The sequence below is a fragment of the Centrocercus urophasianus genome, unplaced genomic scaffold (assembly GCF_019232065.1).
Source record: "Centrocercus urophasianus isolate 14NV4802_14NV808 unplaced genomic scaffold, USGS_Curo_1.0 seq_16, whole genome shotgun sequence".
Classification (NCBI taxonomy): Eukaryota; Metazoa; Chordata; class Aves; order Galliformes; family Phasianidae; genus Centrocercus; species Centrocercus urophasianus.
In genome coordinates this window covers 10,156,350-10,228,438 of record NW_024884711.1, presented here as the reverse complement: position 1 = coordinate 10,228,438, position 72,089 = coordinate 10,156,350, and the positions used below count along the sequence as shown (strand labels likewise).

Below are 72,089 nucleotides of genomic sequence, written 5' to 3'. Positions count from 1 at the left end.
CTTCCTCTGATGTGAAGGGGAAAAAAAGCGCATGCTAGTTCTCCACATTACCAAAGCACACATTAGAAATCTATTGGATTTCTAAAAGGAATTCTTTTTTCACAGGAAAAAAAGGCTAAAACCCAATCCTGTAGCCTCAAGGGCATGAAAAGATTGCACAGTACTGTCTGGACAGGCTGCCCACAAAGTTTGACTTTTCCCAATGCTTACAGTTACTTTTCTTCTAAATGAAGCTGGCTAAGCCATCCATTCCAACTGCTGAGGCTTGAAGAATGAGCATGATGAACACCTGCAGCAAAATCCCTATTGCTTCTATGAAAACCACCCTGTTGAAAACAACAGCCTGCAAGGATACTTTGGCAGATGCTGGGACTCAGATTCAGTCAAATTCATAGCTCACCAACAGATTTTCCTCAGTGATCTGAAGAAGGTGCATTCTGTGCCTCAACTACCAATGTATGACACAGAAATAGTACTCTCTTTCTACCAAAAGCATCCCTTCTGCTATGCAGAGCTAGGCGCACACACAACAGAATTTAGAAGAGCTTCAAAATAACTGTACCAGCTTTGAGATAAACTACTTTAGAGGGTAGAAGATAGCCACATTAACTGTTGTCCTGTGCCAGTGAGGGCTGATGAGAAACAGGATCTAACACACAGGATCCCAGGTGGAGATCATAGAATGGCTTGGGTTGAAAGAAACCTTAAAAACTGTATAGTTTCTGCTTCCCTCCCATAAGGCAGGGTTACCAACTATTAGATCAGGCTGCCCAGGGCCCCACACAACCTGTTTCAGTGCCTCATCACCTTCTGAATAAAGAATTTCTTCCTAACATGTAGACTAAATTTCCCCTCTTTCAGTTCAAAGCTATTTTCCTTGTCCCATAACTACCTGTCTCTGTAAAAGGCCAAGTACAGGGTGCTATGCTTGGGTTGGAACAATCCCAGGTATTTAAATAAACTGAAGAAAGATCACCTTGAGAGCAGCCCTATGGAAAAGGACTTGGGGTGCCTGGTGGATGAGAAGCTGGATATGAGCCAGCTATGTGTGCCTGCAGCCCAGGAAGCCAACTGTGTTCTGGGCTGCATTAAAAAAGGGGTGGCCAGCAGGAAGAGGGAGGTGATTGTCCCCCTCTACTCAGCTCTTGTGAGGCCCCATCTGCAGTACTGCATCCAGGTCTGGCGCCCCCAGCACAAGAAGGACATGGAGCTCTTGGAGTGGGAGAGGTTGTGCAAGTAGCTCAAACTGCAGAAAGAAACATGTCAGATGGGATAAAGAAACAAGGAGAATAGTAACGCAGGAGGAGTACAACATCAAAGGCAAACATACTATCTGTAATAACCTTTAACATAGCACACGTTTAGAACTGAAAAAACACAGCAGCACAGATCTTGAAGCAGGTAGAACCAGGCCATGCAGACCTTCTGAACATCCAGTACATTCAGGCACCCCATTCCCATCAGCTTTAATAGCATTTACACATCTAAGATTTGGTAACTTTCTACCTCTTTGCACAAGCCTCTACTGAGGATCAGATGAGACCATTGGTTGCATAGTTTTTCTGTCCAGAAGAGCACGTGAAGTATTGGGGAAAAAAAAAAGACAGCGTCGCTCTATATGTATGAGATGCTAGCTCCAAAATTATGCTGTCTTAAACATACACTAGCTTCCAAAGATGTTATTTTTCAATCTGCAGGCCCACTCCCTATTGCAAACTATCACCTATTGCATGCTCCAGCCTGCATTCATCACCACCCTGCTTACAATATGTAATTTTACAAGAAATTGAGGTGGTTTCAGCATATTTCAAGGTATTAAAATCAGTTTAGTAAATATCAAACTCTGAAGTAAAGTAGATAATGGGCATTAATCACTCCAGTGAAGCCATTAGTCAGTTGCACAGTGTTCATAGTTGTTCCTGTACTTACAGCATCAGCAAAGCCAGAATGAAGTAAGCATTATCTGACTTGCTATAGCAAATCCAGCTGTTGCTTTGATGGAAACAAAAATTTCACCTTCTGTGATTATCCACTTTACTTTCACTAATCGCATTGGTACAGAGATTTTAAAAACATTTTTATGGAATACTAAAATGGTAATGGTTCATCTGACCTACAGAGGCATAATTACTGCAAGTGTACTTGTAATGCAGATGATTCTGAACAGCAAGTTTCCACAAGCAAAAGGCAAAATGAGCAAATAGGCAGATGACTGTCACTGAATGCCTATCTCCTAAAATAGTGATCCTTCTAGAAAGATCAACACTGTTGCCTAAAAGCCAAAAAACTCGGGCATAGCCTGCTATTTTGTCTTTCCTCACATAATCAGTTGAGATTGTGTACTGTTTCAGAGGCTTTTTCTTTCTTCATTTTTTGTCCTTTATATCAGTTTTACAGTAAGCAAAATGAATTGTATTGACAATCATTAAGTATACTTTGCCTTCCCCTTCAGAAAGTCAGATTCCAGTTTGTTGTTCATCACTATGGAAACAGTTTGCTATTTATTCATACTCAGTGCATAGGTTATCTAATTTGGTAGGAACAAAAAAAAGCTAAACAAATTCAGATGTAATATATATGTACTATATTATTATTGTATGTAACTATGCATCTATAAATGGGATTCCGTAACTATATATAGTTAAGTAATCCCATATATATCTAATGCTACTCATCACTCCAGTCCCATGCCATTACAGACAATCTCCTTAAATATTTTTTCTGACATCTCAGAAAAAGTTTCCATGCCTGGAAAAAAAAATAAAAAATTCAGGTTCTTAAAACTCCCCTTTCAAACCATCCTCATTCTTGAAAGAACAGAAATGAATAAAAAGTTAGGGAAGCAGGGAAGGAGAAAAATACGTTTGTTGTTTTTCCTTTTTAGAGTTCTGAAAATTAAAGAACAGTGAAAGGTGGAAAACATTCTACTTTTAGCAAAGGAAATGTTTTGCAAGTTTCAAGTTCTACTGAAAACTGGATTGAGGGATTGTGAGGAACCCAGAAAAGTATTTCTCTCAAGCCACAGGTAATGACTGTTTTCACTTCTCTTAGTCACAATGTCCAGAAAAATTTTACCTTAAAAAGACTACAGCAACTATCTTAAGAATGAACTGCCTCTGCTACGGAGAGCTGCTGCTCCATTAATGCCCTTGTATCTACACCAGCACATCCCAGTTTGGGAGTGAAATGGAATCATTCCTGATCCAGATGGTCAAAGATAAAAACAGGACAACAGCAACATTTTTTGTCCCTGCCAAGTGGCTACAAGTTGGAGGTGCTTCCCTCCTCCTGTCAGGTGAATTCAGAACTGATGAGACAGAGACTGCCATTGTGCAGGTAGGTGCTGAAAAGACATGCAATCTCTGCATCTTTACAAGGCTGCTGTACTTCACATGGGCTGACTGCTGCAAAGCCCTAAGCAATACACTTCTGCCAGCCACCTACCTTGGGGTCATGGCTTTCTGGACACAGTAGCACAGAAGTTTGGTGCCAGCTGCACAGCAAACCACGCTGGGCCACGCTACACAGCTATTTTCAGTCTCATCGTTTTTCAGACAGACTCATGAGGAGAGACTGGAAACAGGAGCTACTTCAGTTGATCCCACTGACAAAAAAAAAAGTCATTAAAAACAAAATTCTCAAAAACAAGATCTAACATATCTGACTGCCACAGTTCACTCTGTGTTTCACACCCTCTCCTCCAACCACCACTGCTTCCAGAGAACCCATAGTCCTGAGCTTTTCCTTAAGCCATATTTTGAAAACTTTAGTCTCATGCACAGCAATGGTTAAGAAGATCCCACCCTCTTATTGTCTTTCTCAGGCACAAACAGCTGTCCTAGTATAACCACACCAGGCAGATTAGAATTCTCCTCACTGGATGGGGTGACTGATTCACATCTGAAGTACTGTATCTTGCCAGATTATTTTGGTACTTCTATTCCTGTGTCTAACAAGACTCAAAAACTGACAACAGGAATAGACAAGTGGACAAAAATGAAAAAGAAAATGGACAAATAATAAACATGTTTGAAGCCTAAATTGAAAAAAGCTTTATTTCCAGTTCTTAGCCACAGTCCTAGAAGATGTACTTGCCTGAACCAATCTGTCCATTGTCAATGAACAACTGGAGTCAGCAAACACATTAATAGTCTTCTTTTGAGTCATGCTGTACATTCCAGATTTTTTGCAGCCAGCAGTTCAAGTTATTTAGAATGATTTGCTTTTCTCTGTTGTATGAAGAGCACGATGACAAGCAGAGCAAGAAAGCTGTACGATAGTTAATGTTGTGCAAGCACTGGAATGATTAGAAAACTGTTCTGAGTAAACACATCAATTTCTCCAAAATGTATTTATTCAGTTGGTAGACTCTAAACAGCTGTCCAGACTACCAGAACTACAGAACATTAGATCTGCAAAATGTTCATTTAACTCCATTAGAAAGTCAAAAATTAAGCTGAATACCACAGGATCAGATGGGAAGCCTTGTATGAAGAGCAAAATTCCATGGAGATAAACTAGAAGATCTTTGTTATCGCACAAAGAATTATGGAGACAGAACACTGTCTGTTCACAATTAACTCAACAGCAAAACTTAATTGGCATAGGAATCAACACCAAATGAGAGCAGATCTGAAACACATGTCCAGGCCCTAACAAGATACCTTGGTCGAATGACTCATTCATAACCACTTCACTAGCTGCATTTTCCTCATAAAAAATAAAGCCTTTTTTTTTTTTCTTTATAATGTACTTGCAAAGAGAAAAGAAATTAATTTATCTCCTAAGATGTCTCTTTTCTTCTCACCCACACTGAGGAGATATTTTCCTCTTCTTGTCTCTTTCTCAGTTCTAAATCAAATTCCTAGCAGCTTCTTATTCAAGACTTCAATGGTGATTCAAGCAGGCTGAAAGCAGCTTGTTCCTTCCAAAAGATGAAGAAGGATACACTGTGAGAAAGATTTCTTCACTGTTCCCAGTGCAGCGGATGTATAATTCCAAAGGTATCAGTAGTCTTTCTTACTTGCAGTATTGCTCTCTTCTGCTTCATTTAGAGGCTAGCAAGTACCAACAAATCTTTATCACACAGAGGGATCCCCATCACAAGGGGAAAGGATGCAGTTAACAGTTAACATATATGAAAGTTAATTGCACATTTTTCTTTTGCAATAGAGATTACTGATTCCATTTCAATTGTTTAGCAAGATAAAAGAAGGTAAACAATGTAAGATCAAAAAATGAACATCTTCCCTCCCTTCAACATATTGATGTTTCAAATTTGTTTAAAGATAATTCAATTTGCCACTGACTGACAAGTAGATGGTACAGAAATAACCACACACACAGGCTTTGCTCTAAAGCTCAAAGAAGATTCCAGAAGAAACACCCAACTGTAACCTGCCGTAAGTAAACTATACTGTTCTTGAACATCACAGCATATTTAGTATTCATTCACTGTACCAATGGTAATATCAGTGAGTGTTCATAGTGAATCTCTGCCATACAAGACACTGCCTATGCAGAGTTTGGATTCCAGAGATCTGGATGCAGTTTTGATGCACTACTGAGCTTGCTCACACATGCAAACACCCAATAGAACTGCTGACTTTTTGAGATGTTACATATTTATATCATGCATTATTAATACCAGAGACACAATGCAATTTTCAGTTAAGTCAACAAGAACATTCTTGTTGTCCTAGCAAGCCTGCTGTTAGCTAGCTCTTAGAAAAAAAGAAGAAAAAAAAAAAAAGGTTTCCATTCATGCATGCCTAGGAATAAATGTTCCATCAATCCAGATTATTCATCAGTTTTGTAACATCTCTCTGCCTGACATTGGCTGCCATAACAGGCATCTTGCTCCATTTTCTTCTGAGAAGAATGTATCTTGCTTGGTAGCCTATTCATCTACTCTGTCAAACAGAAAAGGAGTAGCCACACTTGTTAAATTCAGGCAAGAAGCATGTTGAGGTAACTAACTCAATACTGCAATCCACACCACCTTAACAGTTACCCTCTTGCTACCCTCCAGACAACAGACAATATTGTGGTCACCAGACAGACAGGTCTCTGACAGCCAAATTTAACCTGATCCACTTTAGGCCAATGCCACAATAAGAAGAGAACAAGCAAGAATTCTTTTAAAATTACATCCCTGAGAAGCTACTTATGATCCAGTTTCTAGCTTCCATCTCCTTTTGGATGAACAAGTATTATTTTATATTAGCCTACATCATCTGAAAACTTGAACTCACGTAAAATATAAAAGCAGAATAAGAATGGATTGAGTGATTGCAAGAAAGACTCTGGTAAGTGTTTGTTCACATTGCAAAACTGCTGATAAAATGTTGACCTTAGCTTTTGATGTGGCCATAACAGAGAATCTACTCTGATGTGAGCTTTAATTACACAGTAATAGAATCCAACAGAGATTCTCTGATGAAGTTAGTCCTTTTCATACCTTGACCCATGTATTTTTTCTTACCCAGCAGGGACATTTAATAGATTAGACTATTAAACATTGCTCTGTCTCATCATAAATCATTGAGACAACACTTGCAATTTAGATAGCCTGAAATGACCTGGTTTTCCATATCCACAATCTAACACACCTGTTTGGTTTGACTTGTTACTGCTGTCAATATTAGGTGGCATATTAGAATCCAAATGGCACGTCAGGACAAATCCTTGAAATATACAGCCTTGCCTCTTTCCCAGACCTCCTGACCTCATTTTCCTAAGGTCCATCCACCAAAGGACCTCTATAGAGTATTAAATTCTTAGTGTTTCCCACATTCCTGTATTAGCAGCATAATACTCTACTGAAAAACCTATCAGGAGAAAACTAAAGGCTGCCATAGATGGAGAGGTAGTGACAAGAACTAGAAATAAGGTCTAGAAAGGAACTGAATTGAATTTGGGGACACATCTCTTTAGAATTCATTTTAAAAGAGGTAAGGTCTCTTTGTACTGTAAAAGGAATATTGATTCCCTCATTCCTCATCCCAACAGAATTTACACTTCAGGTCTCTCCAAAACAAAACAAAACAAACAAAAAAAAACCCCTGCACTTACAGAAACACAGAAGGTCAGCAGATTTCATTTTACTGTCAATCACTCAATAGTAGCACTCCCTACTCCATTACCAGTTTGTTTCAGTGACTTAAACTTAGTAATATCCATGGAGAGCTGGCTGTCCAACAGCTCATATCAGGGTGAATAAATCCATGTCTTCTTCTTCTAAAACTTCTGTTCCTGGATGTTACAAATTGTACATCAGTTTTTTAAGTCCTCCACGCACACCAATATGTTACAATATGGCTTAGACTCAGATTAACTGTACAGCACTGTACAAGGAACCGTTAGCAGTTTTGAAACATGATCTCATTCAGCTTTCTTCTTATTGCTTAATCAGTTCCTCATCTCATGCTTTCTTCTACACTGAATGAAAAAAGCCTCTTGTGAGGGGCTTTGCCACAGGCTTTTTGAAAGATTATGACTAAATAAAACGTTGCGGTAAAGATGCAGACCATGCTAAACTAAACAGAAAAGGGATCAGGAGACCAACTGCCTGTACATGACTCATTTTCTGCCACACATGTAAATGACGCCTTGTGAAAAGCACAAAGGCAGAGATCAAGAAGTCTTTGATAAGATGGGTGCTGCTACTTAATGATTAATAACAAGTGAACACCACCACTCTGAAAAGTCATCGTTCATGCAAATCAGATGCTGGCTCCCAGCAGACCCTCCTGTCTAAGCCATTAAGACTCTCCCTCCTACCACCATTAGTCATGCTGAGTATTAACATTATTCATTATTACTCATAGTTTACTCTCTGAATAACCCATTAATTTCAGTGAGACTTCTGCAGTAGGAGGTAGCAGATAATCTACGTGTTTGTATATGTATACGTATATAATTAAAGGCTATCAAATTAGAAGACTGACTTTCCCTTGCTGACTAAGCTGATCCTTAAAACTCTGGCCCCAGAGCTGAAGGTAATCATGGCTGTAACTGAAGACATGCTAAGTCAAGCTTTCAAAAGTACCCATGGCAGAATCAGTTTTAACATTTTTCACGAGGGTGCTACAAAGTTACACAGCCTTTCACCTCCAGGCTCTACTGTCTGGAATAAATTTTGAAGCCAGTATACTCAGAACTCCCTAACAGCATGCTACTAACAAAGTTAGGAGGTTCTGAAGAAAACACACCAAAACGAAGACAGCATAGTACCTCAGGGGCCATTTCTCCAGATATACTTGCTCTTCTAAGGATCCCACTGACATTCAGAACATTTCTCCTCTGCAGGTCTTCCTTCTTTAGGAGCTGGGAAGAGAAGCAAGCCAGCTAGCCATGCGCTGTGGGATCAGACTGTACTTTACCCCCCTCTATAGGCATCCTGTGATTAGAACCATTCGAGGAAGGGGGGCAAAATCCTAAAGAACAAAAGCACTCATGAAAGCACCTCAATCATCCAGGTCCCAACTAACTTCACTGATGTTTTTATTTTTCAAAAAAGAAAGATAATTCTCTGCGCGATTTTAGTATATTTTCAAACTTCACGTGTTGCAATGCTAATTCCTTAATGACACTTTTAAAGAGGTCAATTCTTGTGATAGTTTTCTGCAGAAATAGATAGGGACAGCAGGCAGTGAGGAAACTGAAAGGGTACTGGCTGTAAACATGACAATGAGTCACAAAAGCATGACTGTTGTCTGCTCCCTGGTCATTTCCTTCACTTATTTAAAGGAATTTCACTGGGGGTGAGAATTACGACTTTTTTTATGCTGTCCTCATACCTTACCCTCACTCCCCTCCCCCAGATGAAGACTGTGAGCACAGCTATAGTCACCCCCCATCCTGTTTTCTCACCACTGCTCCCTGTTTGAGCCAGCTGGAGCAGGCAGTGCCTCTGAGAAGCCAAGCTCATAATCCCATCAGGGGAGGGTGATAGCAATCTGAAAAAAGCAGGCAAGGCGGGACACTTTCTAAATACTACCACCCACAGGAAAAATTGTACTCAGCTGCTTACAGACTGTGCAAGCATGTCTGTGCTCCTGGCTGGGACAAGGAGAAGAAAAACAAATACAGGGTCAGGCTGTGCTGTTTAGCTCTAGCCCTTTTGAGAACTAGAGCATGTCTTTCCTTGAGCTATTGAACTTGCTCAGTCTCATGCACTAGATGCATTGACTCATAGGAGTGGTTCCCAGCTTTTGTTTGTTCACAGATGGGGCTGAACTTCACTTTCAAACAGAGAGCACCAGGCTGACATGACAGCTGAGGATGGCTCAGTGGGTCTCAAAGAGACTGCAGCAATTTTGACATCAGATCCCAACTGCTGAGTTCACTGAAGCTCGACTCCTAGGTGTAGCTGATCTCCATGGGACACTCTCCTACCCACTGCACCAGAAGACTTCTCACACCACAAACCCAGCTGTAGCAGGGGAGTGATTAGGAGGAGGCATGCAGAACGATCCAATTGCTGCCTTCTTCCTCAAATTGTAAACATGAAGCATCCCCTGCAGCAGAAGATAATTTTAGGCACCAGAATCTGTTAAGAAATAACAGCCATGTACTTCCCTGAGAACTGGCATTGAATTTTGTTCTGCTGCAGACAAATACTGAGGCCATGGAAGGAAAAAAAAAAACCATTTATCTCCCACACAGTGACGCCAGAATAGAGGCAAGCACTGTGTAATCCAAAACAATTAATAAAATGATCCTACTATTAACTGAACTTGGAAATACTTCCTTTACTTCAGATAGGCTTCTCTTTAACATAGTAGGAGGGGTGGGGTTCTTCTCAGATTGGTAAATATTGTCAGAGTTACATTACACCTAAGGTGTGTTTCTAGATGGGGGCCAATACCAACATGGATTTCAATTGCATACAAGCCCTCCACCTACCTTTCCAAGAACTCAGTGATAATCTCATGGAGATTGACCAAGGCTGACATAATTTATCTTAAAAAATATCTGCTCGAGGACATTTGCAAATAACTAGCATAAGAGCAGAGTCTGTCAGACAAAGCCAAGAACTGCCACACTTCTGAAGCTCAAATCTTTATTGTTACTACTATCATTAAAAATTCTATAGATTCTGCTGTATCACCCCATCTCAACCAGAAATTTCTGAACTAGTCTATGTCGCTGTTTGAGAAATAGAGGGAACAGTTATTCACCCATCACATAAGAACACAGTGAAGAAATATTAGGTAACATGTCTTCCTTTTTTTTTTTTTTTTTCAGAAAGTCTCATCATACAATCTGTCCTTAGCAAATATAACCACAGCAGCTCTCATGGGCATAATGAGTTGTGTTCTTTTAAAATATGTGTGTCATAGAGGGTCTAATAAACAGGTGCTTTTTCAAAGAGTCAGTCACAGAGCCATAGGATGACATGGGTTGGAAGGGATCTTGAAGATTGAGTTCCAACACCGCTGCCATGGGCAGGGCTGCCACTCACTAGATCAGACTCCCAGGATCCCAGCCAGGGGACACTTCCAGGGATGGGGCACCCACTGTTTCTCTAGGTAACATGTTCCAACACCTCATCACCCTCTGATTAAATAATTTCTTTCTGCATATATGCTCCCTTCAAGTACTGGAAGGCTGAAATGAGGTCTCCCCTGAGATTTCTCTTCTTTAAGCTAAACAAACCCCACTTTCTCACTTGTGATCAATCTTTCTCCATAGCAGAGGATCTCCAGCCCTCTAATCATCTTCTGGTCCCACACCAACAGCTCCACATCTTTCCTGTACTGGAGGTCCCAGGCCTGGAGGCCATACTTCAGATGGGGCCTCATGAGGGCAGAGTAGAAGGAGGCAATCACCTCCCACTCCCTGCTGGCCCAAGATACAGTTGGCCTTTTGGGCTGCAAAGCGCATGCTGCTGGCTCATGCTCAGCCTTTCAGCTATCAGAACTCCAAATCCATCTCCACGGGACTGCTCTCAGGGGTTCTTCTCCCAGTTTATACTCATATTTGGGATTGTCCCAACCCAAGTGCAACACTATGCACTTGACCATGTTATGCCTCATTAGTTTCTAGTGCACCCACTTTTCAAGCCTGTCCAGACCCCTTTACACTGCATCCCTTCCTTCTATTTTGTCAACTGCACCACTCAGTTTGGTGTCACCAGCAAACTTGCTAAGGGTACTTTCAATGCTACTGTCTGTGGTGTTCATAAAGTTGAAGGGCACTGGTCCCAAGACAGACTACTGAGAGACACCACTCATGACTGGCTTCCATATGGATGTAAAACCATTGAAAACTACCCACTTTTTAGTGAAGTAAAAGAAAAAGAATTGTTTAAAATTATATCAGTTTTGATTGTGAGATATGCAGGTCAATCCTTTTCCCGCTTACTGTTAAACAAATGGCAAAGCTTCTATCGACTTCACTGGCTGATCAACAGGCCCCTGAGGCAATATATTTTAAGTTACTGATATTCACAGGAGTTTCCCTGTGAGCACAAATGTCATACAGCAACCACTGGGCAAGAATAAAATTGTGACATTATTACTAGTGCAGAATAATGGTTCATGATCTTTGCACTGTGCCCTATAGTGCAAATGTCACTACATTTATTAAGATATTTCCTTTTCTTTGAGTTTGAGGGTATGGATCACAGCAGGAAATATTTTTATTTTTACAGTGACCTTTGCAAAGCTTGCAAAGCTAGATTATGTTGTGGTAATGGGACAACCCAAAGGTCACGAAACATTATTCTGCCCTAGTAACTATTAGAAATGTGATGGGAGTTAGAAAAGGTATTTGTCCCCAGGGCTGGTTTTTCTAGTCTTCCACCTCTGGAGACCTGGGTTCAATATTGGCCACGCCAGTTATATGCTGGAGGCTATTTATAGTCTTTGTTAACATTTCATCAGCTAACTGGGGGCTATGCTTCCTGACTTGATGAAGTTCGCTCTCTCCTTAGATACTACTGAATCATCCAGACAGTAAACTTCATAATAAGACTGACTTGGAGGGAGTGAGAGCTAATGTCCAAATGCAAAGCCAAGTTCTGTCATTCCCTTAGGAAGAGATGATGTGAAACTACAGAGCCAGTTTGATAACTATCCTATCCGGGATAACGCTGCTAGGTAAAAGCTCCTTACAGAGTGCTGCACGGCTTGTTGGCAGTGGTCTATACTTGTCACATTCCATGTTGCCTGTTCAAATGTCAGATTACACTGATTTAAGCACAGTACTTCTGTGTTAGTCCTTCCTTGTCAAAAATTATGGAAAACTAAAACATGTTGCATAGAAAGCAATGCAAATCTAAACCAGCAAGAGTGCTAGTGTGTGAAGTGTAAAGAACAGTAACGGCAGCCAAGAGGTATAAATGCCTGCAAAAATCTGTATTTTCAGCACTATGTCATTTGAGAGCACCAGATGCAAAATCACAAGTGAAACAAACATAAAATCCAAGGCTGAAAACCACATGTTTGACAAATGCAGAAGAGATGTGATGCAAAAATCAGACACATAAACTACTGCATCCTTTGAGTTTGAAGTGTCCTGTTGATGCATGCATAAGCAACACAACGTGAAATAGTTGCAGCAGAAAGATCATGACTCCTGGGGATGACACATGAGTTAGAAAAGCAATTGCCTTGCTTTGCTTCAGAACGTCCCGTTCTGGTAATGCCACAACATGTCACTTTGAAACCAAAATGGCATTGAGAAGAATTATACAAACATTGGCATGCAGTTAACCCTGCTGGGACTTGTTACCATGATGTAACAACTTGTTTTTTCCCTTAGTGTTTTGCATGCCAGGATTATATGCATATGATTTTTAAAACATCTTTAGCCTAAGGGTCTTTATTATATTTGCTTTTTACTGGTCAAGACTTAATTTAACAGAATATGTAGAATATTAATAGATATATAACAACATTAATAGAACACCACCTTTCAGGTCACAGAAACAGTGAGTGCATTGCTTGGTTGTCTTCACGAGGATCTGATGCTGAAAACATCTTAGATATTTTAATATGATAGAAGCAGGGAAGAGATGCATTAGGATAAACGAATCTGTGATGATTTCACAATTTTAGAAAACAAGAACACATTTTGGAGCTAGATTTTTAGTAAGCTTCGAGGATTACTGCAAGGATTCAAGGATACCTGCAGGATTACATCTGGTTTTTATTATTCTGTACTAATAAGTATATATACGATAAAAATTTCAAGGGGATCAACCACCAGAAGAGACTTTTTTACTATGTTCGTACGTGACAAAATGAACAAAGAGATTTCATAACACAAACCTGCCCTCTGCTGGCAAAACGAGAAAATAGTAAATACAATCAAGAATCCCGTTTTGAAGAAGTTGTCTTTGATATTTTTGCGGCTTTGCTATACACAAGCACTGCTTCTTGACTTCATATGTTCTCTTTCTTTTAATATCAGTGAGCTCCTTTTTTATATTCTGAACAACTCAATGAATGATGCCCAAATATTTACCAAAGGAACATGATTGATCCTGCGTAGACCCAAGCCTGAAATGTAAAAATGCAAATGCTGGTACAGTCGAGAATCTGCAGGAAACACTGGCCTGATAAAACTATCTGTGACTTCCTTTCTCCATGTATGTCACCACTAGCTGTATGCATGTGTCCTGTATCCACATAAACAGACATCAACGTGTATTAACTAAACTCCCTTAAGTCTGCCACAAAACTCTCACTTGTCATGTGTTGCTAAAACACGATCTTCTTCAAATGAAAGTCCAAACAAAAGAGAGTGACCAGTCCTTGCCCTGTGACATTTAGAAATTAAGCAATGTTACAAATGGTGACCATTCTGTATATATACAATTTGCAGATACTGCTTGCTTACTACAAAAAAAAAAAAAAAAACAAACCTTCTTCCAGAAGCCATCTGCCCTCACCTTAGAGCTAACATATAGCACCTACTTAAAATTATTAATGATAGAATAATAAGAAAAATTTATAACTACAGGTAGTGCAACTTGCCCCATGAAAGATTTCAATTTGGGCATGTTGCTAGCAGAAGTTATTAATGGCATGAGCTCAAAAAGACATTTGTGCCAAGAGATGAACTCTAGGCTAACTTCCATTGTGGCTCCTGATCCTTCCGGGACTTTTTGCCAGTAAATAATTGTTTCCAGGTGTTCCTTCAAAGGGTAGAGTTGAAAGAACCTAGCAGCAAAATGTAAGGTTATCACTGTGCATTTCTCAAAATCTGCAAACATGTCTTCAACAACGTATAGAGATATTTTCTTGTAGATTTGTTCCCCCAGCATGGTACTCCTATAGGGTAGGTGGGACTAAGGAGATCAAGCAAGCCTCCGAATTTCACAGAATATTTAGCCTCTGCAAACTCTCTCAGTACAACTAGCTCTCTTCTCCGGGAAGCACTTGCAGCTGTGCCACTATTTAGCCATGCTTTTACACATTCTGGCACCAGCCTTCCTCACAGACAGAGGCTGGCCTCCTCTGGAGATCTACAGGCTGCACAGAGCTGCAAGACAGTTCAGTCCACAGCACCCCTGGCAGCTCAGTAAAGTATAGAGCCATCACCTTTCTGGGAGCAACAGATCTGTATTTTACTCCTTTGTGAGCCAGGGGGCCTTGGATGCTGCTGATGTCCTTCCTGTGCCAACTGAAGCTGATGTCTATCACAAAGAACAAAATGAACAACCTAGCTGATCATTTCGCCTTTGTGAAAATCAAAGCCTTCCAGCTGCTGTGCTCAGCTGTGCTCTGATTTCAATAGCAGCTGAGAATCAATGTTCATGTAAGCACTGATGACCCCAGGATATTGTTAGCCTTCTTTCTTGAAAGGTGTTGCAGTTTGACTCTCGTAACCAGCTGAGCACAATACAGATGCTTGCTAACTCTCCACCAGCAGGGTTAGTGAGAGGACCGGAAGGGCAAAAGTGAGAAAAATGTTGAGATTAAGACAATTTAATACATAAAAGAGGTGGGGAAAGTTAAAACAAAACAAAGAAAAACTAGTGATAAAACAAGCACTTGCTTACCACAAGCAGGCCATGGTCCAGCTAGTCATGAAACAACAGCAGCCTTGGCAAAATTTTACACCCACACTTCCCTTGCTTTTTATATTGTTTATATTGTGAAGTAGGATCTTACTTGGTATGGAATATGCATCTGGTCAGTTTGGGTCAGCTGCTCCTCCAGGCCCTCGTTCATCTTCAGCAAGCCCATCAGCGCTGCAGGTGCCATACTTTTCCTGCTCTTCTGTTTCTTGGCAGGCAGACAGCTCCAACCCATGCTCCTGGCTGTGGGGAGATGCTCTGGGGGGTCCAGGCAGCCACCCCATCCTCTCCACCACAAGAGAGAATGTGGCAGGGCCAGGGCACCCCCACATGGAAACAGAGGACAGAAAGGCCTGAATCATAGAATCACAGAATGTCCTGAGTTAGAAGGGATCTATAAGGATCACTGAGTCCTAGAGTCCTAGAGTCCCTTGGCTCTAAACAGGACCACCCAAAAACCAGACCATACATCTGAGAGTGGTGTCCAAATGCTTCTTGAATTCTGTCAATTTGGGGCCATGGCCACTGCCGTGGGGAGCCTGTTCCATGCCCATCACCTTCTGGTGAAGAACCTTTCCCTAACACCCAGCCTGACTCTCCCCTGTCACAGCTCCCTGCCATTCCCTTGGGCCCTGTTGCTGTCACAGAGAGCAGAGCTCCATGCTGCCCCTCCGCTCCCCTCCTGAAGAGCTGCAGCAGCCATGAGACCTCTCCTCAGCTCCTCTACTCTGAGCTAAACAAACCAAGGGACCTCAGTTGTTTTTCATGTGTCTTTCTCTCTAGAACCTTCCCCATCTTAGTAGCCTTCTCGAAGCTCAGAGGAAAGCAGCTGTGGTGTGTTACAGCTTGGCCATTTGCAACTCATGTCCCTAATTTTATATCCTGCTCCACTTCTGACATCTGGCTGAGCAAGGTGGGGGAAGTCAGTGTGTGTTGGCTTCTGCCTCCCACTAGGCTGCCTTTGCTGGCAGAGCGCTAGCACTAGGAGGGAACCAAAGGGGAGGACCACTTCTGCTGGACAGCCTCCATCTCCATCCCAGAAGGCAGAGGCTTTGCCAATATCCTGTGTATATATAATCAGTGTACTTAGGGTGGAAGAAATAGAATCCAGTAAGTGTAACAAATGCATTTTTACATTCTTGTATTCTTCAGCAATGAAACTGACGTTTAGTTAATAGGATCCTCAGATAAAAAAAGTCTAATTTAATAATCTTAAATAACTCAAATTTGCCTTGACTAGGTTAATGCCATGAATTTGAGTCATAAACAAAGCCAAATTGTGTTAAGCCCAAATAAAGCAGGAAGTAAAGGAGTTTTATGGTACACACAGTTCCTTTCAGTTATGGGGCCCTAGCTTATGAACACAATTTGCCTCAGGAAGTTGAGAAGATACCAATCCAGCTGGATCTCAAAATGCCTTCACTTATGGGCTGGTGACGGCTCTTGCAGTTGGAAGCCTTAGGCCATGTAAGGACCAACAAGAAGCAGGAAGAACAGACTGGAGAATGCGTTAGGGCAAGCCAACAGATGTGAAGAATGGGAGCAGGGTGACAGCATAGTGATGATCAAGCTCTACTCCCAGGTACCTTCATGCACATCTTCTGGCATACTGCATCTATTTGCTAATCAGGATACCATTCCCTTCCTCCTTTGCCCTGGTCAGCTCTTCCTTTCTGCACAGCTCAGCCTACTTTGCATTTCAACTTAGCAACTCTTACCTCATCTTTGCATCTCTCTCCCTCCAACCTCCCCTCTGCAGACTGGCAGGCAAGCAGAGTCAGGGAAGAGCAGCACAGTTTATAACATTGGAAGAAAATATTTAGAATATAATGTTTAAAATGAGGCAAAGTAAGCTTCTAAACCTTCATGCTGATTACAGAAAAGCATGGTAGAAAAAAAAACTAAAACAGTTTGCCTTTTCATTGTCTGCAGAGATGCTGAAATTTTTGCCTGAATTTCAATGGAAATTGAAGTACTTAAGGCTAAAAAACCCATGCCAAGTCCTTTGACTGCCACACTTTTTCTTCTCCTAGTCTATTTTGATTTTCTCTTTAGGTTTATACAGTTAAATGGTGTGTATCAAGGAAGAACTAAGTTTGGATTTTTCTTTTTGTTAATGTTATGACATTCTCGCTTTCATACTTGCTTTGGTCATAAAGTAACAGTTTGCTCCCCTGCCACTAATGCTCCCAACAGTTTTGTCATGAATTATATCCACAAAAGGATGGCTATAATTTTAGATAATCAACATTCATTTGATCAAAGGACTGGCACAGATCCCCCCTGAATTTTCTATGTCACAGTTGAACTTATTTGCACAAGCAGGTATTTTTCAGGGCTTATAGCAGTCTGGAAACACTGCAGTCACAGCAGATTTTCGCTTTGCCATTTTCAAATGATAATGTGTCAAAACCCTCCTGGGTCTGTCCTGCTCACTTAGTTCTGATCACTGTGCCCTTTTTTTTTTCCCCTGGAAGTTTTCTTCTTTTTGACCCATCAAGACATATTAATTTAACTAATTTAATTTCAGAGACATATGAAGTGCAGCTGACAAATTGGGGTAGAGGAAGGAAGAAATCTGACTTCTCATTCATGCAAAATATCAACCTGATTTAGCTATTTATTTTTTGCTGCACGATTAAATCTTCACAGCACAGCAAGGGCCATACCTCAGAGGCAGCACTGACCACAGCCGGGAGCACCTGTCCATAGCAGTTCTCATGGGCACCACCACAACAGAAATAGTAAGTGTTCATTTCCCAGCTGATGCCAAAATACTTGCAGAATGCAAAGCGCATCTTAAGCTGTAAAAGCCCGAGGGTTGTCTTTATATCATATCATATCACATCACAGAAACCGAACAAAACAACTCTGCATCCCAACAGATCGGTGACTAAAACACAGCCGCAAACAGCCACGGCAGGAAGGGGATTTTGACTGCAGTTTCCCTCCTTCGTTGGCAGCCAGGTGCGGAGCTTTGGAAGCCTTTCCAATCAGCCTCTGCTCATCAGCGCTCACTCGCACAAGAGGGCACTGCAGCCACACGCATCAGGGAAGCGCCTCCGCGCTGTTCTCCTGCAGAGCCGGGCTTGAGAGTCTTCATCTTCTCATCCAGCGAGCGCAGCAGTCTGTGCTGACGCGCTGTGCTGGTACACCTTGCACAGCTGAATTGCTCCGAGGTAAAATATGCATTGCAGAGTTCGTTCCTGTTAGAAACTTGGATAACATTTGACAGTTGTGGTTTACCTGCGTGCATGCCCAGGGAGCTGAAATCAGGGAGGCTATCACAACTTTTTTAATAAATAAACAAACAGATAAATCCTCTGGAGTTCATGCTGATTAAAGGAAAAAACAAACAAACAAACAAAAAGACAGTCAGTGCTTGTAGGAATAAGAATATTTTGTTTATAGTGGCAAACAAAAACCTCCTGGCTATTCATAAGACTACTGATTTTAATCTGAAGGGCATTCAAACCTTATCTATGTGTCTGTCCACCTGTCAGCCTTCAGGTGCATTTCTGCTTTCCCCATGAATGCCTTGTCTTCAGAATCACAGCATTTGCAATTCCCATTAATTTAGACAGAAGTAGAAATCGTGGATTGTATCCATAGTATAGCCGTATACCACAGGCCATCACTAACACCAGATACCTGCCTGATTTACCTGACTTTAGGCTCCCCACTTAAAATTTTGAATTGTGTTAACAATAATGGATGTAAAATATAAAAATGTGAAATGCTATGTCCTGTCCCAGTGCACCAAAGTACCTGAGGTATGCAGCTCAAGGAACAAAGAGAAGCCTGTTACCTGCAAATGCACTCTGAGATGACTCAAGTACATGGTGCACAGGAAGGCTATTTAGCAAAGAGTATGGAATGTGGAAAAAAGAACCTGCGTATCAAAATCATATTTATCAGTTACATATGAGGCCACTCCTGGTATAAACAAGTGATAAGACAATAAGCAAATCTCTTCTTGCACTTCTCATCTGTCAGCGATTTAATAAAAATGGCTTGAAAACAATAAATCTCAAGAGCACAGTTCCAGCCATCCCTCGTGGGGCATATGCAACCAAACTAGTGCAACAATGTGCTGCAGAACTTAAAGGGGCTCCTATGGGAAATGAGTTTCACTTATGGGATTAAACCACATCAAGGAAGCGTTAAGCACAACAGTTCAGTAACAGCTGGAGAAATCCTAAAGCTGATTGCTGGAAGCTCTCAGGAGAAATATCAATCTATAAACTAGCCTATACTCTGCCATTAGCTGCTTGAGAGATAACGTGCTGGACAAGATGGATTCTTGGCCTAATGCCACATTCCTATGATCTACCTTGACACAACAGAACCCATAACATTACTTATCCTGAGAGATGATGAGACAAACCAAAGCAGCTCTTCAGGCTGCTTCCCTACCAACTGTACCCAAATACTAGCACCATTATAGTACAAAACTTCCTAGTATTTTCCTGCTCTGAACACCTTTCTTTTATTTTCACTTTTTGTTTTTCTACCTACTCTTTCCACTAACTACACCATTAAAAAAATCTGGCTTAAATAATGCTGTTCTATTTAATGCTCCAAGAAGACTCAGATTAAAAAAAAAAAAAGCCAAAAACCTACAACCTAAGCAGCTGACATTGATTGAAGTTTGCCAGATCACAGAACGTCTAATAAATTAATGATTGACTTGCTTTTCTGTAATGGTAAGATTATTAGAAGGCCAACTACTGTAATCACAGGTCTCAGCCTTTCTATTTTCTATTCTTTCTTAATTTGCAGTTATGTTATCCTTCCTGTTGTTCCTGTGAAGCAGAATTGGACTGCAACAGCCACAGGGAGTGTTACAGCATACTGCAGCTAAAATCAGGATGCATGATACCATCATTAGTGCCGTATAAAAAATAATAATTAAAAACTGTCAAAACTAAGGAAAAAATGTTTAGAAATCCATTCTGTAGATAATAAAAAGGAAATATGAGTTATTCCTAAAATTGAAAGTTTTTTGGAGTTCAAATATATGTATCTCCCTCTTCCAAGTGACAATTGGAAGAGTGACAATTATTTGCCATAGTACTTGATAGACCAGTGTTTCTGTTCCTGAAACACCAGATAATGGTTAGTAGCTCGTCACAGTGAGATAGCAATGCCATGGAAGCACCATGAGCTTTCTGAGATGTTTATTCTAACAGAAATAATACATCAGAGACATGAAATCAGATCAGCTGTTTGGTTTTTGTTTTGTTTGTTTGTTTTTCAGATTCACGTAGCTGAAATTTGATCGATCTTCAGACTTCCTACAATTCATCTTCCATATGACCAGATATAGACATCAGTTCCTCCTTCCATAAATTGTCTGTTATGAATGAAAAAGCACATTGGTGAATTCAGTGCTGGCATTAAAGAACAGAAGCCTCTCCTATCCATGAACTGCTGCTGCAACAGTACATGTAAGCTATGAAGAGCTGTTTGAGTCTGGTCTAATATTTGCTATTCATAGATAAAACAACTACAGTAAATTAATTCTACCAAGATTCTTTGCAATAATAACAAGAGCACTACAGGTGCATTTGTAAAGCCAAAGGGCATAACACTAAAATAGAATAATCTCCTGTGACATACAAAAGCAGTGTCTGATTTGCTTCTATCATCCAAAGACATTTGCTTGTAGCCGTGTGCTACCTAAATCCAAGGTGTTAATGTACTAACCTGACTTCAGAAATCTCAAGAGTTGCTCACCCCAGGCAAAAGATATGCATCTTTTTGGGGGGCACTATGTAACATAACACATGAAATCTCTGTCTCTTAAAGGAATAAGGCAGCATCTTAGATAACATCTAAGAGAGGAAAACCTTCTCCTTTTCTAAGCCAATTCTTTTCTCATTAGAACTGAAAGAAAAATAAGTCTTGTTCTTACCCTGACAATTCTTTCTCATGCACCCACACCTGCTGAAACAAAAAGCAAAAAAAAAAACAAACAAACAAACAAACCACCCAACACAAAAATCCCAAGTCTCCTCAAAATAATGAGATCTCAGGACCAGCACTGCACTGGTCTATATGTCTGTGTTTAAATTCATTTTAAAGAGCAACAATTTTATGTGACTAATCCTACGGCCTTATTCAACATATTCTACTATTCTGATTCTACATATTCTGATTAATTTCAATGACTAATTTCAATAGGGATACATGAGTAAATGGCTTTCAGTGAGACTCCTTATAATAGCAAATGCTATTCAGTGTGCAGATGGCAACACCTGGCCCTTTGTGACAGTGTCTATTTTGCCTAGCCAGAAGGCACCCTGGCCTTGGAAAATCTCCAGTTCTAACCAGTATCCTACTTCTACAGGGAAAGTTCCCAACCTGTGTCAGAGGATAGTATTTATATCCTTCTTCTACCAAACCCCCTATTTTTGCCTTTTCCAGATTGGATAGAAAAGACTGTGGGCTGTGTGTTCTTGCTTGCTTAGGAAAGTGCTAGGTGGTCCCTTACCATTACTACACTGATTGAGGTACACCTCAAGCATTACATTTGCAATCAGAAGTGCTGAAATTGCAATATCCCAGGTATTTGTACAAACTGGGAGAAGAATTCCTTGAGAGCAGCCCTGCAGAGAAAGACTTGGGGGTCCTGGTGGATGAGAAGCTGGACATGAGCCAGCAGTGTGCGTTTGCAGCCAGGAAGGCCAACTGTGTTCTGGGCTGCATTAAAAAAGGGATGGCCAGCAGGGAGAGGGAGGTGATTGTCCCCTTCTACTCAGCTCTTGTGAGACCCCATCTGCAGCACTGCATCCAGGTCTGGGGCCCCCAGCACAGGAAGGACATGGAGCTCTTGGAGCGGGTACAGAGGGGAGCCACTAAGATGATCAGAGGGCTGGAACACCTCTCCTGTGAGGAAAGGCTGAGGGCTTGTGTAGCTTGGAGAAGAGAAGGTTCCGGGGAGACTTCATTGTGGCCTTCTGGTATTTGGAGGGAGCATATAAACAGGAGAGGATGCAACTGTTCACAAGGGTGGATAGTGATAGGACATGGGGGAATGGTTTTAAACTGAGCTAGGGGAGGTTTAGGTTAGATATTAGGAGTAAGTTATTCACACAGAGGGTGGTGAGGCACTGGAACAGGTTGCCCAAGGAGGTTGTGGACACCTCATCCTTGGAAGCATTCAAGGCCAGGCTGGATGTGGCTCTGGGCAGCCTGGTCTGGTGGTTGGCGACTCTGAACATAGCAGGGGGGTTGAAATTAAATGATCGTTGTGGTCCTTTTCAGCCCAGGCCACTCTATGATTCTATGATATGATTCTATAGAGAAGCTGGAAACTGAGGCTACCTGCTTATAAAAGACCTGAAACCTTCTACATCAACTAGAATTCTTCATAGGGATGTCCCATGTTGTGACACTGTAGATCTTACCACAAGTTAAAACAAGCGACATGATTTAGAAATCAGCATCAACAGGTTACAGAGCACAATTTTTGATGCAAGCAAGATCATCCTCAGCAGTAAGAAATGCTGTATACAGCTGTAGTGGCTCCTGATGGATCTGGAAGCTCAAGCATTGAAAGAAATGTGTTCAGGACATAGACAAATAGTACTTAACTGGAACCAAGACCCTGCTCTAGCAAAGAGGATCCATATGCAAAGCCTCCATGCTTCCTCCTGATGTAGCTCTATGTTGTACTTCTTCAGAATTGGACCCCTTTTTGTGGAAACAACAAGAGAAAAGCTCTAATTTGGTATTTAAACGCTAGAGCTCAGGGGCCTGTCCTCAGCAAGTGCTGACCACTTGATTTTTGCTGCAGTCAGTTCTTTTTTTCAACACCCTGTACCAAGCACCCTCTGCAGATCAGGCTCTGCCTTAGGGACTGATGTCAAATATTTTTATCAGAAACACAGGCAGAGAAGATACCTGACCTACTCAGAACCACCTCTGAGAAAGTCATAAACAGCTTTCAGAATAGAGCTGTTCAATGAAAAGGCAGGAAAAGGCAGCAGACCTCCAGGATTGTACTAGAAATGAAGATGACATTTCTCATTTGGAATAAAAATGTACAGAAGTGTCTTAATATTACACAGAAAGCATGGTGGAAAGCTGACACAGGAACCAGAGAGTCTGCACCTATTGACCTATTTCAGTGGAACTTTTGACTTAAAGACCCTTCCAATCGCTAGCAAAGAACCCTGGATACTATTTGTCCATGAGCACAACCATACAGCAGGAAGTTAAATATGCTTTTAACATTATAGGCTGGGGTGATAAAATCCAAATCTTAGCCATAAAAAAAAAATAAAATAAAGTTGTACAAAACATTTATTTGGTCTCAGACATTCTTGGTACTTTTGGAAAAAGCACAGGGTGAAGACCTATTGTTTGGGACCCAGCCCATTTAATCCCAACAGCGCAGTCACTCTGCTCAGACATGATATCAGGATGTTTCAGTTCTACAACTCATAATTTTGTAGCAAATCCTACAGGTGGCTACCACATTTCTGTAGGAACTTCAGTGGCCTTTTCATTAAAGATAATATGATAGAGGAAATAAATAAATAAATAAAACCCAATGCTCATTTACCTGACTAGCATCTTTTATTCCAGCTTTAACTTTTTTCCCCACAGAAATGTAAAGTAGTGGCTTGAATAGAGTTTTCTTCGTATTAGCTTCCTACGTAATATAGCCTAATACATGGATTGTGTGAGTACAATGATTTATAAACTTTACAGCATTCCACAAGCTATCTGTGCAGTGGAGAAATATAAATTCAAGGAGTATTTGCGTATTCAAAATAATAATAGCACTCAAAATTCATCATATATCAAACACACATCATGACACTGATAATTCTGAGAATAAGGATTGAGCATGACTTCCTGGCAATTACCAACACCTCTCCTCTAAAATGGAAAGATGGTGCTCATAGCCATAGTTTCATAAAGTGAAAAGCCTGGTTTTATAGAACTGGACGTTGGATTAAAAAAAGATGCTGAAAGCACCTGGCATTAAACATCAAGTTTCCATTAAGTTATTTTGCTTGACCAAATCTCTTCAGTACATGTCATGAAAATTAACATTCCTTCAGCAGGTTTTGTTTGATGGGTGTCATCTTCAAACTGCTCTGCAGCTGACCTTCCTCAGTTGGATTGGTCTACACTCAGAGGGTGGTGACACACTGGAACAGGTTGCCCAATAAGCTTGTGGATGCCCCATCCCTGGAGGCATTCAAGGCCAGGCTGGATTTGGCTCTGGGCAGCCTGGTCTAGTGGCTGGCAATCCTGCACATAGCATGGGGTTGAAACTAGATGATCTTTGCCGTCCTTTTCAATTCAGGGCATTCTATTATTCTACAATGATTCTTTACTCAGTACCTTTCTGGTGCCCTTTCTCTTGCCAGTGCTCAATAATCACAATGTCTGATGTCCCAAGAGAATGTGTCAATGCTGTTACAGGCATCTAAGTTTTCTCTTTCCCATGCACACCAATAGTAGTCAGGAATTTAGTTTTCTGCTCCTGAAGCATTCCACTGATATAAAACCTTTCAATTCAGTCCATGTCCTTGTGCAATCTTGTGCTCAGAGAAGCTGCACTATACTTGCTTATCAGACTCAGTCATGATTGAGGAAATATCCTTGAGACTATTAACCCTAAGATTAGAGAGCATTCGTGAGAGCATTCCCCCTACTGCCAAGCAATGCAAGGGCCAGCAACATCTACCACTGAATTCCCACTCCTATATCACAACATAACTAGTGTAATGAGAAACTGAAGTGCATTTAGTGCTACCTTTTACATGATGAAGGACACGAGAAAAAGGAACAGACCTCTGAAAAAAAAAGAGTGAGCATTCAGAGAGGTAAAGAAATAATGAGAAGGCACAGCTCCAACAAGCATCACTCACTCTGCACTCTTTGGAACCTAAAGCAAGTATCTGGGGTCTGAAACCAACCATAGAACAGAGAATACTTGATGATCCCTCAAAGGGATTTACAACTTCACAGTGGGACAGGTCATGTGGCTGGAGTGCTGCAATGGATGGATGCAGGCTCTTGAGGAAAGCCAGGCTGGGAAGCAGGCTTCAATCTATCTGAAGAGCTGTCTGCAGCACACAGCTTTGCTTGGAAAAAGTGACAAAGCAGTCAAGATCTTATGGGCAAGAATCAGAGAAGTCTGAAATGTGTTGTGTCATGCTAGGTGCCTGCTGCAGGCTTCCGAATAAAAAGGGGAAAGTAGAAGAAGACTTCACTCAAAAGCTGAAACAAGCTTCATAATCTTTGCCCCTGGTACCCAATGGGAACTAGAACCACTCTGACATCTGCAGATGAAATAGCATTGCTGAGCACAAGAAACCCAAATTTCTGGCCTCTGTTGATTTCTTGATACAAGTGACTGACAAGACTTCCACACTTCGGTACAACATAAGGAGTGAACCCACAAACCAAGCCTAAAAACGAAAGACTGAGGACCAGTAAAAATCCCTCTTTTCTTGGTAGCTGGTGGAACTCTAAAATCAGCTCAAACGCCTTCCAAATGCTTCACTCTTTCCCTTCAGAAAAGAGGCACTATAAGACTCGAGATGCGTTGGCCTAGCTATTAACTTCTGTAGCTGTTATCATAGACGAGATTGAAAGCTTTAGCTGTTAGACAAAAGAGAGTTAATCCACTCAGTCTCCATCAGGATTATTTTTAGGTGTGGTTATGGCCAGTCTTCAAGTCTTTCTATAGTGTGTTTTCATTATATATTTCAACGACCTTTAAGTATTATGGGTGACCATTAGCACTTCTCAGCATAACAATATTAATAGCAGGTTGGAGAATTAAGCAGATCAAATCTAATGAAAGTGAATAGAGTGGAGGAATGTAACATGCCATGTTTGCTGCTGCTTTGGCTCTCCCTGAGCTACATGGTTTGGAGAATCCCCCACTGAGATAAGAGATCTAAGTTGTTTTTGTATATTTTTAGTCTCCATTTCCTGGGAATATTGATAAATTCCAGAAAGGCTTTGCCTCTCACGTTGAGTCCCCCATGCATCCCTAAAGGGACTGAGTGCAACTCAATGCAGGAGGACACAAGGCCCATTACCTCAGCTACCTACCACGAAAAACAAAACAAAACAAACAACCAAGCAAACAAAAGCCCCACAGTCTGGTCTAGCAGAAATCAGTCATCATGCTAATCAGAGCAATCTCATCAATGATTGTGGGGGTTTGTTTAAACTTTCTGGTGAAACACCCCAGTGGTTTTGTTTTTTCATCTATTGTGTATTATAACGTATTAGAGTCAAACAAAGTCTTCATTCTAAATGTGAAACAGTATTTTTTTAACAGAGCATCCCTCCTGCAGCTGCAGGAGGACATTGCCCTGAAACCCCCAAAATTTCAGATCATTTCCAGGGAGGGACATATTTCCCTAATGACTCTCACTGAACAGAAAGAGAATGCAATGAACTGAAAGAGAAGCACGAATTGAACCCACACCATCATCATATTTCTTATGAACTAAAACCACAGTCGGATTATTACGCACAGTTACTCTAGATGTTGATTAACATTGATAAACTGTGCTGCATTTTGTAGCACAGACAAAACAAAACACAAAAATAACAACTGAACAGTAACAACAACCACAAGATCTACCTGCCCCTTGGTAGAGGTAGAAAACTATTTCTATATCCACCTGAAGTACTTGCACAGTTGTCCCTCACACAGCATTTGAAGATGTAAATACATAAGAAAAGCAACAGAAAAGAGTAGACTCACAGCACATCCTCTGAGGGGCCAGCTGTCCTCCTGATGAAAGGGGACTAAGTGCACTGTGGAGATGCTGTAAATCTGTGCTTCACTGCACTCTGGGCAGCCTGGTCTAATGGTTGGCAACCCTGCCCACAGCAGAGGGGTTGAAACTAGATGATCTTAAAGTCCTTTTCAACCCAGGCCAGTCTATGATTCTGTGATACTCTCACAGCTACAGAATTACTCTGACTGTACCACTGTGGATTCTCTATTGGACCAGAAAGTCCTCTCACGCTGCCTTCCAGACAGGGAACTTACACAGAGCTCCTCAAAAGCTTTCAAGGACTGACAGCTAAACTGATCACTACTTTGGGTACCGACTTTGCCATTCAAGCGTTACCTGTCATGCACTGTTATTGTGAGGGCAAAGCAATAAAAAAATAATTGTCATGAGCATTCCTGTTTAAACAGATGAAAGATGTCACCAGCATCCCTTTGCAAGAATAAGGATATTTGGTTTTCATTCTAACTTTCTGCTGTTTCTTCTCTCTGCTCAGTGCCAACACAAACACTGCTGCTGTTGCACAGTGAACTGTATTTGGGAATTGGTTTGTCTGAAAAATAACCACATTCTTAGTTTTCAAGCCATCACCCTTACATATTGACCCATTCAGGCCAATACATAAGGGTGGCCAGTGCCAGCAGGCATTCCAATAAATGTGTTAGGGACATATAATTTAAGCAGATTGGATAAAGAAAGGAATTGCAGATTTCATACTGACCTTTACAGGGTGGATTTATCTGCTATTCAGATTGCCGCTGGCACAAAATTTAGGAACATTGCAAGTAAAACAAGAACCATAGACTCAGCCATAATTCTTCTTCTGCATCAAAGATATTTCCCCCCCAAAGAAACAGAAAATAACAAAAACTGACAAAAATAATAATCATCCTATTGTTACCCTCAAATGATCCTAAGAAGGAATTGCAATATAAAAGCAGCAAAGCAAAATCCTTCCTTCATAGAAAGAAGTAACAAGAGATGGGATAATAGTAAAAAATATTTTGCTGAACAATAATCTTGAGACCTAAAAAAACGAAGCTACTGAAAAATAAGATACTTTCTGTGTATCAGTGGAAATGAGACTACACAAGTGGGGCTTCGTCTGTCTTATTTGGAGTATGAGAGAGGATAAAGTTTCCCTGCTGCTGTGAAGAGTTGCTGAAAATTCGTCTGTGTGTTGACACATCCTCTGAAGAAACAGTTTAAGAGCTCTGCTTGCCTAAATTTTGACTTGAGTCATGATAAGAATATCATTGTCACGTATTCTTACTCATTATAGGAAGCAAAGAGAAGATTTAATAGGGGAAAGAGAGTATTTAAAGTAATAATATTTCTGCCATTGGGAATTTATCAAGAAGAAGGAAGTGCTAGCACATCACAAGTAGGTCAGTTTCTGAAGAGTTCTTCTCACCAGAAAAATAGAAGAGTACTACAAACAATTTTGTGAACACAAAGGTAAGTCCCTAAAATCAGTCTGCTTGCTATTCTTGAGCGTACAAACAAAAAGTCCAGGTTAAAAATAAAAGTGGATTGTTTTCATCCCCAAAGGAAATTTGCAGTTATATCAAGGAATTTTCACATACTTTATTGCTCTACAAATAAAAGTGATCTTAACAGTTCCATGAAGTTTAACAATTAATGCCCAATGTAGACTATAAAATCCTTACCTCACTGTAAGAAAACAAGAACAAATCATAACAGAACTGGATCCCTTGTGCTCAGCATATATAGACAAAGTATAAATGAGTTCTAACAAGAACTCCATTCACAAACCTGCTAAAATGATACTTCTTTACAATAACTGTAGTAAACCTACTTCAACAGTAAACATCTTTCCAAAAACCATAAGTCTGCAGAGCTCGTACCTCTGTGGAAGAGAATGTGCACTGACATGGCAAGTTCAGAGCTCCTGCTGCAGATTTGTTAGCTGTCTTCCTACTCCACATATGCATCCTTCCCTCATTTGCAGATATCACACCCCATTAAAAGAGAGCTGAATGTTGTCCTTGCATGGAGAACACTCCACGTTGAAAGAACTCACCTTGGTCTTGCTGATAAAAGAGCATCTGGTTTTGAAAAAGCTCTGAAAACATCAGAACAGATTCGGATTTTAAAAACTCAAAGGAAGCCTGACTTCATAAAGTAGCAGGAGGAAGAACAAGGACGGCTTTTCCAGTTTAAAATATCGCTGTGTGAATTCAGGCATTCGTAGTTTTAGTGGTCTAAGCCAAAAGGTGGTATGCATTAGAAAAGTGCACCTGTTCAGCACCTTCCCCAAGAGCAATAGGTGATAAAAAGCAGTCAGCCTGGCTTTTGAACTGTTACAGATACCATCCACTTTCTCAGAGTAAGATCTGAGAAAGTAATTATCAAAATAGGTCACTCTTCTTATAGCATTAACTTCAAATGTCTCTATCATGATCCAACGGGATACCACCAAGTATGAAGAGGACTGGGAGACTACTGTCATTTCACCCTGTGTGCTGTACAACCCTGGAAGGCAGTCTGAGACCGTGACAAGAAGGGCCCAGCAGAAACAAAATGCTCGAGACAGGATAACTACTCCTCTGCCACTAAATACTGTCAATCAGCAACAAATCATCTATTTGCTGTGGATGAAAACTAAACAGCGTACAACAACTTTACTTACAAGCCCATGACTGAACTGGTGGTCAGACAGGGACTTCCCCTAACATGCATGCCTTCTGCATCCAAATAACACCACTCACATGTGGAAACCTTCAGTAGGTACGTAGCTACTCATGTGAGCAAAATCAGGCCTTTATTTACTGTTCCCCACAGGGTCAGGTCTGCACACCGACCTCCTTCCCATCCAGCATCAGTTCAGTCATTCAAGCAGGCAAATGGCCCAGCACTCCGTGTCTTTATTTCCTCTCTCTCTGTCTCTTATTTGACTCCAAAATGAAAAGGAGGGAGAAGGTGGCAGGTTAGAGGGAAGCCTGCAGAGGATTCCTCCTCCCCAGATTAGGATTTAATTGTATTCCGAGTGAGTCCCTTCTGGTTGCGCTCAGTCTTTCAGACGAATGTTTCATCAATATGATTAGGATCACATCCCTCAGTCTCGTCTATTCACACAATTGGTTGTGACAGCTCGGAGTATAGTACTCCCTAAAGGAAATATTAGATACCACCCTATCACTTTATTCAAATCATATTTTGCACTCCATGCTTTCAGCCTAATGGCATTCGCCCCCAGATTATTTATTTGCGATACCCAGCAAGCACTAAAGTCCTTCCAATGAGGATTAGATCAACATTTACATTAGAGATATTATTATTATGAAGAGGGCTGCGGCTGCTTTGGAAGGTGGGGAATGAGCTTTGGATACTTCAGCAGAGGGGAAAAGGTACAAAAAGAAAAAAAAAACATGAAGAAAAAAGAGGGGGGGAATGAAGAGGAAACAAACAAATGAGTGAAAAAAAGAGAAAAGAAAGAAAGAACAACAGCATCTACGGTAGCAAACCCCAGCTCCGTGGGATGGATAGCACACGGGAGGTGCTGCCAGGCCCCACTCCATCACCTCAGCACCATTTTCTCCACAGAGTTGGGCTGCCCCAACCGCTCACCACCGGCTTTTCCTGCACCCGGGGCCGGGATGGGGCATTTCCGAGGAATACCACAGAGGGTGAATCCCCTCCGCGGCCTCCAACGCCGCTCTTTTCTCTGAGGAGAGGGAGGCAGCGGCTGAGGGAGCTTCGTAAAGCAGCAAAGGGGAGGCGAAAAGCAGCGAGCGGGCTGTGAAAACCCGGCGCTGGGGATGGGGCAGGGTGGAAGAAATTCAGACTGAAAGTAAAACCTTTGTCACGTACTCGAAAAGAAAACAACAACAACAAAAATCTTGCTCCTTCCTCCCGGAGAGAGCGGCCCTTCTCACGACGAGGGGAAGAGCCGTCGGAAGGGATGGGACTCGGGGTCGTTTTGTTTTCCCCTATGGGTGCGAAATATCGGCGGTGAAACGTGGGGTGAGCCGAGAGAAGCAAAGTTTCGTTGGGAAAGCGAGCCAAGTGCAGGAGCGGGGCTGTTTTAACGAAAAATCCCCAAATTCTTCACCGACGAGAGGTCTCCATCCTGCTCAGCCCTGGGAAGAACCCCTCTGATCTACCGCTGCTCGCCCACGCTGTTAAAAAAAAATACATATAAACACCGAGCTGGAGCATCTCCCCTCGAATGACAGACAAATACTTGAGATAGCCGTTAAATCGCAACAAACGGCCTCAAATCGTTCGCAGCGTGTTTCAGGGGTGGGGAAAACGGAGGAGGGGAGCCCCGGCGCCGCGCTCATCCCCCCCAGCCCCGCTCCCAGTGGCCGGGCGTCCCCGCAGCGCTGCTCGCCCGTATGAGGGGACCTTCCTGGCCCCCCCCGCTCTCCCCCCCGCGATAAGGAGCGCGCAGCCCGGGGTCGAGGCTCTCTGCTGTTTGCCGCAGTAAATGGCGTTACGAAGCGAAGCGCAAAGGTAGTTAACTTTATCTTCCGCTAATATAAACAAATAGGCGTCCGGCTCCTTGATCTTTATTTAAATATTGAGTTGTTTATCGGTGTCATCCTATGAAGATTAATTAGCTGCCTTTATTCACAATTTGGCGTCTGACACCCCGTTTTAGGAATGCATTATAATCACAAGGTGTTAATTGGGGCCAGCCAGGCACTTATGTTTCTATTAAATAGTGTGAGGACTTTTCACAAGTTTTTTTTCTTTTTTTCTTTTTTTCCTTTTCTTGCTTTTTCTTTTTTTTAATCGCGAATTGCAAACTTACACGTACAGCCCTCAGCCAACGCCACACAGAGAAGGAACCGCTCTCCCCGACTGCGGTGCGCTGTGCACGAGAATGAAAGCGGGGGGTGAGGAACGGGTTTACCCCCACTGAAAGGAGAGGGGAAAAAAAGAAAAAAGAATTTAAAAAGAAAAAGCTCTTTCCACCGTTTAAGAAATTCGGCAAGAATCTTCCCGTCTCGAATCGACAATACGCCTCGCTGGAAGTGCACCGAACTCGGCGCTAGAAATCTCTTCGGGAAGACGTCCCTCTCTCCCTCCAGCCCGTTGCAAAAGCCCACCTCGATTGCGCTAAGTCCTCCAGTCCGAGTCTTTGCCCTGTTTTGTTTGCGGCGGGCATCGCTAACAGCTTAATCCCATTACCGCCTGCATTTCCTCGGGAAAGGTGATGCTGCCGCGGGAGCCGACATTCAATCACCTCGCCAGGAGAGGCTTTCTCCCCAGATAAGGGCGCGGGGGAGGTTTTAACGCGTTCCGGGAAGAGGCGGGGGCAGAGCCAGGGCCGTACCCGGCTCCTAGGGACGGGCTGGGCTCGCACTTCACCCCCGTATGGGAAAAGAGGCGCCTCGGGGCTGGCAGCAAGCAAGGAGGGGATCGGAATCTTGCTGGATAAAGAGAAGGACGAGTGAAACGAGAAAAATCCCCAAATGAAAGTAGTAATATTAATACCACTAGCATCGTCCTTATCTGCACTCTGCAAGACAAAACAGCAACTTTACACAAAGTGGTTGGAGTTAAGAGCCATCACAACCCACCAGTCTTTAACCATGCAGCACACACAGATTTGTGCTCCCTCCTCTCCCCCAACCTGGTAGAAGCAAAGAAGCAGATGCCACCCACACTCTCATCCCTGGCAGCACCACGTTTATTAAAAATTACTACTATGTACATATAAAAGCAGAACCAAGTTTCACCAGGAGAATTTTTTGTGCCAGTGCTCTGGGGTTGATCCGTTTAAAATGGCTGAAACTATAGGCAAGAAGAGTGGGCAGGTTACATCACTTCCAGTTTGATACAGGGCAGCTGAAAGTCACTTTACATACACGCAAATAGAAATCTGCTAATGCTCTTTGCAATGCTCCATATGCAAAGTTTGATTAACAAAAAAAAAAAAAAAAAAAAGCATTTTGAACTTCAAAGCACCACTGGAGGTCCTTCTGACTGAACAGCTATAGGTCAACTATATATTATTCCACAATATTCTACAGTGTACCTAGACAAAACACAACTGTACACTTGGATTTTTTTTTTTTTTTTTGCCACCTCAGTAAAGGTTAGGCTTTTGGGATGGAGGCATGCTTTCCCTAAAAGTCGAATTTGGCCATTATAAAAGCATCGCTAGCAGCAAGACCTTCAAGTTCAGCTGCCTGGAGCAGGCCTTATTTTAACCATCTTCTGCTAAAGAAAGCCTTAGCTGAGCAATGCCCAACTTAGTCAACTAACCTGCAAACAACAGTTGAAGAAAACAGTTCTGTTTAAAACAGCATGCGCAGCCCCCACCCCAGTGCCCTTTAGCAGAGGGGCAAGGCAGGGAAGAAAGTGAAATTTGGAATCCAACTGCTATTTCCTCACTCAGTGTACGGATTTGATCAGGCCTCTGAGCCAAGCCAAACTGTACACTTCAGTGTCTCCAATAAATAAACCACCTTGTAGAAAATCTAGGCTCCTGCTTACAGCTTTTCCACATGCTGTTTCTTCTAAGAGAAAAATCATATTGTGATTTGCTTTTCCTACTTAATAACCTGCAACAGTCAAAAAGCTTTGGCACCTTCTTTAGAATTGCACATGACAATTTAAGGTGGAAGGCAAGAGTCTTTTTGGCAATTGTAATGCAAAAAAAAACAAAGGCCACCCTGAAAAAATAGCCAATTGGAACAAAAGGATGCTTTAGGAACTGGTATAGAACGCATAGTAGCCCATGCCTTTTGAAGTGTCTTTGCTATAGTCCTCAGCATTAATGTCCTCACATTTCATGGATGGGGAATTTTCATTGCTCGAAGTGCTGGGGGAGAGCCGCCTTCTCTTACAAGCACCTGTGTAGACCCCAGAATCGTTGGAATCTAGAGACTTGATGGAGGGTGGAGTCTCTATCCAGGATGAGCCAATTTCTTCTTTCACCTTCTCTTTTGAAAGCTGGTCTTCAGAGAAGCCTGGAGGACTCGTCCTGGAGCTCCAAGGTAATCCCGTGGCCATTTTTCTCTGGTAGGAGCCCCTACTCCCCCAGCCTGCCATGGACGGAAACGTTGGATCAGGGTAGTACCCCAAGGCATGGGATGTCTGAAGAGGGAGCGATTTAATGCCATAGGGCAGCAAGGTGCTAGGAGAATACTCCGTCTCATAGGAGTTCATGTCCAGTTTGTTGGCACTGGGCTGCTGCATGGGAGTAACAAACCACCGCTGGGGAGGGCTGGCCACCTCTTCATTCTGCTGCGGGGACAGCAAGCCATTGGTCTGTGGGACGGTTCTCTCGCCATTGTAAAATCTGGTGGGGGGCAGGTTGTTGACAAACTGTTCTTGGAAGAATGGCTGCACACTGTATCGGGCACCAGGGACAATCTGGTGGGATCTAGGAGAATCCGTGGGAGATGGAGTTAATCTGTCATTTTCTGAAGCTGTGTACATGCTACAACATAAAAGAGAAACACTGAGAGTTCTTTACAATTCCAAATATGGTATTAGAAAACAAACAGGAAGAAAGCAGCTGTTCTTAACAGGAGTCACAACCGTGTTTATCTGGACCTTCTATCAGCCTTCAGAGTTAATGCTGCTTTTCCTAGAGCAGTAGAAAATGCTAAACAGCAGTAGAATACTGCTGTTACACATACCCGCTCTCCTCAGCCAAAGCCATCTTAAATGAAAGGCAGCACTTTTAGAAGCCAGATTTGAGTATATGCACCTATGGTCTTTCAAAGGCCTTTTGATGACAGAAATTGCTCACGAGGCAAAAGTCTTCCTTACAATTGGAAGATGGCTATTTTGCCACTCCAACAGCAGATGCTTTGCTGCCAGCCTGCAGGCCAGCAAGGTTCTGGTGGGATATTAAACAGGATCGAGACAGCATATTAAGTAATTAAATGGCCATTTATCTCTCTAGACATATTTAACTTCTAAATGGGTGCATGAACTAGCAAAATGACACTATTTCTACTTCTAAATAACTTAAGTAGCGTCTCCAAGTTTCTCCTTTTTATATATAAAAGCATTTGAGGGCAGAACTGTGCCTCCCCAAACAGCTGCAAGATAAGAGTTACAGGCATACTTACGAGTCATAGTTGTCTCTGAAGCCCTTTGCAAAAGGATTATGATCAATTTTGAGCTGAGTAATCTAAAAATGAAAGCAGAGCACAGTGAGTTGACATGCTGAACTTTCGACACTTCATTATATTCTTGTCATTTTGCACAACCCATTCTTACATCGGTGTTTTGATAGGCTGTAACTGCTATGAACTGCGTTTCAGGGAAAATAAACGTTTGAGTCTTTGAAGAATCATTCAGATCCTCAACACCATCTTCAGTCACTTCCACTATGTGAAGCCGAGGCTGGTATTTGTGTAGAGACTGCAGGACTATCATCTGAAAGAGTAAGAGAGAACGTTAACAAACTGCACCCCACATCAACATTCACAGGCTGCAAGGTTGACCTCATCTTGGGAATGGTGTTTTTTTGTTTGTTTGTTTGTTTTTTTTTTTTTTTTGTTTTGTTTTGTTTTTTACTGCTAGCAAATGAAACAAAGGGCTACAGCCTGTGTAGGTTGCTAATATGCCAGGTCCTGCAAATGCAGGAAATTGAGAGCCATCAGCTACACTGCTACATTTTGAGCAACGTGAAGTTGAAGAAAATAGTGGCCGAAGATAGAAATTTACACATCTACTTCTGACACTGCTTCTCCTTTTAAAAACATCTACAGGACTAAAGGACTAACAACCCACTAAGAAAAGAACAAGTCATAGCAGCAATGCAGCAGCTCTGTTTGCTGCATGCCACTACCGACACGGCTCCCGGGAGCACCGTCACTCACCTGCGCGTTGTTGTTGTTGGCTCCCTTGTTGTTGGTCAGCTTCAGCTTGCCGAAAGAGATCTCCTGCCGCATCCAGTGTGCTCCAGTGTTGGGCGACTCAGGGTGCACGTACACCTTGTTGCCTGGAGGAAAGCAGCGAGGCGGTGAGCAGCCGGGCACAGCACTGGGCTTCGTTACACCGCGACCCCCAGGTGTCCTCGTCCCGTACGAGGGTCTCAAAGCGGCCGTAAGAGAGCAGCTCCTCCCGCATCGGGAGTCTTCTTAGGAAGCAGAGCAGGCGGGAAGCCCACACTTACCCTGCATGTTATTGTCGGCTTTGCCGCACGTCACCCATTTTCCCCCTTGGAAGCGCCAGTGGTTGGGGTCTGCCAGCACCACCTCCACGAAGACGTTGTAGTGGGCGGTGGGGTTGAGGCCGGTGATATTAAAGCTCAGGAACGGAAACATCCGCCTGGGGACAGAAGGAAAACATACGGCATGCGGGACGGTACGGGGAGAAGGCTCGGGCCGCGGGATTTCCCGAGAGGCCCCTTCTCCTTCTCTTCCCCCCTGCGAACTCCCCCACTCGCTTACCGGCCCTGCTTGGTGATGATCATCTCCGTCTGGTGCCGGTGGAACTTGAGCCAGAGCGGCCGGTTGCAGAGGAAGACTTGCGCCCGCAGCCCGGGCCCGGCCGCCGGCACCCCCAGCGCCCCGAGCCCTCCGCAGGAACCCGAGGCCGGCGGGTAGGGGCCGTAGAGGGCTCCGCCGGCCGCCGCCTGCCCGTACTGGTACCCGCCGCCTCCCCCGAACTGCGCCCTGCCTCCGGGCGGGCACACGGCGCCCGCGAAGCCGCCCGAGGACAGCACGGAGCCGTAGGGGTAGCGCGGCCCGCCGGGCGCCTGGTACACGGCGCCGTGCTGCGCGGCGGGCGGGTACGGGAAGAGAGCGCAGGGCCCCCCCAGCTCGGCGACGGGCGGCCCGGGGGACTGCAAGTAGTAGCGCTCGGGGCTCAGGCTGTCCATGGAGTAGCGGGCGGCGGCGGCCGAGGGCAGCTCTTCCTCCCCGCAAGGGGTGGTCTTGCGGCCGTCCGGCTTCGGAGCGGCGAAGGGCGGCTCCCCCCCGTCGGGCTCGCCCAGCATGGCCGGAGCCGCTGCGAACTTCTTGGCCGCCTTGTCCAGGTCGAGATGCGCCGGGGAGCCCGTGCGGGGCGGCCCGCGGGACCCGGCTCCGCCGCCTCCTCCGGCTCCGGTCCCTCCGCCGCGCCCGCCGCCTTCCAGCGGATAAAAGGGGGCTCCCGGCAGGCCCCCCCCCGCCGCCGCCAGCAGCGGCTCTCCCAGCTGCATCCTCGGCGGGCGGCGGCGGCTCTGCACAACCCCCCACGGTACCCGATGCCGGCCCCGACCCGCGGCCGCGCAGCGCTGCGCCGAGGCTCCGCCGAGCCCATTTATACCGGCACGCCGGGCCGCTCGGGCCGCCGGGGAGGGGCTTGTGCCGAGCTGCCTCCTCGCCGCCCTCCACCCCCGCCGGCCCATTGGCTGGGCCGGGTGACACTAATTTAATTAGACAGCTACTAATTGGAACAAGTCACCTGTGACTCTGGTGCGCGTGTCCCCCCGCTCCTCGACCCCCCCGTCCACAGCCGGCGGGTCTGCCCAGCGCCCGTACCGCTCCGGGGGAGGGCTGAGCCGGCGGCGAGCCCGGGTCCCCCCTCTTACCCCGCCCCACCCCCCCCCCCCAAAAAAAAGGAAAAACACATAGGAAAACGAACCACTATTTCTGATCTGGGTAGCAACGGGCGCACGAGGCTTGGGCACAGCAGGAATTGGGGGTCCAGAGAGAAACCGGGATGGAAGCTAACAGCAGAGCCCAGCAGGGAGGGAAGGATGGAGGACGGCCACCTGGCGGGCCGCTGCGACGGGGCGGGCCACCCCCAGGCCCCCCGGGGCCGTGCCGCCGTTGGAACAATTGGGGCTGTGCCCCAGCCCCGCCGAGCGGCTGCCGGCCCCTGTTCGCTCCCCGGGCGGCATCAATCCCGGGGAAGTGGCACGTTAATGGGGCAGTCTCCTTGGAAGCCGGGTACAAGTTCAGTGTTCGGGAACTCGGTGGAGGATTCTAGCAACGCGCTTTCCCCTTCAGCATCCCCGTCCGGGAAGGCAGGGCGGATTCGCTTGGGTGCCAGATCCCGAGCCGTGGAACCAATCTGTTCCGCGCATTACTCGAAGGGGAACATTTTGCTCCGAAGCGCGGGGCAGCGGATATTTAGGAATATTGACGCGCCCTTGCGGTTCGGCACGAACGACTTTGCAGCTCCCAAAGCGCAGCCCCTCGCCCTCTCCCCGCAGCCCGGCGCTTCGCGGGGAGCTCTGCGGAATCCCTGCCCCCTCACCGCGGCAAAACGTAAAGGAGACCCGCGGCGCAGCCGGGATTTCGTTGCCGGGTGGAAAGACGCGCGGGGAAGGGACGGGGCTCCGCGGCTCTCACCGCGTAGAGCTCCGAGGATCCTCACCGGGACCACCGCGATAATAGCCTGTAATTAACCGAGCAGCTGGACCAGGGGCCGAGACGCGGTTGGGCGGTCGGGGGGCTCGCTGCGTGCCCCGGAGCGGAGCGAGGGACCGGGGGAAGCAGCTCCCGCTGTGCCCGCCTCCGGCTGCGGGCAAGCAAATACGCATGTGGGGAGCCGGGGGGGGGCGGCCCGCCCCCCGGGGGCTGGTGGCACCGGCACTGAAGCACCCCCGGCCCTATCCACCTGCTCACTCCTGGATAACAGTATTCCCAATTTTTGAGTCCGAACGAGGGACACTACAAAGAAGTGTCCTACGCTCATCGCTTCTGCATGGAGCAGCGCGGCCGCTGGGCGCTGCTGCCCCTTCCCCGTACAACTCCGGCAGGGGGGCAGCGCCCGCCAGGCAGCCCCGCTCTGAGGCTGAACGGAAAGGTGGAATGGGGAGAGATCCGCCGAAGCTCCGCTGAGGCTCAGCTGCCTCTCCCCTTCCCGAGGCCGCTCCGTCGGGCTGTCCATCTCCGGGGCTGGGGCAGAGGTGAAGGAGGTTTTGCGAGGCTACTGGGTAGTGTTTGAGGGAATTAATTTTACAACACGACTGCCATGATTTGAAGAAGCCTTGCAGGGCAGGTGCCGTTCAGTTCGAGGCTGCTGCATTTTTTTCTTCCAGAATTTCCCTGGCCTCGCATTAGGCAGAGCCGGGCAGACACCTCCCGACGCCGCTCGGATTTCCCTCGAGCAGGGAACCGGGTCGGGGGAGGGATCGGAAACCCGTGGCCGTCCTGCAAAACTGAGAGCTTTATGGACCGGATCGAAATGCGCTCGGCATGAAGTTTTCCTAACGAATTACGGTTTCCTTGCGGTTCTCTGCAGGGAACGATGTATCTCAAGCTCATCTCGGACCAATCTCGCCTCAACTCCCGCCTCGTGTCCCGCAGCTCCTATTCGGCCCGGTGGCCGTAGGGACAGAACCCGGGGCCAGATTTCATAGCGTTTCGCCTGGCCGGGTTTGGAGAGCGCGAGCCATCATTTGGGTGCTGTGTCACACAGCCCGCACGCCGCTCAAAATCAGCGATTCCGCCCGCAGATTCAAGCTGCCGTCCCAGCCGCCAACCAATTTCTCGGGACGCAGTCCCTGTCATCGCCCCTGCTTCAAATCTCGCCTCCCGGAGGGTCGGGCATCGCCCCCCGCCCAACTACGATTCAGTTCCGTTCCCGCTGCCCCTCCGGGGTCGCGCCGAGGAACGCCGCCGTGCAGAGTTGCGGGATCTTTCGGACTTGAGTGGGACAGATTTCCGAATGGGTCCCGCAGCCCTGCAGGTGTTATCTGATAGATAGAGCTGCAGAAGCAGCACGCTGGTGAGACGGAAAGGAGAATTAGGTTCGTAAAACTATCAGAATAACCCCCAAACCACAAAAACAATGTTGAAAGAAAGTGTAGGTCTTTGAAGGGTTACAGATTATCTCGTTTTGTTGCACTTTATTCAAATATACTCCCTGGGTTTATTCAAACGAGGAGCACGTCCAACTCTGAAGGAAAACGCAGCCTCAGTTACGGCAGAACGATGTGGTGCTGAAATATTTTCTCCTTTGCCTTTGGGATAGGATTGAGTCCTTTCCTGTTTCTTGGAGGTCAGCGATCAGAAAAGAGCTTCAGCAAATGGTTTAAATTCATGGGGACTAACACTGTTAAACCGAAGCACCCTGCCAGGAAGGGCCTAGGAGGAGAAAAGAAGTTGAAATCCATATAACCTATTCCATCAGGCTACTGTGCACATATATATATCTTCACACATCACCCCATGTAGCCATATATATCCATTATCCTTACCTATGTGAGTATGGATACACACACAGCAGTTCTACACAGACAGCTTAAGAATTCTGGTTAGCAGAATGCACTGCTATGCTGTGCTCCTGTCACCACGCTCTTGTCTCTGCAGGATATCCAGGTCCTGGGGTCATTTCCTGAGTGCTACATTTGAACCGTTTCTGTGAAGTATTTATTTTCCTTACTTGATTTTCCTTGCTCTCATTTTGGTGGGGAAAAAAAAAAAAAAAAAAAAAAAAGCTTGCTGTTTCTGGATGCCCTCCTCAATCTGCTAGCATCCAACTCCCGAGGGGCTGCAATACTTTCACCTTTACAGCAATTTTGGGATGGGATTTCACAGATTTTCTTCAGCCACCCAACCTGCCCTCCACCTCCTCCCCCCGCCCATTGATCTCCAACTACACACAGAGTATGGGGCTGGGCAAAGGAAGGATACTTTGAGATGCCGTCATGAGGCTTGCCACGCTTCCACCGTCCTTCAGAGCCCTTTTTGAAATCACTAAACTGGAGACTTTTCAGGTGCAGTCACTCACGCACGAGCGCTTCTTCCTTTGCTTTTCTTCCTTTTCTTTTTTTAAAATCTTCATACTTTTCAAGGCTGCAGAGAGCTTACAGCATGCAGAATAATCAGAGGCACATCAGTACGCTTGGGAAAGGCTCGGGGCATTGCAGCCTGATGCTGTACCTCGGTGAGCATTTTTATGAAGAAGCCTGCTCCATCCTTCCAGTGCTCAGGCTGTTTCAATCTCTCACATGCAGACAAGAGACACCTCCTTCATGGGAATGCTAGGAAACTAAATTAATTGAAAATGCCTCCTCACCCCCCACTCCCTCCCCTTTCTTTTTCTGTTGAGAAGTGTTGCCCTATAGCTGCAAAGCTCACCAATCCATGTTAGTTTATGACGTGGGAGTATACAGTCCTGAAGCTACAAAAAGTGCAGCTTCAAACATACTATGAGGTGTAAAAAATCAAACCCCAAAGGGTAAAAAGCCAGAGAGCTGCTGTTGAAATATGTAAATGTGTACTTTAAATAGGGGAAGTCAATAGGTGTATAAAAGCAAAGAACTATTATGTTTAATATTAAGTGGGGATGGTGTTGAATTATTAGCAATTTTACTCTTTGGTAACCAATTACATTTAGCTGCCAATTTATTATGTATCATAACCAATTCAAAAAGGCAGAATATAGACTTAAACATTAAAAAAATGTGCATAGGTATACAAAAGCATAAGCCCCATACTTATCATGGGGTTAATTAATGAAAGCGAGGAGAACACCCTTTTCCAGACATGATGTTTGGAACAGGAAGAACAGGCATGAGTTACTGAATCAGGAGATAACAGAAACAACTCCCTATTTGAAAGTTAAGCAGTATTCCAAGTAGTCTTAGCAGTCATGTCCTTTTTCTAATTCATAGGAGAAATGATAGCTAAAAAACTCTGTATCTTCAGCAGCAATATTGTATTAAAGGGAACTGCAATTATTAGTTCATAATTAGCTAATCATTAGCTAATAATCAGCTAATCCAGATCTGATCCTAAGCAGTGAAGTATGGCAGTATAACACAGACAAAGTTCAACAGACTGAGCTTGAATCACATTCTTGGCAATGGATAATTTTGCTACTGAAGATCATGTAACTGTTCTTTGTTGCTGGGCCTAAGGCATTCTGCTGGCTACAGAAACAAAACATGTTTCAGAAAGTGTAATGCTTTGCAAGGAGGTGCTTTTGTCATTTTCACAAATATTTGGGAAAGCTACTGAAAGGAGATGGGAAAAGTACTCAGCTGGATTTAGTTCTGAGGTGACATTTCTTTCTCGAAATTGAACTATAGAGACAAAATGGAAATCTAGGGAGAAGAAGAGACTGAAATTAGGATCATGGAGCCAAACATAACCACGAGCAGCATTTCATATTTCGTATTATTCATGCACAGGGATCTCCAAACAGCTCTCCTTAAACGCGTGTATTTCACCCTCCGATAAGCCTAATGAGGGATGCCTAGCACCTTCCCCTGGTTTTAAAGCACGGTCGCTTACTGGCTCATAGATCAGTGCCAATTGTCGGCCTGACAGCATGTGATGGAAGCACGGGAACACGCCAGGATCCCCGACGTGGCTGTAATGGCTGTAGATCCGCTCTGTTTGAGCTTATTTGTATTTACACGTCTATCAAAGAGAGTACTGAACAGCTGATTTTTTGGTTTTGGATCAGAAACGTAGAATAAGAATGGTATTCAAAGAGCTTGGACTCGACTAAGCTGCTTAAACAGCAGCGCCCCAAATCTCATTAAAAGACGCTCTGCTTTTTGTTCCAGCACTTTAAAAAGTTACATTTTCAGCACGCCAAGGCCCCGACACAGCCGGGCCTAGAGTGGATCCACTGTTAAACAGCCTCCCCGACGTGTGGGTGGCGACAGAACGCCCGTCGGAAGCAGCAGCGTGCCGCCGGGCTCTGCGGGCTGCAGCCGCCCCGGGCATGCCTGGGGGAGCTCCGGCCCGGCCGGGTGTGAGCCGGTGCTTTGAAGCCCCCGCGGCGGGGGGCTGCGTTCGGCATTGAGGCCTCAAGTGCCCCTAAGCGTTTCTAAGCACCCGGCTCGCAGGGCTATGCGCCTTCACAACGAGCTGATGCCCGCAGGTAGCGCTCCGAAAAGGCCCATCTGCGGACAGCGAGACCAAAGGCGGAGCGGAGCGGGGTCGTTAGGAGATAAAGGGGGGTCAATGGGCACTTTCTTCCCCAGCTGAATTCCGGCTCGGAAAGCCGCTCTGGAAGAGGTGCGTCCTGCGCAACGTGGGTTGGGCTGGCTGGGGCAGTCAGCGCCCGTCAGAAACCCGTGAGAGAGCTGCTATGGGCGGCACAGTACGTACACAGAAGAAAGAAGTTACATCACGAAGAGGAAGCGTAACTAGCTTTCTGTTCAAGTTGGATATTAGGAAATATTTCTTCTCCAAAAGAGCGGTGAGGCAGTGGCACAGGCTGCCCAGGAAGGTGCTGCAGTCACCGTCCCTGGAGGTGTTGAAGAACCGTGTGGATGCGGCACTGAGGGACGTGGGCAGTGGGCATGGTGGGGGCGAGTCCACGGTTGGAATGGATGGTCTTCGAGCTCTTGTCCAAACTTAAATGATTCCATAGTTCTGTGAAATCCAAAAGGTTGCCACCCACCACCCTTCAAAACAAACAACCAACCCCTCCCCCTCCCCCCCCCCCCAACCCCACACTAAGAAAACACCGAACTCACTCCTCATCACAAAACAAATCTCTATTTTGCTACTGGCCCTGTGAAAGCATCTGCACACCATTTTTTCTCCAATTAACTCCAGGAAGTATGAGCATCACTCTTTCTTCTTAGCATGGATGGTTGTGTTGATTCTAGCACATTACTGAGGGGAAATTTTAGCCTGAAAGAGGCTGAATTATGCAGATAAGTGCAGATAAATGGGCAACATCATGGCAGAACTTTGAACCATGCACAAATGCACATCCTTCCTTCCTTCCTTCCTCCCTTCCTTTTTTTTTTTCCTTTTTTTTTTTTTTTCTGGTCTGTACTCTTTCCTTTCTCCACCAGTCACGTTTCAGGCAGCTACTGGTTCTCCTGCTGTCCAGAGCTATTATGGATTAAGGGACAGAAAAGGAATGGATGTAATGAATATGAAAAGGACGTCGAAAAAAAGAAAGTCTTCTGATCTTTTGTGGTAGGTGTTGGCCTGAATTAAAATACAGCCTCCTTTACTAAGACCCATTAGAAAGCAGCTGGTGGCCTGATAGGAGTAATCAGACCCTGATGTCATAGGGTGGTGGGGTTACAGTGACATAATATTATCATGGCAACATTTCTGCCTACTTTACACCTTATTGAGCCTACTCAAGATAAAATCCCACCTTCCAGTTACCCTTATATGCATCCTGAAACAGGGCTGGCAAGCTGTGCATCGACCAGGTGAGTAAAACAGAGTCCTGGCCTGATGTTAAAGGTCTGAGGGCTGCAATCTCTCCATCCCAGGGGGTGGTGGCTGCTGTCTTCCTACACACGTACTCTTGGTGACGTGGGACCAGGTACTGAAGTGAAGGTTGTGCTTTTCCTTCAATCAGTATGGAGTGAGTATAAAGAGAAGGAGCTTTCAGTGCCTCAGGCAGATGCCCTTCTTTCGTCTGCCAGCCCTTGGGAGCAGGAGTGGGACACCACTGTCATACCAAGAATGGTCGGGGCAGCAAGAACTGATGTTCAGGTAGCAGAGCTGGACTTTGCTAGGCAGGGTGAGCTTTGTTGTATTTGTGCATTTTTTTTTTGCTGTTAGGCAGGGGCATGCTTTTGTCAGGAAAGTACTCTGAAAGTCCACCTGGAGCTCAAGGATGGCACACAGGCAGCCTGACCGTGCATTTCACCACTTTTCTGCCTGTGGTGCAGTAGGTGGGAGTTGCTAAGGGTAAATTTTACTGCATTGCCTATTTACTCACAATTAACAACTGTGGGAAGTAGTTGATGAAGAAGAAGAGTGGATGTTATGAGCCCCCAAGTAGAATAAGCACCGCCAAAATCCCATCTTTACAGCAAAATAACACAAAAAGCCTTCTGCAAACACAGAAGACTATCCCTGGACAACGAGTATGTGCATTTTACAGAGAGAGAGAAAAAAAAAGGATAAGACGAACTGAATTTCCATTTAGTAGCTGATCAGTTCTGGAAATAATTGTCCGTTTCTTTTCATCTTTCTCCTTCTAGGGATTTGAATCTCGCCTGTCACATTTCATGGCACCGTCTACCAGCCCCGATTCAGGTGCTGGGCGGATGGCAAGCCCCTGAGTGCAGGTCCTCCACAGGGAGCATCCACAGCAAGGCAGGAGTCACTAGTGGGCGCCACAGCAAGGCACCGTCCCGGTTCGCTGAGCACTCCGTCAGTCCCTGGGGCTCTCCGATTCCACGCTCTAAGAAAGTGGCCAATTATTTTTCTGTCTGAAAGAGTCTGTGATGTGGCAGAGAATGACAGCTCCAAGGGAGAAAACACCTCTTCATTAAAAAGTGCTGCTAAGCACACTGAATATCCAGATCCCGGCACCCAGTTGCACAAAGGTTAGGATGAGAGCCAAGAAATTATGCATTTTCACAGATTGACATGTATATATATATGTTTACAATGTATGCACACACACTCACATGCACACAAATACACAGCATGCTCACACACACAGTGGCCAAAATTCCTAGTCAGGCAAAACTGGAATTCAGGGCAAGACAATCATTTCTTTTCAGTAGAATTTTCAATTCTCCAAGCTCCCATTCTTCTTCCTATGTTTTGATGCAGAACTGCTGTTTTTTGGGTATTTATATTCACTTTTCTGCCTTAAATACACTGTAGTGTAACCATAACAATATACCACTTTTCCATGCTTAGCATATTCATTACATTGTCTTCCTCTCAACTTCTTGATTTGTATGCAAGAAATCTGTGTAAGAGCAAATGCAATCTGCAAGCCAATAAAATCCCATCCCATGGGAGGAAGGAGTCAAAGTGATATGCCTAGCTTGGATGAAGAATACAAAGCACATAAAGGAGAGAGGTCCAAGTACGGTGTGCCAGGTACAGAAAGCTGCTGCATGAAGAAGCAAAAGGTCTCAGCTGTGTTTCTACCAGACATTGATGAAACCAGGCCATGAAATCTACAGCTCATGGGTATCACAGAACACCCCAGGTTGGAAGGGACCTTGTAAGCTCATCAGGTGGCAATTTTCCCCAGAGCTCTGCACCTTGACACTGGCTGCACATGGCTGTCTGCATGGCAGAGGCTGGGGCAGCAGTGGTGCGCTGAGCAGGGCAGCAAGCAGGGACTTCATGCAGCTCAGGCCGGTTCCTTCTGCAGATCTGACCTCAAACACCTACTGCAGAAGCACTTACATCTCTCAACCAGCTCTTGGCTGCCTTCCTTCCTCTATGCTTACTTGCATAAAACAAGAGTAAGAAATTTTCCAATTCAGAATCCCAACAGGCAGTGGCAGGTTGAGCCCAGCTGCCTTCTCTGCCTTTCTCATCAATGTGATACCTGGTGGCATTTGATAGAACCAAGATATAGAATGGTGGGCTCGTTTGCACGTTAGCTGGGTTTTGCTTTGGGCCATGCCCTTTTCTTCACTCCTATTCCCAGTGGTGGCCAGCAAAACTTCAGTTGGTCCATCCCAGCCGTTGATGGGATCTTCCTAATAGTCAGAACCCTCTTAAACTACACACCCTCAGCCCAGATCCCAGGTTCTCATGTCTGTACTGCAGAGGCCAAGACATGCGAGAGAAGAGCAAGGTAACTCATGAACCCACACAGTCTGCTACAGCCTTTCTAAGGCCACAGTCTTGCAAACATCTTGCAAACACCAGTAGTAGGCATGTGTGCCTGAACTCTGAGTGATGGCTGTGCCAGAATAGTCCTTATATTGCACCTATGTTACCCATCCATTCATCCCAAGTGGATATGAATTTGCCAGAAGCTTCTTATTCCTCTGAAAATATGTGGAATCTGGGCATTGACATTCAGCTGAAGTTTGCCCTGTCTATTCATTCAGCTAGTGACAGGAGGCATCTGTTACATCCTGACTGAATAGATGACTTGCAGAAGCATCTTGCTTTGGGAAATTCTGACTTTATAAATCTTGAGAACAGTTACAAAGATGAGAAGTGGAAACAATGATTGCAACAACAAGCTTTAAAATAATCTTCAGAGTAATAAAACTATTGAAAAAACAAGTTAAAGAAATAATTATGTAAGGGCATTAGGTATAGTCACACCGCTGTTAAAGCAGACTGCTTTAAAATATCCATGCAGGGGCATTTTGAACAGTGACAGCTGAAAAAAAGTTTCACAACTACATCAGCTTTGTAGGCTGAACTGTTACTATCATTCACAAGAAAATAAACTAGTGACTGCACAAAAAAAATGATGACAGGTTTTCTCCCCACCCCCATCACCATCTCTCAGCAGCCATGGGAGCAGCTCTCCTTGCCATGGCTCACGTGAAGCCAGCAGAGATGTGGCAGGGCTTCCGCTTGTAAGTTCAGATTCAGGTGGGGTCTACTGAAATGGTTCTGGGCTGGAGCAGCCCATCTTTGTTGGCATCCACATCAGACACAGCCTAGCTGAAGGCCGCAAGCTGTGCTACAGGACCCAAGCAGCCACCCATTTGCCATTTCCTGTTATAGCTCTGCTCTGCTTTCACCAGCTCTACCAAGAGGCTTCTGCTGCAGATGCTGATGCTTTGCAATTGAACATGCATCATACTGAAAACTGGGCGTGTTACATCCCAGTGGATATCTGCAGAAACATTCTCAGGTTGAGTTTGGCTATCTCACTTGGCTCAGCTACCAAAGTGATTTTTTTCCTTCTTCGCACTAGAGTATGGACAGAGCTTACTAAACACCTCATTCATGTCTATGCAGGCTATGTTTTCAGAAAAAGTGATTGCACTTGGAATAGAGCTTTTTCTTTTTTTTTTCTTCTTTTTTTTTTTTTTTAACTTGATCATATAATTTATTCAGGAAAAGCAAATACAGGTTTTATTTTCTGATCTTCTCCTTATCCCCTACAGGTTATGATATCTTATGTGTAAATTCAAATTAACACTTCTCATACCTGGATTTCTGTGTATTTAAATTGAAGGCTTGGAATATTTTTTTTCTTTTCAGAATAAAGAAAGCTTTTGAGCAGCTGTCACGTCTGGGGAGCAAAGGGTTGGGCTACTGACCATGTTCGTGTCTGACTAGGAAAACCACAGCCAGAGCTGAAATTACTTTGTCAACCATTTTTTCACATTACACATTTCACAGCCTGCGGAAATGTGTATCTTCATAGGTAGGGCGAGTTAGCCGAGAGTTTTGCTGTGACTTCATTAAACCTGGTTCTTACCATGGGTGTGCCCTCCTCAACCTGCTTTTTGCCCTAGTTTGGGCTGATCTGTGGGCTGCTCAGGCTGAGTAGGGCATGGCTGGACCAGGTCTGACGGAAAGACTCAGTGGCTGGTGGGAGAGATGTCCCAGGAGCCTGCCCACAGGACGAAAAACACTGGCAGACCACTGAAGCACTGTGCAGGAGGGTTTGTGGCCTCATCATTTGCTCTCAGTGGGGAGGGAGTCAGAGATAAAAGCTGCGCTGAGAATGTCCCAACAGATTTCCTGCTAGAAATCCAGTGACGAGGAGAAGCAGCCGCTCTTTGGCCTCCTCCTCACCCTCACGGGAACCTCAGTTCTCCTCACGGGGGGATACAGGGAGGAAATCTCCTGTGGACACGTGCTCCCTGACCCCATCCATCTTCCCCCTTTCCTGATATCAGCTCAAAGGGCAGAAAGTAGCAAATGTGCCTGGGCTGCCTTCAGCTTGCTCAAAGAGAGAAAAGCTCCAAAGTCAGTTGTCACAGTTTGAAAGCAGCCCTTCAACAGCCCCAGCAGCACTCCAGATTTGCTCCCAAGCCCTGCCAGCCCCATTGTGTTGGGCTGAGGTGGCTGTTTCTTGGCCACATCCCCATAGCAGCCCCAGACTTGCCAGCTCAGGTTGTGAGGGAGCTGGGCAGGCTGGACCCCAGGCCACACCTCCTCTGGGTTACCTCTGTGGGCAGTCAGCATGGGGTGTGCTTTGGTTTTGGCAGGAGGCTGGTGGGAACGTGACAGGCCGTGCTTGCTGACATGATCACAGCTTTTTTAAAACAAGCTTGTGCTGTGTAAGCTGAGGCAATCAGATGATGATTTTTTTCTGCTAGCTGAAGCAGCCCTGCAGGAAACAGATAGGAAGGAAGGGCAGAATGCTGCATCTCTTTGTCCTGTGGGCAACAGGGCAGGAGGAGCCCACTGGCCTTCAGGGATGCTGCTGCACTCTGTGCCTCAACTGCAGCAGCACTGTACCTCCGCTGCCACCATGTCACATTTTGCTCTCCCTCTCACTAAAATCAGTGCCAGGTCTTCTCTGTCCTGACGCAGTGCCACCACGCTGTGGGAATCAGGTCTCCCATCTGCAATGCAGGATAAATCAGATGCTGCATCCACGTGCAGCTGCTGTTCTTCCTGTTCCCAGTGCACAAAAGAAGGTTCGTTCAGTTATCTGTCCCTCAGCAGTGGGCTGTTGTGCACCAAGGTCATGCATCCATGTCTATGCACTCAGGACCGTAAAAACATACAACGTCTTGGAGTTGGGAGTATCCATAAAAACCATCTCGTTCCAACCCACTGCCATGGGCTGCTGTCACCCACTGTATCACGCTTCCAGTCTTCATCCAATCTGGCCTTAAATGATTGTAGTCATTTAAGCAGTGTCAGCAACACGTGCAAGGAAAAGAAGGTGGCTTTTCATGTTGGCATCACTGCCTATATAACATGTGTGTTTCAGTTTCTATAGATTATGTTCTTAGCTTTACAGTCAGGTCATTCAAAAGATATAAAAGATGGACTTCTAGGGAAAACAAGTACTCTACCCACCTTACTATTCTGTACTGCTGTTTTTAGACAACAGAAGTCTTGGAGGGGCTGAGTATTTATCTCCCTCAGCTTCCACAGTGATTTGCAATTGAGCAGAATGTTTCTACATATATATTACCATGCTTGCATGTGGCAAATAAATGAGGCAGCACTGAAAGAAATGGGTCCCATATTTAATTTGCTAAATAAGAACCAACTTCATGTTCCTCAATAAGGAAATTAGAGTTGGGAAGGAGTTTGGCTGTTCTGTTTGCTTTTCCCCAAAAAACAAAGTCCCCAAAGAAAATGACGCTGACCAGTTTCTGCCTAAAGTAGCAATCCATCCATGCAGCTTATTAGAAGATCAGCTTACTTGTCTTTTTGTCACTTTATCTTCAGATTTGATGCTTTTTTTTTTTTTTTTTTTTTTTTCTTTTCAAAAAATGCTCTTGTTCAATGAGAAACACTGGGCTAGACACTGTAGTGACTGAAAGAATCTCATGACTTGCATGCAGACAAGCCAGATTACAGGTATCAGGTGGTTATTACCAGTTTAGTCAGGCTAGGGCACCAGGTGTGGGCACAGCTCTTCATGTGTGTCAAAGACTTAGCCAAACCAGACTTTGCTGCTCACACTTAGCTTACTCTTCCCTTGCTTCCAGCAAAATCATTTGCTGTTTCGCTTGGGTTCAGTGAGTCTTTCCCAGATCAGCCAAGAATAACTTACATTTCTGCAATATGGTATGATCAGCACTTCAGCCCTATCAGTGGTGCATTCAGCATAATCCCACCTCTGCTTCAGTCCTCCATTTTTTGTCAAGGGGAAAAAACCGAGACACCAAGTTCTGTGCTTGGACAAGCCTGAATCTTTAAGGTTAGAAATACTCAGAGGAACCTTGAAAAAAACCAAAGTAATCAGGTTCATCAGCAGTTTATTTTATTAGTACTATGAAACTCGAGCCAAAATGGAACACAATGAAAAGGCCATATGTCTTCAAAAGGATTTTCTTTGAACTACATACAAACATCAGTTTAGCAGATTATTTCATTAAAGGAGCTGAGATTCTGCACTTAATTTATTCGTAGCCTATTGCACATCTCACTACATGTGAATGTCCAAATGTTTTCTGGGGAGAGAGGGAAAGGTTTTGTTGTTTTAGCTGTCTCCTTAAGCCCATCAAAGAACCATTTTGACTTCAACTTTTGCAATCCTGATTTTATGCAGCAAACTGGGTGTCACAGTGATTAAAAACAACTAGTGAAATGCTTATTTTCTGCTGTTGTGATGGTATCTTATGGTATACGCACAGTTTCAGGTCTGAGCTGGTGATGCTACAGCGGTAGGCAAGGCACAGCATCATTTCTCTCTGGCTTGTGCCCTGGCCCAGGGGAAGGAAGCTGCAGTGCTTTCAGGAGCGGGGAGCCCACAGCAAAGCTTGCTGAAAAACAAGCGGAGAGGTGGGAAGGATCAAATTCATGGCATAAGCAAATACTCCACAAATCATCAAGAGACTTACTTACTGTGGCTTTGATGGCCACAAAGAGATTTTCGTCAAGGGTTTTATACAGCTAAAATCAATTCATTCACTTCATCTGTTTTGAACATACTGGAGATGCAGCTAAAGATGTCACAAATGGTTAGAGTTGCCTGGAAACCTTCAAGGTGTCAATTGACCATATTTTTAGGCGCAGGAATGTTACATGGACACACCACGACTTCACCAGCGATTTCTTTAAAAAACAAATGGAGTCAGAAATCTACAAGGGAATAAAAATATCAGGAGAGTGAAGCTGAGTTGAAGCAGGGTAACTCAAAATCAATATTTTGCTTTTAAACTCTTAAGGGGAGGCCCAGGAGGGCTGCACTCATTTTGTCCTCCTTCCTCAATGTCCTCAGAGAGTTGGCTGAGAAGTGACAAGGCTGCTCCATACTTACTGCAGGACATTCCTCACTAACAAGCCACTTGTTAGAGTATTCAGCCGCTGCTTCCCTGCCCAGTGCCTGGCCTTTGCTGAACAGCATTAGACCACAGTCAAACTCAATAGGAGTAAGAAGGGAAGGAGGTTCCTCTCCTTCTACCACACACATGTTGGAGTCCCCTTGCCCACTCATGTTGCAAATTCACTTCTGTGCATAAATCTGGGTCACAGCCCTTCCAGCACCCCTGGCACAACCCCTGCAATTTGCACTGAGGGACTGAATTCAACCTGAGGTAACTCTGGGCTGCTGGTGATAGGAGAAGGTGGCCACAGAACTGCATTGTGCCTTTTCACTTGTGGGCATATGGGGGTGGCTTTGCCCAATGCAGCTGGGAAAAAAGAGGTACAGACATTTAAGTGTTTTTCCAGCCTGAGGTAGAAAAAGACAAAGAAACTTCTGTTGTGCCTTTTTTTTTTTAAGCTTCTACATTGTAAAAAAATGTGTTCAGGAAAAGGCACAAGGGCACAAGTCAAAAGCCATGTGTCACAAATTCACCCCACAGATCAGCCAGGGTGGACTGCCCGCTCTCTGTGGGATCCGTCTCGTGGTTGCAGCAAAGAAAATTCCAACCAGGTGGAATATGTTCACTTTTATGAAGTGAGTCCTTCACCTTCTACCCACCAGTGATTTCCAGAAGCTGTGCAAGGCAGACCCATAAGCACCACCAGCTCCAGCTTCAGCCGAAGGACTGTGCTCCTGCCGAGCAGAAAGCTCACAGCAGAAGAGCACAAAAATGCTCTTGGTTTCATTCTGTTTTCTGTTCTTTTTCCTACACATTTCCACTTGTTTTCTAAATCTTGTACAGGTCCGTAACATGCTAAGTTTGGCTTGCTCCAGCTCCATGCCCCTGCCGATGACACTGAAATGAACTACAGAGGCTGATCAGACTCCAGATACCCAGCGGACCGGTGTGTGCCTCGGTGGCACTCCATTAAGTCGTTTGTTTAAAACCCCCAAACAATCCTCTCTCATGCAGATGGAAATGCCGGCCTGCCTCTTTGCAAGGAGATGTGGATTCTGCCTTGGCAGATATGTGTTGATCCGCTCAGTTAAAAAACTTCAAACCCCTAAAATTCTGGTCTTTGACCCTACCCTAAAACTAATTTGAACTATTCTCAGCTGATCTGGAGTTGAAGGGAATGGCTTTTAACTGGAAATACCTTATCTTTAGACAAGTAATTGTTGTTAATTAAACCAGTAAAGAGACATTAGCCTCTGCTTACTTAAGTTTTAGCCTGTGGATTAACAGGCAGCCCTTGATATCCTTTCAAATGAAGATGTTCTCATGGAATCAGACAATTCTAGCACTCAAATCCCTTTCCTGTGATCTGAAAAATAAACCTTGCAAAAGAGCAAACTCACCTGCACAGGCACAAAGCATCATTTCCAAAGCTTGTTTTTTCTCTTCAAGACAGAGATGCAGCTCTTCCAACTCTGCAATTATTTTAGCAGTAAAAGAATAAGGAAACTGTAATCAGCTGCTAATAATAGGAATATACATTTTTTTTTCCTGCCAATATGTGGAAATAAAAGAAGTGTATGTAATTGCACATGAAAATTTCTCTCTGACACTCCTGAAATTTGTGATCACCATATTGCTACAGCTGCATCAATAAGAGTGTGACAGAAAATAGAAAAGAAGCAGGTATGAGATTAGTGCAAGAAAAAAATATTGTTATATTTAACACTGTCTCACAAACTCAACTGCTTCACTGTTCACTTGCAGAAGGACAATAACTGTGATAATTGTGGAAATGGTGATAATGCACTGTGAGAAAAAGCTGGGGAGATGAAAGATGGCCTGGAACAACTCAGGTAAAATCCATCTGATGGGGCTGCCAAGCATATTCCTGTAATGTAGGGGGCCCTTGTATGTCACCTGGCATGTATGCCACTTCCAGAGAGGAGAGATGGACCTTTGAACTGATCCAGCAGTGTGCACACACAGCTTATTTTTATCTGAGGTTTAAATCCCCTGTATCATGTCAGTGCAAACCTTACCTTAAGCCAGAGCCAAACAGCCCCAGTGAGGCATTATGGTTACACTTGTTCAGATTCACAGGGCTTAGATCTTCTAGTCTTGCAATGTCATTTGCAGCTGGGAAAGTGAACAATTGCAAAATGCCAGCATTTGACACTTACTTCCTGTCAAAAAAATCCATTCCATGGTGCTAGTCAATCGTCAATTGACTCCAGAGAAAGTTTTCCCAGCGACTACAAATTGGAGAAAGTCCCATACAACGAATTATTTTCTGAAACATCATACGCAAAATCATATTTTTCTTTTTGGTAATTCATTAATGTTGTCCTAGGCAACATTCCCCTGTTCTTTGGAAGATTATTCCTTCTGTAGACGCCCCTTAAATTTAAGAAGAAGCCCCCAAAATTTTAACTCCATTTTCCTGTCATGTAATTCATGTTCAGATTTTGTCACAAACATGAAATAAAGTTCTGTCTGCACATAGCCAACTTTCCTTGCAATGAAGAAGCATCAACATATCATATGCCACATAAAGGTGAAAAGTTGATACTTACTTTAGAGAAGCTAACAAACATATTGAAGGTTTTTCCCTCAAGTTTTGATGGTTAAACTCTTTCTCAAACAGCAAGAAAAAGAATTCTGAATTAAGACCGAGTGGTGGGATGGGTCCCAAAATGTTTAAAGGCTGTTGTTAAAAGTTTGCTTAAGACTTGTTTATTTCTTTAATATGGGCATTTACCACTTCAACTGAGTTACTTTTAAAGGCTAGTTACAGCTTGCTGAGTGACAGAAGATATCACTGTATTTTTCTGCCTATCAGACAAAGCTCTTGCAGAGCCACTGTTTTTCACCCTTTTTAGCAAGTATACACCTCATCTTAAAAACAGGAAGTGGGAGCACAAATAAAGTCTCACTGCAGCCAACAACAAAGCCAGCAATGAAATCCAGAAATCTGCCCTGGCTTTGTTTCTGCTCTACCTAGCAGGCCATGGAAGCAGACATATATTTCCAATTTTCAAACCTTGCACAAACCTTAATTTTCTGTTTCAATTCTAGCATTACAATCCTTTGGTCTTCCTTTCAGCATGTATATTAAAAGATCTACCACCACCAGCTTACTGCAAACCTAACTGGAACATATCAAGAAACAAACTGAAAACTTTTCTGGAGAGCCACCAAAACTACATGAAGCTTCAATACGCTTTAACATCAGAGAAGGAATTCCCATCAAATCTGGCGATTTTGAATGCTAATTTAGCAAAAACAAATGCACCACTCTGCCTCTCCCAGCAAGACGATCTTGGTATTTGAAGGGTTTCCACCAACACTCAGACTATAATTACAGAAACAAAATATGGCATTAATGACTCAAAACACTTATAAATGGGTGACAGAAAAGGTCCACTTATGAGTAAGACCAGAATGAACCCTTCCAGAGGTCTGCTCTCCATCTTACCAAAATTCTCATCCTGCGATTCTTCCTTTTTGTTCAGTACCAAAGAAGAGGTTGGTGATGGCCCACCCCACAGGGAGCAGGGCCTCAGCACTTTGTCCCTCACGTTCACTGATGTGTCTCTGCAAAGTTTTCTGTGCAAAAGAAAAAAGAAATCCTTAGAAAAAAAGAAAATTATTGTAAATACTGGAAGCTAGCATGAGTATGTGAATTTAGGAGACTGCATTTGAACTTGGTGCAAAATTAAGAGAGAATATAAATGAACGCTAACTGCACTACCTCATAGAGTGCAACAGCTACTGGTAAGATGGATTTACATTCTGCTTCTTCACAAGTTAATAGGGATCCTCAAATTCTGAAAGAAATAAGCAAACCAGATTTTGAACTCCCCCATCTTGGAGCATTACTGTTTAAAGTGAAATGCTTATTGACCTTAATGAGGTTAATACAAAAGGGGACTGGGTATTTGCATACCAATTTACGAACCTCCAGAAGAAACATGGAGTCTGAGAACAACACCCAACAAAACAGCACCATTATTTAGAAAAATTACATATCACTTCAGGTTTGTTTTGTTCAGCTTTAAATGATTTTTTCAAATCATGTAAAACCACCCAGTTTAGTAGAAGCTTAAATCTTGCCCTAGGTTTTCTGTTACAACATATCATTAACTTGAGAAAAGAACTTACACTAATGTGGTGGTGGCTGGTGTGAGTATTTTCTTTCCTAGACAAGATATATCAGGCAGGAACACTTGAACATTAGAACATAAACAAATCTGTAAATGATCAGACATGAAAAGAAGTCCATCCTATTATTTGACAACCCTTAACTGTCCACTGCAAAGAGTATGGCTATTGTCTCCAGTGAACAGAGCAGAATAAAATAATAACAGCAATAATAAATAAAATAGACAGAATATAGACAGAATACTTTGCACTATGCGGATTGTATGATATTTTATGATGTACTACAAGGCCAAGTGCATGGTGTTGCACTTGGACCAGGGCAATCCCAGATACGAATGCAGACTGGGAGAACTCCTTGAGAGCAGCCCTGCTGAGAAGGACCTCAGGCTCCTGGTGATGAAAACCTGGGGATGAGCCAGCAGTGTGTGCTTTTAGCCCAGAAGGCCAACAGTATCCTGGGCTGCATCAACAGAGGGTGGCTCGCAGGGTGAGGGAGGTGATTGTCCCCCTCTGTTCTGCCTTTATGATGTCCCATCTGCAGTACTGCATCCAAACCTGGGGCTCTCAGCACAGAAAGGCTTGGAGCTGTTGGAGCAGGTCCAGAGGATGCCCGCTGAGATGATCAGAGAGCTGGAGCACCTCTCCTGTGAAGACAGGCTGGGGAAGTTGGACTTACTCAAACTGGAGAAGACTTTGGGGAGACCTCCTTGTGGCCTTCTATTACTCAAGGGGAGCTTATAATCAGGAAGGGGACCAACTTTTTACATTGTCTGATAATGATAGGACAAGGGGAAACGGGTTTATAATGAAAGAGGGGAATTTGGGTTAGACAGTAAAGAGAAATTGTTTAAGGGTGGTGAGGTACTGGAACAGGTTGCTCTGAGAAGCTATGGATGCTCCATCCCTGGATGAGTTCAAGGCAAGGTTGGATGAAGCCCTGAGCATGATGTAGTGGGAGGCAACCCTGTCCATAGCAAGGGGGCTGGAACCAGATGGACTTCAAGGTCCCCAAGCCATTCCATAATTCTATTCTACGCCTCCATTTTCTTATTTTCATATAATATTCAGAAGGCGAAGAGACAGCATAATACACACAGAAAATAAACTGAATTAGTCTGGCAATCAGACTCAGTAGCTGTTCACTTTTAATCCATTGCTTGCATGAGAAAAATCTAGCTCTGAGTCACAATATAAATCTTCATGTTTTACATTCATCTACGCAAAAATGACTGGTTAAGCCCATATCAAACTTAATACCTCTGTTTAAGTCCAATTTATCATAACACCACTTCCAATATTTTGCTGAATCAGAAGTTGGATGCAGTGCTCCCATGGACAGGCAGCCATATGCCATGTGTGCTGTGGTATACAGTGGTTAATTTCCCAGGAGAAAATAAATCTTGCAGAAATTTCTCTTCATCAGGCCTTTTATTAGACAGTGTTCAAACTGAGTCCCAAGAAAGCATGATTTCCTTGGCTGTAATGGCATGCACACTCCTAGACAATAGGAAAATCGGCTGGACGTGCCAGCCCTAGTGCCAGTACCAAATCCAGCAGCTACCTACATCCCTGATTGCATGTTTATTATCAGATTATCAAGAAAAAAAAACAGAAGAAAATGAACATACCTGCACCTGGAATTATCTGTCTCACACCTGCCTTTCTTGGCTGCTCACTATGCACCAGCCCCTTTCCATCCATGATCTTCTCCACATACTGGAATGTGCCATGTGAAGCAGCAGCTTACTGCTATAGCAGAAGCAGATGTGTGCACTGGTGTTCCCATGCCATTGCCTTGCCCACCTGCACCAGTGCTATACAGAGCACTTACTAAATTCTCAGTGTGTTGCATGTGGCCTGGTATGTCCCTGAGCCAGAGGAAGGAGTCTGGATGGAAAGGACCCTACTGCTGGATGGGATACCAGATGTCCCCACAAGGAACAGCAGCCTGGCACATGAGAAAGCCTGCCCAACTGCCTAGAAGACTGATGGGAAGGAGGCCGCTGTGGCAGGCTATGCTTGCTTTCCTTCTGCTTCCTCCCCAGCCAAATTTTCCCCTCTCCCTCTTTCTCACCTTTTCCAGTCTTAATTCACCAGATATTCTCTTAATGGGTTGGCACCTGATGGAAATCAAGCACAAATTGACATGTTCCTTCTAATTGATGTACCAACTACTTCAGCTTCCTCCCTGTGAATGCCATACTCCTGCTTATCCGTTACTGTTCGTATTTTACATGAGGGACAACCAAATCTGACCTCAAAAGGACATCACCTGTGATCTGTTCTCCTTGAAATGCCAGGCTCCCAGGGGCACTCCCGCCTCACTGCTGAGAAAGAGGCAGCTGCCACTGCTGTAAAATGATTGGAGACTTTGCTGACTGCTGGGAACAGGTTGTCCTCTTCCAACACTGCCTTTCCCTTCTCTTTCATCGTATGTATACAGTAAGATTTTTCTACCCAAGACTTTTCCCATCACGATATTCCTGTGTAGCTACGTCAGCCATGTTGACAGATGCATGCCAGAACCCTGCAGTACCAGTGAGAAAATTAAAACAAGTTTAGTTCCTGATAATTTATTTTTTCATCTTCACATTCAAAGACTAATTTCTCTTACTTTTTAGCCTTCCTTCTCTCTTTCCTTTTTTCTTTTCTTCTCCGTGGAGCATTGTTATGCCTGGGATGCCCCAGGGTGAGGGAAATGAAACACACACCACCGTAGCTGTTGTTGCTCTCTCAGATACCTTATTTGAGCATAGGACAGTATTTGGCAAACATTTCTTTCATCAGCAATGGCTACTTCAGTTGTTCCCCACTCCCTCTGCACAGAGAAACCAAGTTCAGTACAAAAGGAAACTGTGTGTGGAATCACCCCTGCCTGCTTTGGTATTTTCTAGGCTGAGACACTTCTTCCATTGCCGTTAAGTTACATTTGTAGACACAAAACATATAGAACAAGTCTTCCCCTCTGAAGTTCCTTTAGGAACAAGCCACTTTTGGCAGCACAACAGCTTTCAATATCTTTTAGCTGACATCTGTTCATCTGCAAAAATTTTCATGTTTTGATTTTGTTTAATGCCCCAATTAATTTACAGAGGAGGAAAGCAAAAAGGACATACAAATATCAACATATGACTATGAACCTCACATTGCAAAGAAGGTCAAGGTAGTGGACCAGATTGGTTTGATTGGTTTCTTTACTTCCATCCTAAACATTTCTGATCTACGACACCATAAAAAATGAAACTGCTTAATGTCTACCAATTTTGAAGACAGCTATCTTTAAAATTGCACAATATGAATTTGTAAAAGAGTAACAAATTAAACTGAGCACACTGCAGGAATTTATCAATCTGCATCACCAAGGGAGAAAAATAAGATAGGCAAGCCATCTATGTCTAACATGCTGTAGTGAGAGAATTGTCATCATCTTTGGGTTTTTATAAATAAAATAAATATAAAAAGACAAGTAATTTTCTCACCTAATTTTCCTGTAGAACTGATAATTAAGTGCTGTTGGATGCATCACCGGCACACGTTTGTTAGAGTTGATATAGTGCCTCTGCATATTTAGAAGCTAAAAGTCTTCTCTAATGCTAGAGTAAAAATACCTACTTCACCTACTTCATGGCCTTAATATCTATTTCATGGCCTTTTATCTCCATCATCTAACTTCTATCTGTCTAACTTCTATCTATCTATCCATCATCTAACTTCTATCTATCTTCTATTTTTTAAAAGTTGCCATCAGTGAAAAGTCCTCCATCTTTAGAATCTTTCATGTATTTTGGACCGCCCTGAAAAACAATTATTATATATATTGTAGAACAAGTTTAAATATATTGACAAAGCCTTAAGATGCTACTATATATATTTTAAAAAATCTACATTAAAGTAATTGGTTCTGACACAGAGTCAAAGTTTAGAAGGTAAGTCTTCTGCTTGGGGTGGAAGTTCTTAGATCAGCCAATAATTTTACTTCGCTGTGTGACATTCTGCACATCCTTTAACTTATGTTTTTATGTGTGAAGTAATGAAAATGAAGCTAAGACAACACTAGACATGGAAAAGGTATCATCACATATGAGGGAAGTGTTTGTTGATTTTTTCACAAGCATGTACTTACATATCTTCTATGTGTGGCTCATTCCTCATGCAGCAGCTTGGTAATATTGTTTTACAGAGCCAAACTTTTTTGCCCAAGAGCTATGCAAAAGGAATATAGACAGATTAAATTTAAAGATACCCAAACTGAAGATAGGCAGTCAGGGCCTGTAACTGAGAGAGTAAAGACCTTTGGAGTTAAGTGAACAACTCTGTACGTGACCTTTCCTGCTTTAGTGGCTCCATCTCTGCTTTGCTATTTGCAGGGTGAAGAAGAGTTATGAATGCAAGTGGGTTTTAAACCTGTAAGCAAGAACCAGAACAACAATCAATCAAATGACTGTGCCTGTCTTCTTGGAAATGTGTCCAGGATTTCCAGGTGTCTGATAGAAATTGACACCTAGAAGCAGAGACAGGGGTGCTGGAGACCTGGCTATGCTTGCACAGACTACCAGATGCCTTCGGAAGGCAGCAGGATGGCTGTGCTTTGCTCTCTTGCCCACAGTAATGCAGTGGGACAGAGGCAGGAGATCACAAAACTCTTTTGACTTCCTGAAACCAAGCTTGTTTTACTGAGGGCCCACGTTCACTCCAGCTGCTTACTTTGTCTGGTACAAAGCAGTTATAAGTGCCAGAGGATAGGTATGGAGGCATCTCCTCCTTTTCATGGAAGAAAGAGGTCCTATAGAAAACACGTCCAGCCAGGAAATTACAGACTTGGCTTCTGCGCTTTCTGCTTCCAGTGAGAAATAGATGAGAGATGAGATATCTTCTCACCTAACCAGCTGCTTTTGTGATACCCCAGTACCTGCTGAGGGACATCTTTCTTGCCCCTGCCCAGAGGAGTTCCATGCAGCCTGGCACCTCCCAGAAAAAGCTCAGCCACATCACCTGCTTTACAGCACCAAACCCTCCAAATGAGTGCTCTTCCTCAGCCTAAAGTACCAGATGCCCCAGAGCTCTCTTCTGTCCCTCCTCAGACCAATGTCCCCTGCACAGACCCAGCCAGGAGCTCTGGCTTGTGCCACCATGAATCAAGAAGCAGGGAGAAAAGCAAGCTGGGGTTAACACTGGGTGAGGAGATATCTTCAAAGGGCCAGCTGGATCTGTGAAGAGGTGATCAGGTTAGAGCGGGAGTAGGTGTCAATGGCATCGTTAGCACCCAATGTGGTATCCCACTTGGAAGTGAATGCCCAGCACAGTCCACCTGAGGAAGTCCCTCACATCCCATTCCTACTGATGAATTCAGCTGCAGCTCTTGCCCTAGAGGAAGAACGTGCTGTTATGTCACAGTATGTCTGAGACTCACCTCTGACCACATTGACACATGGACAAAAAATGCTGTTTCCTCAGTCACAAGTGGCCCAATGACTGGCTATAGGGGTTTGGTGCAGCAGCACCCGTAGCTGCTCTTAGGCTGAAGTGCCCCATTTCTGTGGTGCCGGCAGGGGTAAAGGCAGACAAATGCTCTGCAAAATTCAGAAACTGCCACAGAAATATTTGCTTGAGTTTCACTGCAAGGACCATAATTACTCCTGTGCACTGCTTGTAGGCAGACACCTTTCATTTGGTTTCACTCATTTTGATTAAAAAAAAAAAAAAAAAAAAAAAAGCATCCTTCCATCCCCAGAGGTGGCTTTAAAATAAATGGTGTTTAAACTGAAACCAAGTGCTTGCACAGCATTTTTCTCAGCATGAAACTTGTTTTAGGTTAAACCATTGAAAGTTCCCACAGTACAGGAGGCTTTGAAGGGTGCATACCCACCACCCATGACACTGCAAATCTTGGTACTGGCTCATGTTAACTCTTGTGCCAGGTATACAGTAGAGTGCAGTGTTAGCATAACAGCTGTCATTTACCACATCCATCATATGTAAAAATGCTGCATGATCATGCTGTGGAGGTATAACTCCCAGAGCATGGTTAGTCCCACCCTGCCTGCCTGCTCTTGCCCTGCTTGTTGTTGAACCCGATGGCAATGTCATAGTGGCCAAGTGTTGGTGGGCACAATGCCTCTGTAGCAACATGATGGCCATCAGGTATTTTCAGGACCAACATAACCCTTTACACATTCAAATAATATGCTTAAAACACACTTCTAATCAAAAGGCATGTTATTTTTACGAAGTAGATATGAGTAGTTCCAGCTTTCTCCTTTCTGCACCTTCCCTTTTCCCCCACCACTGTTGTGTAACAAACTATAAGATACATGACATTTATCACAGCAATTCCCATCCCTTCACTTGACAATTAGAAATGCCCTATGGGAGGGCTGGAGGTCTGGTATTTGTGTTTATATTTTTGAGTTTCAGCATTTCTGTAACCTTTTGTTATCATTGGTATGGCCAAAAGTCAGCACTTAGCTCATGACAGCAACACATTCTCATTGCTATCATGCATTATCTTCTCATCAGATGGAAGGGAGCTGAGGCTTGCAGTCTTGCTTGCATGAAGAAGCACCTCCATCAGTATCTTCTGCTCAACTGATGGCCAGAATGTCCTTCTTCCTGCAAGAGAGATGTCAGTGTGGGGCAGAGATGAAACAAGCTGCTTCTTTGTTAACGGACAGCTAAGGCCAGATTCTGCTTGCAGCAAAGCCAGGTAGAGCTACTGCTTATGAGAATACATCCTGGCCCCACTGCTTAGAGACAGATAATAATATATATATTTTTTCCACAACTTGCATAATTTTACAGATTATAACATCACTGTGTTGGCATTTTCTCATCATCACCACCTATTTTGAATTATGACATGGGCATACCGTGCTCAAGTTAATCAGGACAACCAGAATTCAAGTAAACAGGGTGAGTTACTGCAGAATTAAGATGAAATGAAGCAAATCATAATGAGCTTATCTTGGTCCTAGTCCTAACAGAGCTACTACAATTAGTATTTCTCAAGCCACTTGCTGAATAATTAAAACATCAGCACGTTCTGATTTGCTTAGACATTTCTGCAAACAATAAAGCATCAACAATCTTGCAGAAAACTTGTTGTATTTTGATGTATTTAATTTCTGAATATCAGGTTAGGCTCTTTGCTTCCTGCAGTCCCCACAGCACTGCCATCACCACTAGTTGCAAAGGAGGAGGTTTCACAGGCAGTGGCATTCCCCTGCAGAGGCTGCAGCACCACGCTGCCCAGAGGCACGGCGTGTTGATTGAAGCATGCACTCTATGTGTCATGTGTCAAGGATGATATGTCACCAAAACATCCTTGCATCTCTGCACAAGGTGTTGAGATAACACTAGTAAATTGTGGTCTCATGACAGGTTTCTAGAATCTGGTATAACAAATCACTATAAGCTCACTCAGTATTAGTGTAGATGTCTGTTAATAATGCATAACAAACCTGGAATCATTTCAAGGAAAGGATTTCTAATGTAAGTTTACAGTGAAGTAGAGACACTGAACTGACACCAGCATGAATTACAAGCAAGTTTACTCTGCACTGTGCAAGGGCAGAGTGCAATATTTATGATAAATTATTAAGAAATTTAAGCTTCCCGTCCTTCTGTCTGTGAAGGAGCAACTAAATATTGCCTATACTGGTTTGCTACTAGCAATTGCTGGATAATCATGCTGTAAGCAAAATGTGATCTGTGGCTTGTCAGCAGACCAGTTACCACGTGTACTCACAGCTCCAGCTCGCTGACTGGCGTCACCTGAAGGAACCCCATGCTTTCTCACTCTTCTTTCTCCATGCTCAGTGATTAGGTGGACATGTCTTCCCAAACCCTTCAAGACAGACCATGACTGTATCAAGTGCTAGCATAGCACACATGACCCTGTTGCACTCATGCTCTCACCCGTTCCTGCCTGGATAATCCAGGCAGCTGGTGTTGCACAGGGGCCCATGAATCAGAAGCAAACAGCCAACGATGCCGATTTGAGGGGAGCATGCTGTTACTTTCAGTTTTAATGCTTTGCCACTGCTATTTTGAATAGCTTGAACTGCAAGCTTGCCTTAGTAGGCGAGCTTTTATTTGACGTATTTGATGTAGGGTGATACTTATTTTAACAAGGGGATTTTGGCAGATAGGTGAAAAAGAGATTCCCTCAACTCAATTTCTGGGTCTTGGAGAGCTGGAGAAGGTGCATTGCTCTGTGTTGCTGTCTAACCTCAGTGTGGGCTGCTCCTGACTCACTGGAAATCACCAGGCATTCAACCTGTTGTTCACCAGGCAGACATGCTGTGGGGATCTTTCTTGGGCCAAAGCATGCAAGAGATAAAGGCCAGGCACAATCCTTCTTGTCTTTCTCCTCCCTCTCTGCAGCTCTGCAGCCTTTGTACTGTGAGGCCTGACCCGAAGGAGCCAGGACTACCTCATCCAAGGGCCAGGTGACCACACGTAGCCCACATCAGACTGCATGGGGTGAGTTGACATCTCCACTCCGCACATGTCCACAGGAAGGTGTGTTTTCACAGTCTTGCAAATGAAGAAAATAATTTTTTTTATTTTAGCAGTGATAGTTTCACAAAGAAGTGACAGTCTTGGAGCATCAGTGCTACAGCTCCGATTTGAATTTCAGCCTGGAAAACCACTTCCCCTTCACATAACTGCCTCCAGATAACCTCATCCCACTCTCCACTTCAGTACTGCTCATTGCAGCAAGGCCAGGAAAGTCTGTGTAAACCTGTGGGACACGACCATGGGCAGCTCTGAGAGCGCCTGGATCTTGACGAAGCATCGGAGCTGGGCCTGCAGCACGCTTTGGGCAGGGTTGCAGGATGGTTGCAAAGCAAAGGCCAGAAGGACCTCACTATTGGTGAAGCCACGTGCTGTCCTGCCAGACATCCTCATGGTTTGCTGAAAAACATGGGGCTAATCACGGTGCAGCCCTGTGTCTCAACCTGCAGCCAACAAAACCTTCCTTCCAGTGCCAAACCATGGCAGCCTCCACAAATGAGAGATGACTGCTTGTCCAAAGCACTACAGTTACCACTTCAGCTGCTCCTTTCCAGCATCCCAGGGTTTCCTTTTCCAGCACCTGAGTAGACCAAGCACAGAGAGCACCAGAGGCTGTGTGATGTTTTTATCCATTAATCTGCCCTTGCAGCACTCCTGGGTAAATCAGAGAGAGCAACTAACCTTTTGATTCCAACACAACCGGCAGCTTGTAATTTAAGGCTGCCCAAATCAGAATACCACAAAACTTCAGCTTCAACCCCTGGCTTTAATTTCCTTCAGCAATTTATCACCTCTTTGCAGCTCACACATATAGAACAACTAGGAAAATTTCTTAACACCCCTTTGGCAAGCCACATGGAAGCAACTGCCAGAGTATTTTGTTATTATTGTTTCCAGGGCCTACAGCAAAGCAGATCTAAAAAAAAAAACCAAAACAACAAGAGGAGTACCCAAAGCCAAACAAAATAAGGAAAAAAAAAAAAAAAAGTACATACCTTCCACATGCAAAATGTGTGCAAAGTGCTAGAGAACCCTCGTGAAAGGGCAAAGGAATCTTCTTTCAAAGAGAATTATCTTTGAAAACATACTGCAAATGGAATTATTTCCAAATATGCATATATACATACCTACAAACACTTGTATTTTTAAGGGCATAGATTATACATTTATATATTTATATATTTATATTATTTAAAATGCATTTAAAAAACATGCTGAAGCTTGAAGCTTTGCCTAGGAGCGGGAAAATGTGAAGTAAAATCTGTTATCTTCTCCTAATATTCAGATGCACATTCAGTTATTTTTTTCAGTTCTATTTCTCTCCTTTTCCATTAACCTTTCCAGCTCAAGCTCCAAGTCAAGTCAATTCCATACAAGGATTTGCCCTTCTTATTTGCCATTCATACAGCAAATGGTTTTCTAGTGAAGTGAATACCCGGGCCTGATTCTTTACTTCTGCATAGCCCACACTCCTGCTTTACAGTGGTGTGAAGTGGTGGTAAAATGATACCTTACTAACTGGTAGCATTTACATTCACTAACCAAGCCCTTGGCATTCGTGTTAATGATTACACAAAGTGCAAAGCCAAAAAGATGAGACATCAAAGGTTTATATTGTCAAGGGAGGGGAGAGCAAGGGCATCTTGCAGGATTCGTAGTGCTGCAGCCCTGCCATGCAGCTCATTTTGTGCCTGACAGTATCAGCTCGCAGCCTCACAGATGTGCAGCCTTCTTCAGACATGAGTATCAGCTGCCTCTTCTCCAGTGTGTGCACTGATGGGTTTTGTGGCCAGGTTTTCATGCCAAAGTTGATGGCTCTCATTCAAGAGTCACTTCCCTCCCTATACCCAGCATGAATGTACACTTAACCTATATTGAATGCCAAAGACATATTCAAATGGGATTTGAGATGACTACACAACAGAGGCATGGCCATGTCCCCTGGGGACTATAAACCTTTTGCTGCTGCAGTTTGTGCTTTATGACCTGCATGTGTGTGACCAGGTTAATGAACTTCTCTGTACTCATTCACCCTTACCACCCCTTCCTTGACTCTGAACTTTGAAGGGATGCATTTCCAAAAAAGTACTCCAAACATGAACAATTTTGTTTTCAATTTACTGCTCCTCATTAGGTGGGCAACCAGAACACCGAGAAGGAATGTCTCACTTTTCTGACCAGCACCTTGGTTTCTATTCAGAGCCTCTGGCCCGGCTGCCAGATCGTAAGTTAGACTCTGAGATGAGGAAAAACTGTCTGTTCTGAATCTGTCAGTTTTCTGCTATAGTGAAGTCCTGACCTGTGAGCAGGACACAGACACATCTTTTATCACTTATACTGACAGGATGTAAAAAAATAATTCTGCCCAAATTCTTTCAACTAATCATCACTGAAGTGTTTTGTTCCACTGCTCAACAGGGGGAGCATTTCACATAGGGCAGGTAACTGATCCCATTGCCCTTTGCTTATGAGACTCTTTTTTCACATGTAACATGTCTACTGCGAAGGAAAAAAACATTCTTGTAGTTTCATTTTGCTCTGACAGCCTCTCAGTAGGAGGCAAAATCCCTTCTCTTCTATCTCTGTACTTGATGGTCTTGCAAAGCCCACTGAGAAGAGGCTAGCATGTAATCTGCTAAGTGCCAGCCCTGCGGTTCCCTGCTGTGCTCTATCTCCTGCATGTGCAGTAGACAGCAGTCCTAAAGCACTGCTAATGCAGGATCCAAATGCTGGCAAATCTGCTTACAGGAGAGTTTTCCTCTTACGCCCTGTGTGTTTCGTACCAAAGACTGTTAGCTTCTATTGTTAATACCAGAAGCATGAGTGAGTGTACATGAATACACAGTCTTAGAGTACTTGCAAAGGAAACCCTATGTAATCCATAACAGATTATGATGTCAGATTTTGGGTTCCTTGGTTTGTCTTTTTCCATTCTTATGCTACATACAGTCTACTTTCAGAAAGAATTCTGCCACTGCACAAGCAATTTTGTTGGAAAGGGGGGATTCATCTACTCATCTACTAGATATTAAGCAACTGTCTGAGACTTCTAAGCTGCTTGCCCTTCTTCTGTGCTGGAAGAAGTAGGGCAAGAGACATTAGTTGGTGTACCTGTGTCTTCCTTGTGAAGAGCTGCTTCCGCATACAGAACCATACATTTGTACTGCAGTTTATGCAGGTTCCCTGAACAAAATAAGCTATATTGACCAAAGCTTTTACTTTTCCCTTAGCGTAACTGCATCCACAAAGGGCTTTTGGTAATATAGAAATGCTGTTGAAAAAGATCACACTTCTAATCAGGAGTATTTTTCTGGTAAAAGTTGCTGGAGTGTGATCTTAAAGCACTTTGCACTTATGATTCTCCTCTGCATTCTACCGCAGCGTGGCACTGCTGGAGTCAGGAGTCCTCACGCAACATCAGCACGACCTTCCTTGATCACAGCATGTACCCTAAGGTACACATTATGTACCCTAAGGTACACATTAAATACCCATCAATATTTGGCAGAAGGAACTATTTGCCATCCCACTGTGACACAGAGATATTTCAGCCTTAAAGCTCTGCCTATACAATTTTAAGTTAAACGTGCTGGGGACTGCTCTCCACCGCTGAAGCCATCCAGCAGAGGATGGCTGCTGTCTACACTACCACCTGCTTTTCTATTCCAAAATCTTGTGGCTGCCTCCAGCCTGATCCCTGGGAATGGCTTCTGCTGGCTCCCAGGCACTGCTCACATCCTGCTGAGAGTACTGCTGCCGGCTTGGACTGGGAACTGGCACAGATGACTGAGTTCCTGTACCGGGGATTTTCCCTGCGGCTGTTTTATTGACTCAGATGGATGAGGACAAGGTGCCTGCCTATAGTATAACGTGCACAGATCTTCACTTCGGTTACTGCACATAAGTATTAGGAGTTTGTAGGTTCACTTCACAAACAGTCTTTACAAAGATCAGCTCAGCTTGGCATTCACATATACACTTAGCTACTGATCAGCAAAAGCCTGTAAGAAATAAGTCCTACCTCTGTGCTTTGCCACAGCTAGATGGAAGATCCATTGGAAAGGCAGGCACTCCCCAGATGGCACCAACAGCCCCATAGCATTTGTGTGGCCATGTCAGAGCATCCATTCAGCACATAACCAGAACATGCTCCACTTGGACCACAAAGACCATTGCCCCCAGGGACTTGACATAATTGCCCAGTAGTTTCACAGTCCTTCAGAGCAGAGGGAATGGAGAAACAGTAGAATGTCACAAATGCTACAACAAGCGAAGCTCTGAAGGGAGAAACCAGGTAAGACAACTGGCAACAACAGATTTAAAAACAAAAAGGAAAAAAAAAGGATGTGCCCAGAAACATCCCTTTTTTTGAATGACATTTGAGTTGGTAACAGATATTGCCCTCTTTTTGCTATTTGCCTTAGACTAGCCCAGCTGTTGCTGTTAAAATTAATTTTGCATCAGCTCTCTGTCAAGAAGGGATCACCTAAAGGAGCTAAATCTGCTGCCTGTAAGCATGATGCAACTTCTTCATACAAGTATCAGAGCAATCTGCCTCATCTTCCATGGCATAATGCCCGAAGCCAGAAACTGAGGACAAACAGGCACAGCTATCGAAAGACACATGGCTAAAGCTAGGAGTAACTTCCCAAGCCATTGTGTGAGCATCATGCCTGTAGATGGCATAATGAAGTGCCACTGCTTGGAAAGACATGAGATTAGATTAGATCAGATGAAATCAGATTTGATTAGATCGTAATTAATTCAATATGGGTACCTTATTATCCCTTGATAGGGCACTTGCTCTCATGCTGAGATTTCAGGAAGCACCGAAACATCCTAAATGGTTAGAAAACATAAATACTTTTCTATTCTGCCCACAATTTGTCATTTTGTTATTGTTAAAGATTTAAGAAGAGACTGAGGTGAGAAAGCAAACTGTAATCCTGCTCATGACAGATGTACTGTATTACCAACTCTGTTGGAAGTGCTAAACGACAATGTCACATGGACAATTTTTAGCTGGGAAGGAGAGATGCACTAGCAGTTTAAGGGATAAATAAACACTGCATGTTTAAAGATCCTCTCAGTACAGAATAAATACGATAATTCCTCTCTCAGGATACGGTTACCTGTTTGCACCACACAAAACCAACAGCAGCAGAATGTTCCCAACCCAAAATAGCTGCTATGCTTCTGTTCTGAAAGTTGTTAGACAACATTTTTGCATATCCTAAAAGTCCAAATGCAGCACTGAATGGTGAACTTATTCTATGTTAAGCATCGTGAAGACTAAGTGCTGAGGTCTTATTCATTTGATAACAGGATTCCTCAGCCTCCTCTTGCCCTATTTTTTCCCATCCTTACACAGCTGGAAAATTTTAATTGCCATATATATATATAAATTTATATATGATAGCTTAATTCTTCTGTTGTCCCATCTTCTTATCTCTCTAGTTTTTTCCTAAATTTAAATAAAGTATGGCTTTAAGGTTGATCTGCTTGCTATTGTTTGTATCAAGAAAGTGGCTCTTATAAGTGCAGACAGAAAAGGAGAATGAAAGGGAGGGCTGGAAGATCTCCTGAAGTTCTCAGGCTCCCCCCTCTCAACCTGCTGTGAGAGGATCCAAAAGTCAGTTTAGGCATGAACTGGGAGGATAAAGCCAAACCAGTTTCCAGACTTCACTGATGTACAGTGATGGAGCCACTCAATCAAGTCAAGAGCAGCCCCAGGCTTATCCTAAAGGCAGTTCAGATCCAATCAGCTTCCTAAACACTATTTCTCTTTTTTACAGAGGTCTTAATAGGAATCCAAAGAATTAGGCCATGCTGATGCCAAGGCTTTTCTTCTTTTGAGGGGCACCTCCCTGATTTTCTGTTTGCTAAGCTAACTGCAGGGTACAAGTTTCTCTTGCTTAGAAATATAGAACAAATTAACAATACAATTCTCCCCTATTTTGAATTCCAGGGTGGAAAAATGAAATGGATGGGTGTCTCCTAACCAATGAAGGAGGGTATACACTTTCTACCAATGATCTCAATCTGTGATGAAATTGTGAAAGCCACAGTCATGACCACAGATTTAACTGAGTTTGAAAGGCAAGTGCACATTTGTGTGCAAAGAATATTCAGTTTGAGCTAATTATAGAAGAGCCCAATGTAAGGTATTCTTGGGTTTCCTTCTGCTTCATTAGTTTTACTGTTCATAGCTTTCCTTCAGTGTTATTACTGAAGTGAATGTGGCAGACTGTGTCTAATTGAGGGGGTGGAAACCACCAGTGAAAGACTGGGAGAAGAAGGGATTCTTAAGCCAGGTCTCATTTTTCCTTTTCGCTTCTTTAGGCAAAATTATTTGCTTTAACTCAGACTAGATGTGTGCCTTGAAATAGTGAAGGTAATGAAATGCTAGACATGCACTCATTTTTTCTTCTCTAAACCTTAAAACAAGTGCATATCTGAAAAATGTGCGCTAGTTCAAACAGACAGTGTATTGGAATATCCATTAAAAACAGCATCTTCTGATTAATATTCTTCCTGGTGTAACTTTAAGGGGAACTGGCAGGTATAGTGAAATCTTATTATGCTGGTGCTAGACAAGTTTTCTTCAACATTACAATGCTTGCTGAAGAAGCCTTGAGAAAGGCAACTATGAATTTGCAAGTGATGACCAAGCAGGTACATCCTACGTGTATGAGGTGCAATGCTCTGCTCTAACTTATCCCTTCTGAAGGAAGTGGGCAGTTGAAGTGCATCTTCCCTCACATTAGATCCTCCCCAACCCCTCCAGATTCATTTCCGAACTGGACTTCTAATTCAAAGCTTGGTTCAAACCTCAAGTGTGTTTGAAGACTGAGCAAAATTACCTGCAGAGTTCAGAAACTGAATGACCCCAGCTTGTGTGTGGGGTGGCATGGAGGGATTTTCAGAGAGCAGGATTTTTCTGGGGTTATCTTATTGGTTTCAGTCAAAAGGTTACAAGTGGGTGTAGGAGTTCTCTTGTTAACCAAGTAAGCAAAACCCCGTAAGAATACATTGCTTTACAGAAGATTATGAAACTATAGATAATTCTGAAGCTTGTAAGAACTTCATATTTGCAAAAGTGTAGTAATGGAAAAAGACCAGAAAGGAACTAGAAGCTAAACTAATGGATTGATTTTGGCCCTCTTCTTTCTTTGAGGTAACTTGCACTGGGCTCCACTTTGCCTCACTGCTCTGGGCAAGAACCAGCTGCTCTCCTCTGCTCTTCTACACTGTCCTCTTGCAACCTCTGAGCTCCATTACACAGCAATGTGCTTTCCAACAGACAAGCACAGTGAGGGGTTTCTACAGTCACAAGCATTTAGTTAATTGAAAGTCATCTTTCCAGATAACTTCTCTGCGAGTGGAAGTTTCCTCAGCTGTGTCTGAAAAGGTTGATTTTGTACCAAGGTGAAGTTCTCATCAAAAGCAAACAAAGCTTTAATGGCACTGCAAAAACTCTTCAGAGGATATCTTAATTGGATATCTTCAGTCACTGTTCTCTCCTCAGTGATATAAGGATGCACAGAAAGCACACCCGGGCAGAAAGAAGCAATTATGACAGGCTGAAAGGATGGCAGGACTAGATTTAAACAAAAATCTGGATTCCAAAATCAGAGTTTGGAATTAGCCGTTCCCAAAATCAAAAAGCAATGAAAATGGTGAAGTAGTTGCCTTGGAAAACAGAAATGAAACAAGATAATGATTTCAGTCAAAATGAAGCCTATATCTCAAGGAAAATTTGTGAAGTCTTTGTTGGTTTAATTTTTTTTCTTTTTTTTGAAGTCTGCATTTAAGCCAGAATAAAAATTAAAAAAAGAAAAAAAAGAAGAAGAAGAAAAAAAAAAAACAGAAAAAAAATCAGTTTGAAAGCATTTTCTGCTCCCAAAAGCTTCAAAACATGATTCAAACAGATGTGGAAACAGAATTAAACGAATAAATAACCCACTGTCAGTCTTCTTAATTTAAATCTATCCCTTGCCTTAAGGATTTTAAACCAATGTAGATTCTTAATATTCCTAAGCTTCTTGAAGGTTTCCAAACCAGTTTGCCACTCTTCTCAGAGACAATACAA

The 72,089-nt window shown here is 43.8% G+C and overlaps 1 protein-coding gene and 1 long non-coding RNA gene across 3 annotated transcripts; both read right to left on the bottom strand.

Moving 5' to 3' along the window:
- Positions 1-32,519: 32,519 nt before the first annotated feature.
- EOMES (eomesodermin) lies at positions 32,520-36,961 on the bottom strand. The gene is made up of 6 exons (XM_042817203.1): positions 36,210-36,961; positions 35,933-36,087; positions 35,637-35,758; positions 35,032-35,190; positions 34,881-34,942; positions 32,520-34,240 (listed from the first exon to the last, which is right to left on the bottom strand). The coding sequence occupies exons 1-6, from the start codon at positions 36,959-36,961 to the stop codon at positions 33,505-33,507; spliced, it is 1,986 nt and encodes a 661-aa protein (XP_042673137.1). The 3' UTR covers positions 32,520-33,504.
- A 13,375-nt stretch (positions 36,962-50,336) lies between these two features.
- On the bottom strand, positions 50,337-58,465 carry LOC122159753. 2 transcript variants are annotated; one of them, XR_006168613.1, is made up of 7 exons: positions 58,095-58,465; positions 57,753-58,007; positions 54,795-54,925; positions 53,500-53,571; positions 52,720-52,791; positions 50,898-51,134; positions 50,337-50,815 (listed from the first exon to the last, which is right to left on the bottom strand). It is a non-coding gene; the product is annotated as an uncharacterized LOC122159753 (long non-coding RNA). The 2 variants fall into 2 exon arrangements; XR_006168612.1 differs by having other exon boundaries at positions 52,720-53,571.
- Between the last annotated feature and the right edge of the window lie 13,624 nt (positions 58,466-72,089).

Bases quoted from the DNA above. Each gene is read 5' to 3' on its own strand.
- EOMES (XM_042817203.1), bottom strand. From the start codon at position 36,961: ATGCAGCTGGGAGAGCCGCTGCTGGCGGCGGCGGGGGGGGGCCTGCCG. The intron at 35,759-35,932 runs GTAAGTGTGGGC...GCTTTCCTCCAG, and splicing joins AGCCGACAATAACATGCAGG to GCAACAAGGTGTACGTGCAC. The intron at 35,191-35,636 runs GTGAGTGACGGT...TTACTCTTTCAG, and splicing joins CCAACAACAACAACGCGCAG to ATGATAGTCCTGCAGTCTCT.